This window comes from Delphinapterus leucas, unplaced genomic scaffold (genome assembly GCF_059928025.1).
Source record: "Delphinapterus leucas isolate spDelLeu-1000000601 "Yukka" unplaced genomic scaffold, BTC_Dleu_Yukka2 spDelLeu_asBTCV2_sq49, whole genome shotgun sequence".
Taxonomy (NCBI): domain Eukaryota; kingdom Metazoa; phylum Chordata; class Mammalia; order Artiodactyla; family Monodontidae; genus Delphinapterus; species Delphinapterus leucas.
The window spans coordinates 122,493-194,581 of NW_028322258.1; the positions used below are offsets into that span (position 1 = coordinate 122,493).

A 72,089-nucleotide genomic window follows, 5' to 3' on the forward strand; every position below is an offset into this window, starting at 1 on the left:
ATGATAGTAAAGGTGATCCAAAATCCAGGAAACAGAAAGGAGAAAATACAAGAAACATATAAGGAGGACCTAGAAGAACTACAGAGCAAACAAACACTGATGATCAACACAGTTACTGAAATTACAAATACTCTAGAAGGAATCAATAACAGAATAACTGAGGCAGAAGATGGAAAAGTGAGCTGGAAGATAAAATGGTGGAAATAACTGCCACAGAGCAGAATAAAGAAAAAAGAATGAAAAGAATTGAGGACAGTCTCAGAGACCTCTGGGACAACATTAAACAGACCGAATTATATGGGTCCCAGAAGAAGAAGAGAGAAAAGGAAGGGGTCTGAGAAAAACTTTGAAGAGATTATAGTCGAAACTTCCCTAACATGGGAAAGGAAATAGTCAATTAAATCGAGGAAGCAGAGAGTACCATACAGGATAAACCCAAAGAGAAACACACCAAGACATATATTAATCAAACTATCAAAACTTAAATACAAAGAAAAAAGTATTAAAAGCAGCAAGGGAAAAGCAACAAATTTTCAGCAGAAACAAATTTTTCAACAGAAACAACAAATTTTTCAGCAGAAACTGCAAACCAGAAGGAAGTGGCAGGACATATTTAAAGTGATGAAAGGGAAAAACCTACAACCAAGATTACTCTACGCAGCAAGGATCTCATTCAGATTCTATGGAGAAATAAAAATCTTTACAGATAAGCAAAAGTTAATAGAATTCAGCAACACCAAACCAGCTTTACAACAAATGCTAAAGGAACTTCTCTAGGCAGGAAACACTAGAAAAAGTAAAGACCCACAAAAACAAAACAATTAAGAAAAGGGTAATAGGAACATACATATTGACAATTACCTTAAATAAATGGATTACATGCTCCAACCTAAAGACCTATACTGGCTGAAGGGATACAAAAACAAGGCCTGTACATATGCTATCTACAAGAGGCCCACCTCAGACCTAGGGAAACATACAGACTGAAAGTGAGGGGATGGAAAAAGATATTCCATGCAAATGGAATTCAAAAGAAAGCTGGAGTAGCAATTCTCATATCACACAAAATAGACTTTAAAATAAAGACTATTACAAGAGACAAAGAAGGACACTACATAGTGATCAAGGGATCAATCCAATACATAAAGTACATGCTAACAGCCATAAAACGGGAAACTGACAGTAACACAAAAATAGTTGGGGACTTTAACACCCCACTTTCACCAATGAACAGGTCATCCAAAATGAAAATAAATAAGGAAACACAAGCTTTAAAGGACACATTAAACAAGATAGACTTAGTTGATATTTATAGGACATTCCATCCCAAAACAACAGAACACACTTTCTTCTCAAGTACTCATGGAACATTCTCCAGAATAGACCATATCATGAGTGACAACTCAAGTGTTGCTAAATTTAAGAGAATTGAAATCATATCAAGTATTTTTTCCTACCACAACCCTGTAAGACAATATATCAATTACAGTAGAAAAACTGTAAAAAATACAAGCACATGGAGGCTAAACAATACGCTACTAAATAACCAAGGGATCACTGAAGATATCAAAGAGGAAATCAAAAACTACCTAAAAACAAATGACAATGAAAACACAATGACCCAAAACGTATGGGATGCAGCAAGAGCAGTTCTAAGAGGAAAGTTTATAGCAATAGACTCCTACCTCAGGAAACAAGAAAAATCTCAAGTAAACCTAACCTTACACTTAAAGCAATTAGAGAAAGAAGAACACACACACACAAAGTCCCAAAGTTAGCAGAAAGAAGGAAGTCATACAGATCAAGTCAGAAATAAATGAAAAAGAAATGAAGGAAACAATAGCAAAGATCAATGAAACTAAAAGCTTGTTGTTTGAGAAGATAAACAAATTGATAAACCATTAGCCAGACTCATCAAGAAAAAAGGAAGAGGACCCAAATCAGTAGAATTAGAAATGAAAAAGAAGTAGTAACAAATGACACTGCAGAAATACAAAGGATCGTGAGAGATTACTACAAGCAACGATATACCAATAAAATGGACAACCTGGAAGAAGTGGACAAATTCTTAAAAAAAGCACAACCTTCTGAGACTGAACCAGGAAGAAATAGAAAATATAAACAGACAAATCACAAGCACTGAAATTGAAACTGTGATTTAAAATCTTCCAACAAACAAAATCTCAGTACCAGATGGCTGCAGAGGTGAATTCTACCAAACAATTAGAGAAGAGTTAACACCTGTCCTTCTCAAACTCTTCCAAAATAAGCAGAGGGAATAACACTCCCAAACTGATTCTATGAGGCCACCATCACCCTGATACCAAAACCAGACAAAGATGTTACAAAAAAAGAAAACTACAGGCCAATATCACTGATGAACATAGATGCAAAAATCCTCAACAAAATACTAGCAAACAGAATCCAACAGCACATTAAAAGTATCATACACCATGATCACGTGGGATTTATCCCAGGAATTCAAGGATTCTTCAATATACGCAAATCAATGTGATAAACCATGTTACCAAATTGAATAATAAAAACCATATGATCATCTCAGTAGATGCAGACAAAGGTTTTGACAAAATTCAACACCTATTTATGATAAAAACTCTCCATAAAGTGGGCATAGAGGGAACCTACCTCAAAATAATAAAGGCCAAATATGAAAAACCCACAGCCAACATCATTCTCAATGGTGAAAAACTGAAACCATTTCCACTAAGATCAGGAACAAGACAAGGTTGCCCACTCTCACCACTATTATTCAACATAGTTTTAGAAGTTTTAGCCACAGCAATCAGAGAAAAAAAAAGAAATAAAAGGAATCCAAATTGGAAAAGAAGAAGTAAAGCTGTCACCATTTGCAGATGACATGATACTATGCATAGAGAATCCTAAAGATGCTACCAGAAAACTACTAGAGCTAATCAATGAATTTGGTAGAGTAGTAGGATACAAAATAAATGCACAGAAATCTCTTGCATTCCTATACACTAATGATGAAAAATCGAGAGATAAATTAAGGAAACACTCCCATTTACCACTGCAACAAAAAGAATAAAATACCTAGGAATAAAGCTACCTAAGGAGACAAAGGACCTGTATGCAGAAAACTATAAGACACTGATGAAAGAAAGATGATACAAACAGATGGAGAGATATACCATGTTCTTGGATTGGAAGAATCAACATTGTGAAAATGACTATACTATCCAAAGCAATCTACAGATTCAATGCAATCCCTATGAAACTACCAATGGCATTCTTCACAGAACTAGAACAAAAAATTCACAATTTGTATGGAAAGACAAAAGACCCCGAATAGCAAAAGCAATCTTGAGAAAGATAAATGGAGCTGGAGGAATCAGGCTTCCTGACTTCAGACTATACTACAAAGCTGCAGTAATCAAGACAGTATGGTACTGGCACAAAAACAGAAATATAGATCAATGGAACAAGATAGAAAGCCCTGAGACAAACCCACGCACCTATGGTCACCTTATCTTTGATAAAGGAGGCAAGAATATGCAATGGAGAAAAGAGAGCCTCTTCAATAAGTGGTGCTGGGAAAACTGGACAGCTACATGTAAAAGAATGAAATTAGAACACTCCCAAACACCATACACAAAAATAAACTCTAAATGGATTAAAGACATAAATGTAAGGCCAGGCACTATAAAACTCTTAAAGGAAAACATAGGAAGAACACTCTATGACATAAATCACAGCAAGATCCTTTTTGACCCACCTCTTGGAGAAATGGAAATAAAAACAAAACTAAACAAATGGGACCTAATGAAACTTCAAAGCTTTTGAACAGCAAAGGAAACCATAAACAAGATGAAAAGACAACCCTCAGAATGGGAGAAAATATATGCCAATGAAGCAACTGACAAAGGAGTAATCTCCAAAATTTACAAGCAGCTCATGCAGCTCAATACCAATTAAACAAACAACCCAACCCCAAAATGGGCAGAAGACCTAAAGAGACATTTCTCCAAAGAAGTTATACAGGTTGCCAACAAACACATGAAAGGATGCTCAACATCACTAATCATCAGAGAAATGCAAGTCAAAACTGCAGTGAGGTATCACCCCACCCTGGTCAGAATGGCCATTGTCAAAATATCTACAAACAAATAAATGCTGGAGAGGGTGTGGAGAAAAGGGAACCCTCTTGCACTGTTGGTGGGAATGTGAATTGATATAGCCACTATGGAGAACACTGTGGAGGTTCCTTAAAAAGCTAAAAATAGAACTATCATATGACCCAGCAATCCCACTACTGGGCATATACCCTGAGAAAACCATAATTCAAAAAGAGTCATGCACCACAATGTTCATTGCAGCACTATTTACAATAGCCAGGACATGGAAGCAACCTAAGTGTCCATAGACAGATGAATGGATAAAAAAGATGTGGCACATATTTACAATGGAATATTACTCAGCCATAAAAAGAAACAAAATTGAGTTATTTGTAGTGAGGTGGATGGACCTAGAGTCTGTCACACAGAGCAAAGTAAGTCAGAAAGAGAAAAACAAGGACCATATGCTAATACATATATATGGAATCTAAAAAAAAAAAGCTTCTGATGAACCTAGGGGCAGGCCAGGAATCAAGACACAGATGTAGAGTATGGCCTTGAGGACATGGTGTGGGGGAAGGGTAAACTGGGACGAAGTGAGAGAATAGCACTGACATATATACACTACCAAATGTAAAATAGATAGCTAGTGTGAAGCAGCTGAATGGCACAGGCAGATCAGCTCGGTGCTTTGCGACCACCTAGAGAAGTGGAATAAGGAGGTTGGGAGGGAGACGCAAGAGGGGATATATGTATGTATATAGCTGATTCACTTTGTTATACAGCAGAAACTAACACAACACTGTAAACAATTATACTCTAGTAAAGATGTTAAAAAAGACAAACATTAAAAAAAAGTAGATTCAAAAACTGCCTTTAAGGTAGGGATTAACATATACACACTACTAGATATAAAATGGATAATCAACAAGGACCTACTGTATTGCACAGGGAACTCTACTCAATATTCTCTAATAAGCTATATGGGAAAAGAATATGAAAAATAGTAGATATGTGTATATGTATAACTGAATCACTTTGCTGTATACCTGAAACTAAACTGACACAATATTGTAAATCAACTATATTCCAAAAAAAAAAAAAAACTACCTTTATGCCTAACTGTTGCAATGATTTGTATAATTAGTTCAGTAAGATAATTTTTTTTCTTCCTCTTTAGAAGCTTAGTCATTAGATCCAAAGTCACATTTTTTTCACTCTCTTCTTCTCAAATGAGGAAGGTTTCATTTACAGTTTTTTCATGTTACCCTGTGTCTCACATTTGACCTAAATATTACCCTTACATTTTACCAGTTGGATTCTTTCAATCTGTCTTCTTCTGTAAATAATGCTGATTTTTCAGTCATGGTTCAGTCAGGAGATAAACCATGCGGTACGTGGAATGGGTGCAGTTTATCAAAAGAATTCATACCTAGTAACAGGTGAATGGAGTAAAGAATGCAGTAATACCTAATAGAGAAAGCAGCCACTCTTAGGGGTGATATCAGTGCAAAAGTTCCTCCCTCACTCCCACCCCAAAAACACCACCCCCCACCCCAAACTGAGGCTCAGAACCCCCTGGTGGCGCATGGCTGTAGCCCAGCAGATAGTGGAGAAGTTCACTGAAGTTCCACAGGAGGATGCCAGCAAGCAGAGAACTGCCTCCTATATGTAGAGGAAACTCATGGGGAGCTACATTTGGGGTAGGTGGAGTGGGCCCTGAACTCGCAGGGAAGTGGCTGGAACACCTATTGGGATGTTGCTTAACTGAGGTCCACGGTACTTGCTGGGAAACTGCCTGCAGGATGCACTAAGGCTCACTCCAACTTTATTATTTAAAATTTTATTTCTGATTACAAATGCAATATGAGGTCAATATTGGAAAAATGTGGAATCAGAATAGGATAAAATAGGGAAAACCACAGCTCTCAAAAGCATTTAAAAGTAACTTTTACAGAGTATATATATCCTACACGTAGATTGTATAGATTGTACAAAAATTGTATTTTAGAGGATGGTAACACGATATGTGTTTATATTCAATAATGTAAGTCATTCCATTTTTTTCTATTTAATAAGGTAGTCTTGGCTATGTTCACCTACTTGATCTTTAATATAAATATTCTACTTGTCAGTTTTCACGCATACCAACACAAACACAACTGGATTTTGAAATGTCTGGCACTTTTTGGTCATTTAACATTAAAGGAAATACTTTTGATGGACTTTGTTTTTTTACACACTCCTTATATATTACTTTAGTAGCATTAGAATAATATACTTTGTGAAATAAAAAATTACTAATTCCTAGTTTTGAAATTCTGTTTCCAGGTTTTCATTTTGTAGAACTATGATGAACAGTTCTATGCATAAAGGTGATCTGAACTGTTTTTAAGATTCTTCAATATAGTGTCTATAAAGTTGAACTGAGAGGCAAAAGTCATGCATTATCAAAGCTCATAGAAAATTGCTGTCTTGTGTATCATTTAAAAATATTTTCCATTTTAACCATCAGTATGTGTGAGTATACCACAGACTATCTCTAAGAGAGTATGCCTTAGCATTAAGTTTTCTTTTTTGTTGTTTCAAAACACCATGTAAGTATAATCTTTCAGACTTTGAGTAGAAAAGATATTGCAGGTGTGTGTGTGTGTGTGTGTGTGTGTGTGTGTGTGTTTTCTGTGCTTGTGAGAGCAAGAGAGACAGAGACGGAGACAAAGACAGAGATACTAAGGATTGTAAAGGCGGCACAACTCTATCTCATTTTCAGATTTTAGCTATATAAAGAATCAAAGTACTAATTACATTCTGAAAAATCAAAATTATGCCCTAAATGATACAAATTATAATTCATAAACTTAATATAATTCATTATTTTTATTGTTCTCAATTCACTCAGATAATGCACATATAATTATAGGGCTACTATGCAAGGTTCTTTTCAGAACAGCAAGGGCTAGATGATTTCATAGCAACTAATTGTAATGCAATAATTCGGGAAGTTTTCTGAAAGCACAAATTTGAGTATGTTAAAATAGTTTCAAATTTTATTTTCCTTGGACGAAAGCTTCTTTTACAGTGTGAATGTATTTTAATGATAAATCTACACTTAAAAATCATATTAAAGGGAAACTATTTTTACTGATACATGCCAGGGGGTAAATAATGCTAAATGCATACCTTTTAAGAAAAGAATAAAATGGACTATGATATGTCTTTGTTTAAGCACAAAGTTCTCCAATTGTCCTTTGGATGAAAGTTGAATCACATTTTCTTTACTATAGAATCAAATCTGAGCATTTCAAGAGGTAAACAGTGATTCTTTGATGCCTTACTTCAAGGCATTCAGAGGAAATTAATCAAATTAATCCATCCTTCTTTCCACTGGTAACAAAAATTATTCACTGCTTTGGACTCAGGGCATTTCACAAGACCCTAATGAGTATTGGGAAGGAAAAAAAAAAGTATTAAATGGTGGCATTAAGGAGGAGACTGTAAAGCACTGAATATTCTTTTTTTTAATGCCAGATTGGAAATGTAATTGAGTGAAGCAGGCCCCGGGTGGTTGGAAGCATTGCAAAGTGCGTGGTCCACCTAAAGGTGGCAGCTGCTATCCAGCAACCATGGATCATTGCCACATTGGAATTCAGAACCAGGTTTGGCAGATATTCCAGTTTTTGTGGAAAAGAAAGAAATTCATATTTTAATGTGAGCTCTCTAAATTTTTGAGTGTTGATGTTAACAAAAAAAAGTCCTTGTGAGCTGAATCAAATAAGTCAGGAAGTTCCTCCTTGTTAAATGAAAAAGCATTATGTACTTGACCTTGGTCTTGCCCCTCCCCAATTTTAATCAAAGTCCTTAAAAGCATTTAGAAAATATTTAAGTGACAATTATTTCTTATGTCAATTTTTCCTTGAGGAGCATCAAGAGAAAAATGTATTTCCTTCCAAAAGCCATTGGTTGAAGACCAAGCAACTCTAATCGTTTGGCTAATATGATTGTTTATATATTTCCCAATAATCAAATAATTGTTCTCAGTTGATAAAGGGGAAGAGTATTTAAAAGATTATTTTTAAATTACAGCAATACAGGTATTTTTTGAAACAAAGGGATATTGCTTTCAATACATTTTTTGCCTAAAATGGATGGTCTCTTTCCATATCTCTTCCAAATCTCTGAACGAATTCTCACATTTTTTCAAAATTGTTGCTGTAAGCATGGTTAAGTTATATCACCTCTATAGCCAGACTCTCATATTCTGAATCCAGTTCTGATGTTGCTAGCTACTTCACCTTGTGTGTCTTACCCAAATTTCTTGAGTCCCAGGTTCCTCATCTAGAAAATAATGGTCATTTTGGGATCAACTTCAGAGGCTTACTATGAGGATTTTGTAAGGAAATCTTTAAAGCTATCAGTGATAGAAAGTGTTCCATACATCTTAGTTATCATTATGTCCTTTGAAGTCATTCTTTTTTCCTGGTTTACATGGAAATACTGCTGCAGATGTCAGAAGACGCATTTTTCTCCCCCCTGAAACATTGCACATTTGTAGCAACCATCTTCATAGAGGAAAACAGAATTCTTATTCACTGCTGCACATATTTAATGTATTTTTGAGATCACTCTACCCCGTTTCTGGTCTTTATAAAGTTATCATAAAATTATAAGTGTCTTTGACATAATTATCTAGTTACTAGACACAAAAGTATCAATACAGGGGAACTCAGAGAGACTGAGTGATTTGCCTGGGATAAATAAATAAATAAAGTGGCAGAACTGGGACTAAAATTGTGTTTCTTTGTTTTGCTTTCATTATATATCTCTATCTAAATATATTTAAGTTGAAATTATAAATATTAAAAAAATTTGAATGCCTTAATTCATAGACTTTCTCCATTAAATTGGAAAGAGAAAACCATTATTTTTATAGGGAAATTTTGTCAATTAAGCTGCAGTATGCCAAACATCTGTGTACCTGTCAACCAATTCTACATGATTGACATAGTTTGCATTCATATACAGATATTCCTGCTTTTTGAGATCTAGTTTTACACATTGACATTTTAATATAAATGATCAATAGAAAATCATATTCCATGGGCATCATGAATGAGTCAACAAATTTATTTGGCTTACTCTAAATAAATATTTCTTAAATGTCACATTTGCACAGCATTAAAAGTTTTAAGCAAATACTCGTGAAGCATGCCCCTGTGACACTGATGATTGAATATATTATCTTGTCTCTTTCTAATGAAGAAAACAGTGTAGTTGCCAACTTTATATGAACTAAGGGAAGTTCTCTGACCACATGAGATGTCATTTCAAAATAGATTTCCTTTGGAAGGATGATATTATGCTAAAATAATATGAGATTTATTTTTATTGCCCACTAAAGAACTAAGGAAAATACAGTGCCATGGAAATTGTTATTTTAATGCTGTATTCAAAAGAATAAAAGTTAAATATAGAACTTTGAATTGCTTTTCTTCTCTCCTCACTGGTACTATATGTTCGTATTCTGGAGATTGGGAAATTCAACTTCACACAACACATCCAGCTAATGAGATTGCAGAAACATTGTGCTCTCCATCATTTCCTTATCAGTGACAGTCCATTAAAAGCTGTAACCCAATGAAGTGAATTTCAGTTTTAAAGTTTTGCATTCTGAAAACGGTCTTCCCAAGACCATTAATAGATAAGATGGATGCCACATTTGTTGACAGTTCAAGATACTTTTACCCTACTAGAACTGTTTTGAAACCAACAGACCTATTATCTTCTTTTACAAAGAAATTTTATAGTGCTATTTTAGTGAATTGCAAAACTCTGAAGGAAATTTTACTTTTATTTACCTGTGTTTTTGTTTCCTTACACAATGCAGTAAAATATGTACAATGTGTGTTTGTAGTCTACATTTGAATTGCATCCTTTCAGAAAAATTGAATAGGTCTACTAAAAACAATTTTCCTTTCGAGTGTGGCATGCTTTGTCCTTCTGAGAACAGAAAGATGATGATTTATTCCTGGATTCTTAATAGTTTTGGTTGCAATAAGTTAGTCATGATCACAATTGAATGTCAGGATTGTAAAATAATCAAAACAGCCTTTCCAAACTTAGTGTGGAGAAACTGAACAAATGCAAGCACAAAGATATGACTTCACCTCCTGACAAAGGAGGAGGAGGAGATTCCTGCCCAGACTGATGTCCCAAAGAAACAACCATGATTGTGAGGCATGGCATCCAGGGGGAGTTAAAGTCTTACTATTTTAGGTAATTTTTAAAATTGAAAATGTGTACAAGTTTCCTTCCATGAATGTAGTTAGAACATGTCAAAAAAGAACGGAATTCAACTCTCTGAATTCAGTCTCAGACGTTTCAGAAAATAGTAGGGATAGTCACCTGAAGCAATTAGGCTTTTGAGAAGAATGGCATATGGGCCACTGCTCTAGCTGTCCCTGAATGGGGACTGGAGACAAGGGCACAAATCTAGGTTTCTGGAGCTGCCCAATCAATAACTAGTGCCTTTGAAATATAAAATTCAGGAAACAATCAATGCATACTTAGGATTATTTGGTGATACAAAAAGTGCAGAAATAAATATGCCTGGAGATGGAGATACAGCTACTGATCTACAGTGCACAGAAAACTGGATACACTGAGTAGAGTGACAAATACATGGTGTGCTGAAGAGAAGAGCTGTGTTGTCCTGTCAGGTACTGAGATTAAAATCTGTTTACAAAAAATAAATAAATAAGAAAAAAAATCTGTTTACAACATTCAGCAAAAGAGGGTTGGCTCCCTTTGGAAATTTATTTGTACTTCAAAGGATGCTAAATAGAAACAGGATCGAAGATATGTTTGAAAGAAATATGCTGTATTTGAAGTGGAATCATCTCCCATCTTTAGTGAAAATAGCTCCATAATATCCCAGAAGCCAGGAGCACTATAGAGAGATTGTTTGGGTGGAATTACCAAATACACTTACTTACATTAAATTAATATCAATAGTAGTCAATACACTTTGATCATTTTCTATATATAGTAGTATACTTTATGTGGCTTATGTTATTAATCTATGAGGAGTCACTCAATGTTTGTCAACGTCACAAATTAATAAATTGAGTTTAATACAGATTAGGTATCTTTTCTCAAGATTATGAAACTAGAAAGCATCAGAATAAGAGTTTTCAAACCCTTATTTAGCAAGGCAGTATATACTTCCGAATGCATATGATTAAGAAACAAGTTATCTCATACTATATGTTATTTGATACTAAGAGACTCAGTCAGTCCTTCTGAGGGTACAGGTAACGGTAAACGCTTTTTCTTTCCACCCAAAAGCTTCAGATAAAATGTTTTTCAGTGAATTGACTGTAAATAAAATTTTAATTTTATCTTAACAATATGCTAGAAAGATAGTTTTAAAAGCTTTTCATAATTCAAGATGATTTATATAATTTATATAATGTTCACATTAATTAAAACATGGTAACTGGGGTATACGTATGGATAATTAGATTAAGTTGGTAAACTAAATATTCTGTCTAACATAGATTATAAATTTGAGTGGACAAGAAAAATATGTTGCAATATCCATTTGAGCAACAGCAGCTTCTTAGTACAAACACCATGCTTAATATAACTATCCCTAGATATAAGTGAAAAATATCAATTATCACAGTTTTGCTTTTTGCTTTTTTTAGTAAACAAAAGAGATATTAAGTTTCAGAATGATGAGCTCAACTTTCTTATTCCATGTGTCATTAGGATGTGGTATATAAATATTCTCCAACTTTGCTCTATATCTTCACAACAAAGTGCAATGATAAACTAATGCTTTGCAATCTGAAAATTCCATTTGTCACTTTTTTCCTCTAAGGGTGTCAGATTGAAAAACCTTTCTGATTTATGATCTGTGCTTCAATTACAGTTGAATTCAAGACTACATGAAAGAACTTGGTGCTGACAGTATTCAGTTTTCACATGGATATGGTTTTCCAAGACACCATAGTTTTCTGCTCCTTGTCCTTACTCATCTGTCTACTTGCCTCTTAGATTAAATATTTTCAACAAATATGCTTATTTGAAAGGGTCTTGTTTGAATTTTAATGTTATTATTTTGCTGCCCCATTTATACCTTATACTTAAATAAATTGCTACTCCCCACTGCTGTAGCTTGTTACAAAGTCTCCATTGTGGATTACAAAAATGTTTCATAATATCTGACCCTGAGGTGGCTAACATGATTCCAACACAGTATCTACAGGATAAATCCAAGCACCTCAAGGATAGATAGGTGTAGAAAGATCAAGTTAACAAAAACTAACACTTATAATATGAAAAAAAAAACTAGAACAACATGCAGTGCTTAACAAATAATATACTGAGAAGAATATGAATATTACAATGTCTATATTTGTTGTCACTCACATAGAAGTATGGTGTTATCATTAGTCATTGAATTAGCCTAGCTAGATTTTGATGGCTAAGAACACTCTCCAAATAGGCATCTTGATTTTTTCCACTGAGATGGGATTGGAATTTCAGTTCTCCAACTAAGAGATGTTTTATATCAACCCAACTTGACATAATTAGCCAATTCTCAATTTAATGTGTCATCCAATCTCTCCCCACTGATGTTCATAAATTTTGTATACACTCTGATTTCATTGGATTATTCATTATTTTTGACTTGACTCTCTATTCCAAGGGAAAAATAAAAGGTTTTGTAGTACATTATAGTAGTTGCTAGATCATATACCTAAATTTTAGCTTCTTTTCACATTTATAATCATAAATCTATTAAATTAATTTCCAGAACATTTTGAAATATAGCTGGATTGAGATACACATTCTTGTCATGTTTAGATACGTCTGTTGGTACTTATGCTTTCTTTGAATTTTATTAAACATTGAATTGATTTTATCAAGTATAAAAATATATTCTCTCTTAAGATTTAATTGCTATTTACTAGTGATATTTGAGATTTGCTTTTTTTAAAATAATGCAAGTCAGTCTGTGGTTTGACACAGTAAAGTCCATTTCAACTTATAGCCCAGAACTATTTAAATAATATGAGAATTCGTTGATTTTAGGTATATGAAAATTTCCTTTCTAAAGACCTGTGATTCTTGTACCTTTCAACATGGTAGTTTTTGTAGATCTTTTAAAAAATTTCTTCATTATTATGGTACTATTCAGTATTCTTCTCATATATTCATCAATGATGCTAATGTATCTTAATATAAATAATCAATTTTATTTAGTAATTAAATAAATTACCATAGAATTATTTTTAAAATACCTTATGATTTTACAACATTTATATTAGGAGTCATCAAGCTCTAAGATATTTTTCCTGAAGAGATCTGGCAAGATTTTATATAAATTTTGAGTAAATGCTTATTTTTGCCTTTTTTCTACTTTATTTCATATTCACACCACAATAATGACTCTTCTAATTTAAAATATAAACCATAGAGATTTCCTTAAAGGTGGCAGGGGAGGACTGGAACTGTCAAAGACAGAGTGACAGGTGGGGTTGGGAATAAGTGAACGGTCTTGACAGACTCAAAGTTGCTGGCAGCTTGGAACTGCACCCCTGGTAGGACAGTGGATGGATCTTGCAACTGTACACTTTGGACATAAACTGGTTAGTGGGCTGCTTGGGCCGGCATTCAGCATGCACCATGAAGAGCAATGTGAGGGAAACTGGTACCCAAGTAGGGGCCTTCTGTGTGGTGCTGTCTCGATGGTGTCTTAGGTGTGGAATTGTCCATGCACTTGGGGCAGTAGAGCTTCACCAGGGCCTCACCTGGGGTGTCAGAAAGGCTATTGGAAAGCATTGGCTTGTTCTCACAGTGCACATGGGGCAGTAGCCGAACTCTCCCTGCTGGTACTTTTCCAACATCTGGGTGGTGCCATGGTTTGTGAGGATATAGGTGGTCTGGGTGAACCCATACAGCATCTTGGCTGACTGCTTAATCAGGGTTCTCTGGTTGGGGTTGTCTTCGAGCTCTTCATCAGGCTCCAGGTCCAAGATCATGTCTAGAGCTTGTCTACAGTGAGGCACCTGCTCATTGAGTTGACTGAGATTAAATTTGTCCTGGATGGAGTCTTCATCCACTTCACAGAAGAATTCATAGTCATGGAGCCCACAGAACCAGTATAAATAACACTTCCTGATGTTTAAATCATTTTTTTTTAATTTGTCATTTATTTTTCCTTACTGATTTCCTGATGCTTCTTTGTCTCTGTAATTTTGCTTTCTTGAGTGATCATAAAAGTCTTTGAAAGTTAGGGGTCTTTTTTTTCTTTTGTTTTGCAAAGCATGCCATGATTAAAATGTGTTTCTACTTATTTTAATGAATTAATAAAAATATGGGAATGATATTTTTAATTTCTATGTACTTTTAAGTGTTTATTGAACATAGTATCGGTAAAGACTAGTAACCACATCAAAAGAGTTCAGCTCAATGGATTGATTTCACATGTCAGAAGATACCTGCTTAGTCAGACTCAGATCAAAAACAGAATACCAATAACCTAGCACATTCTCATCTCAGTAAAAACTGTTCCAGTTAACTGCTCTCATGACTTCTAAAACCAGAGATTCGTCCTGTCTTTTTTTGTACTTAGTATTGATAAATTATGCATTATGCACATTATAGACGATCAATTCCCATTGTGTGAGTATTCCACAATTTTCACGGCTTCTCCTATGAGTGGATATTTACGTGGGTAGCACCCAGTTTGGGCTTACAAATAATGCTATAATGAATATTCTAGTGCATGCCTTTCAGTGAACTTATGAATGCATTCCTGTTGGGTTTAGGTATATATATAGGAGTGGAGCTGATTATCTTTGGAACTGTGTATCTTCAGCTTTTGTAAATACTGCAGTTTTTCGAACTGTCCTTATGCTTGAGGTTTTTTTTTTTCTATTGATACCAATTTTTTTTAGTACATCTTTATTGGAGTATAATTGCTTCACAATACCATGTTTCTGTTGCACAACAAAGCAAATCAGCCGTATGCATACACATGTCCCCATGTCCCCTCCCTCTTAAGCCTCCCTCCCATCCTCCCTATCCCACCCTTCTAGGTCACCTCAAAGCACCGAGCTGATCTCCCTGTGCTATGCTGCTTCTTCCCACCAGCCAACTGTTTTACATTCGGGAGTGTATATACATCAATGCTACTCTCACTTTGCCCCAGCTTCCCCCTCCCACCCCACGTCATCAAGTCCATTTTCTATGTCTACCTCTTTATTCCTGCCCTGCAACTAGGTTCATCAGTACTATTTTTTTTTAGATTCCATATATATGCATTAACATATGGTGACATACTTCACTCTGTATGACAGACTCTAGGTCCACCCACCTCACTACAAATAACTCAATTTAGTTCCTTTTTATGGCTGAGTAATATTCCATTGTATATATGTGCCACATCTTCTTTATCCATTCCTCTGTTGATGGACACTTAGGTTGGTTCCATGTCCTGGCTATTGTAAATAGTGCTGCAATGAACATTGGGGTGCATGTCTCTTTTTGAATTATGGTTCTCTCAGAGTATATGCCCAATAGTGGGATTGCTAGGTCATATGGTAGTTCTTTTTTTAGTTCTTTAAGGACTCTCCATACTGTTTTCCATAGTTGTTGGATCAATTTACATTCCCACCAACAGTGCAGGAGGGCTCCCTTTTCACCACACCCTTTCCAGCATTCATTGTTTCTAGATTTTTTGATAATGGCCATTCTGACTGGCGTGAGGTGATACCTCATTGTAGTTTTGATTTGCATTTCTCTAATAATTAGTGATGTTGAGCATCTTTTCATGTGCCTTTTGGCCAACTGTATGTCTTCCTTGGTGAAATGTCTATTTAGGTCTTCTGCCCACTTTTTAACTGGATTGCTTGCTTGTTTGATATTGAGCTGCATGAGCTATTTGTATATTTTGGAGATTAATCCTTTGTTGTTTTATTTGCAAATATTTTCTCCCATTCGGAGGGTTGTCTTTTTGTCTTGTTTATGGTTTCCTTTGCTGTGCAAAAGCTTTTAAGTTTAATTAAGTCCCATTTGTTTATTTTTGGTTTTATTTCTGTTACTCTAGGAGGTGGGTCAAAAAAGTTCTTCCTGTGGTTTATGTCAGAGTGTTTTTCCTATGTTTTCCTCCAAAAGTTTTATAGTGTCTGGTCTTACATTTAAGTCATTAATCCATTTGGAGTTTATTTTTGTGTATGGTGTTAGGTAGTGTTCTAATTTCATTCTTTTACATGTAGTTCTCCAGTTTTCCCAGCACCACTTATTGAAGAGGCTGTCTTTTCTCCATTGTATGTTCTTGCCTCCTTTGTCATAAAACAGGTGTCCATATGTGCATGGATTTATCTCTGGTCATTCTGTCCTGTACCATTGATCTATATTTGTTTTTGTGCCAGTACCTTACTGTCTTGATTACTGTAGCTTTGTGGTATAGTTTGAAGTCAGGGAGCCTAATTCCTCCAACTCCATTTTTTTTTTCTCAAGCTTGCTTTGGCTATTTGGGGTCTTTTGTGTTTCCATATGAATTGTAAGATTTTTGGTTCCAATTCTGTGAAGAATGCCATTGGTAGTTTGATAGGGATTACACTGAATCTGTAGATGGTTTAGGCTATATCGTCATTTTCACAATATTGATTCTTCCAATCCAAGAACATGGTATATTTCTCCAACTGTTTTTTGTCATCTTTGGTTTCTTTCATCAGTGTTTTACAGTTTTCTGAGTACAAGTCTTTTGCCTCCTTAGGCAGGTTTATTCCTAGGTATTTTATTCTTTTTGCTGCAGTGGTAAATGGGAGTGTTTCCTTAATTTCTCTTTCTGATTTTTTGTTGGTGGTGTGTAGGAATGCCAGAGATTTCTGTGCATTAATTTTGTATCCTGCAACTTTATCAAACTCATTGATTAGTTCTAGTAGTTTTCTGGTGGTATCTTTAGGATTTTCTATGTATAGCATCATGTTATCAGCAAAGAGTGACGGTTTTAATCCTTATTTTTCCAGTTTGTATTTCTTTTTTTTCTCTGATTGCCATGGCTAGGACTTCCAAAACTATGATGAATAAGAGTGGCAAGAGTGGACATCCTTCTCTTGTTCATGATCCTAGTGGAAATGCTTTCAGCTTTTCACCATTGAGTATGATGCTTGCTGTGGGTTTGTCATATATGGACTTTATTATGTTGAGGTAGGTTCCCTCTATGCCCACTTTCTGGAGGGTTTTTATAATAAATTGGTGTTGAATTTTGTCAGAAGCTTTTTCTGCATCTACTGAGATGATCATATTGTTTTTATTCCTTAAATTGTTAATGTGGTGTATCTATGCCCACTTTCTGGAGGGTTTTTATAATAAATTGGTGTTGAATTTTGTCAGAAGCTTTTTCTGCATCTACTGAGATGATCATATTGTTTTTATTCCTTAAATTGTTAATGTGGTGTATCACATTGATTGATCTGCATATATTGAAGAATCCTTGCATCCCTGGGATAAATCCCACTTGATCATGGTGTGTGATCCTTTTAATGTGCTGTTGGATTCTGTTTGCTAGTGTTTTGTTCAGGATTTTTACATCTCTGCTCATCAGTGATATTGGCCTGTAGTTTTCATTTTTTGTGATACCTTTTTCTGGTTTTGGTATCAGGGTGCTGGTGGCTTCGTATAATGAATTTGGGAGTGTTTCTCCCTCAGCAATTTTTTGGAAGAGTTTGAGAAGGATTGGTGTTTGCTCTTCTCTAAATGTGCTCTTCTCTAAATGTTTGATAGAATTCACCTGAGAAGCCATCTTGTCCTGGACATTTTTTTGTTGGAAGATTTTTAATTATGGTTTCAATTTCATTACTTGTCATAGGTCTATTCATATTTTCTAATCCTTCCTGGTTCAGTCTTGGAAAATTGTACCTTTCAAAGAATTTGTCCATTTCTTCACGGTTGTCCATTTTATTGGCATATGGTTGTTTGTAGTAGTCTCTTATAATCCTTTGTATTTCTGCAGTGTCAGTTGTGATTTCTCCTTTTTCATTTCTAATTTTATTGATTTGTGTCCCCTCCCTCTTTTTCTTGATGATTCTGTCTAAGGGTTTATCAATTTTGTTTATCTTCTCAAAGAACCAGCTTTTAGTTTTATTGATCTTTGCTATTGTTTTCTTCATTTCTATTTCATTTATTTCTGCTCTGATCTTTATGATTTCTTTCCTTCCTCTGACTTTGGGTTTTCTTTGCTCTTCTTTCTTTAGTTGTCTTAAAAGTAACATTAGATTGTTTATGTGAGATTTTTCTTGTTTCTTGAGGTGAGATTGAATTGCTGTAAACTTCCCTCTTAGAACTGCTTTTGCTGTGATGCATAGGTTTTGGGTCATTGTGTTTTCATTGTCATTTGTTTCTATGTATTTTTTTATTTCTTCTTTGATTTCTTCAGTGATCTCTTGGTTATTTAGGAGCGCACTGTTTAACTTCCATGTTTTTTTGTGGTTTTTACAGGTTTTTTCCTGTAATTGATTTCCAATCTCATAGTGTTGTGGTCAGAAAAAATGCTTAATAGGTTTCAATTTTCTTAAATTTACCGAGGCTTGATTTGTGACCCAAGATGTGATCTATCCTGGAGAATGTTCCATGAGCACTTGAGAATAAAGTGTATTCCATCACTTTTGGGTGGAATGTTCTATAAATATCAATTAGATCTATGTGGTCTATTATGTCATTTAAAGTTTGTGTTTCCTTATTAATTTTCTGTCTGGATAATCTGTCCATTGGTGTAAGTGAGGTGTTAAAGTCCCCTACTATTATTTTGTTACTGTTGATTTTTCCTTTCATGGTTGATAGCATTTGCCTTATGTATTGAAGTGCTCCTATGTTGGGTGCATAAACGTTTATAATTGTTATATCTTCTTTTTGGACTGATCCTTTGATTATTATGGAATGTCCCTCCTTATCTCTTGGAACAGTCTTTATTTTAAAGTCTATTTTATCTGATACAAGTATTGCTACTCCAGCTTTCTTTTGATTTCCATTTGCATGGAATATCTATTTCCATCCCTTCACTTTCAGTCTGTATGTGTCCCTAGGACTGAATTGGGTCTCTTGTAGGCAGCATATATATGGGTCTTTTTTTGTATCCATTCAGCCAGTCCGTGTCCTTTGGTTGCAGCATTTAGTTTATTTACTTTCAAGGTTATTATTGATATGTATGTTCCTATTACCATTTTCTTAATTGTTTTCGGTTTGTTTTTGTGGGTCTTTTTCTTCTCTTTGTGTTTCCTGCTTAGGGAAGTTTCTTTAGCATTTGTTGTAAACTGTTTTCATGGTGCTGAATTCCCTTAGCTTTGGTTTGTCTGAAAAGCTTTTGACTTCTCCATCAAACCTGAATTAAATCCTTGCTGGGTACAGTAATCTTGGTTGTAGGTTTTTTTCTTTCATCACTTTAAGTATATCCTGCCACTCCCTTCTGGCTTGCAGGGTTTCCACTGAAAAATCAGCTGATAACCTTACGGGGATTCCTTTGTATATTATTTTTTTGTTTTTCTCTTGCTGTTTTAATATTTTTCTTTGCATTTAATTTTTGTTAATTTGATGAATATGTGTACTGGTGTATTTTTCCTAGGTTTTATCCTGTATTGGGACTCTCTGTGCTTCCTGGATTTGGGTGACTCTTTCCTTTCCCATGTTAAGGAAGTTTTCCACTATAATCTCTTCAAATATTTTCTCAGACCATTTGTTTTTCTCTTCTTCTTCTGGGACGCCTATAATTTGAATGTTGGTGCATTTAGTATTGTCCCAGTGGTCTCTGAGATTGTCTTCAATTCTTTTCATTCTTTTTTTCTTTATTTTTCTCCTCAGCAGTTATTTCCACCATTTTGCCTTCCAGCTCACTTATTCATTCTTCTGCTTCCGCTATTCTTTTACTGATTCCTTCTAGTGTGTTTTTCATTTCAGTTATTGTGTTGTTCATCTCTGTTTGTTTGTTCTTTAGTTCTTCTAGGTCTTTGTTAAACACTTCTTGTATTTTCTCAATCCGTGCTTCCATTCTATTTCTGAGATTCTGAATCATCTTTGCTATCATTACTCTGAATTCTTTTTCAGGTAGATTGCCTATTTCCTTTTCATTTACTTGGTCTTGTAGGTTTTTACCTTGCTCCTTCAACTGTGACATATTTTTTTGCCATCTCATTTTTTTTTTTTTTAATGAGTAGGTTGTGTTCCTGTTTTACTGGTTGTTTGGCCTGAGGCTTCCAACACTAGAGTTTGTAGGCTATTGAGTAGAGATGGTCTTTGTGCTGAGATGAGGACCTCTGGGAGACCTCACTCTGAAGAATATTCCCTGGAGTCTGAGGTTCTCTGTTAGTCCAGTGGTTCAGACTCAGAGCTCCCATTGCAAGAGCTTCCGCCCGACCCTGAGGTCACGAATCAAGATCCCACAAGCCATGTTGGGCAGCAAAAAAAAGAAAAAAACAAAGAACAGTAACAAAGTAAAAATAAAATTAGACTAGGAAACTAACAGATTTATTAGAAAAAATGTAAAAATAAAAATATATATGAATCAACAACTGGAATGTACATCAGTACCCTGTAGCAAAAAAGAGGAGGAGGGAAAAGGAAAAAAAAAAAAGGTGGGGGAGAGAAGGCCTTGGCTGTGGAGAGCAATGCCTAAGTAAGGGTGAGGTTTGGGTGGTGTATGGGGCCAATGCTCAGGACCCACAAGGCTGGAAAACGTCCTGAGGGCTGTGGGGGGTGGGGCTTATACTCAAGGAACAGTAGGAACCCAGGCGTGCCACCCGCCCCTGGTCTCAGAGGGTAGGGGACCTCACCTGGGAGCCCAGCAGGGGCAGAGCAAATGCCCTCCTCTCCTCTCCTGCTCCTCTGGTCTGGGGTCTGGGAGGGTCCCTCCTGCCTGCCTCTCTGATCTCCCAGGCCTCTCTCCTATGTCCCCAGGACCAATACGGTAGGGAGAAAAGGGGGCCTTGGAGGTCAGGGGACCAGCCTGTGGTCTCAGCAGGCTCCCTGTGCCCAAGTGAGTAGGGTAATCACCCTCTGCTCCTCTCCTGATCCTCCTGGATGGCCCCTCCTATCTGCCACTCCTGATCTCCCCAGCCTCCCTCCTATGTCCTCAGGACCCATGTGGCCTGGATGGGGCTTTGAGGGGAGGGGGAATTGGCTTGGGAACTCAGCAGGCTCCCCGGCCCGAGGGACGCCAATCCTGTCTGGGCTCCACTTCTCCCCCATCGGTCTGCCTACATCCTACTCGTTCACTCTGAGGTTCCTCCTGTCTCCTTGGGGGTCAGAGTCCCCTACCAGTGGCTGGCAGACACCCTAGTTGTGGGGAGAAGCTAACTCTGCGTGTTCCCACACCGCCATCTTGACTCCTCCCCTGTGCTTGAGTTTTGAGGTACATAATTTACTTTGATATTTATAAGAAATCTAAAAACTCAGCTTTTATTTTCCTATTTACACAAACTTTCAGAAATGTGTGTTTTAACTTCAAAATATTTTATCACATTTTGTTATAATTACTAGTTTTATAACATTGTGGCAAGAAAATGTGATGTAAACCCTTATAATTTATCTGTTTTCAAGTGTGTTGCAATTTATTTTAAAATGTCCAAAGTATGTTGGAAAAATAGGAGGCAGAAAGTGGATAGAGTGAGAACATAGTTACATAGAAAGAACAGTCTACAGTTTAGTAGTTAAATGACCTCAATTTCCTTTTTCTATTACCTTCTTGTTATGTTGAAATTTTTTCCTTTTTCATACTATCATTGATTTCTTATTAACTTCTTTTTTACCTTCTTATCATTTTTTTCTAACACTCAATGGTTTCAGACTAATCATATCCCTAATTTAGACTGGTATATTTGTAAATATCAATTGACATTTCTCTCATTCTTCATCACTTTTTAAATAGTTTTTGTGTATAATTATTTTTTTTAACATTTTTATCAAACATTTGGGTAATTTGTTTCTCTCTGAATACATGTAGTTATCGCATCTTTAAAACTCAGACTTTATACTTTGCTTTTGATTCAGGAATTTAACCAAAAAAAGAATTATTGCTGTGACATTTATAATCATATTAATGTTTCTTGTTGTCTTAGGGCCTCTAGTGTGGCTGTAATTTTTAGATTTTGTTTTTTACTTTCTTAGCAGTATTTTTTAATCTCACCTAAACCCATTTTTGCCTCATTATTCCTTTTTCATTCCAGCCTGTTCTTCCCATCTAATTAGTTATTGCTGTTTTATAGACATTATGTATTTTTATGTGATTATGACAACAAAAGTTTTCCTGAAATTCCTCCTAGGTCATTGAGTGTTTTTTTGACACATATGTACTGGGCTCCTGTTTTCCAAAAATGATTCTAGGTCTTGGGGACTGATCAACTAGCAAGGAAAACTTGAGTTCTTGCACTTGAGGAACTTGAATTCTGGCAGGGGCAAGGGAGGCAATCAATAAAATATTTGGAAAATAAAAGAATAAACATAGTAGATAAAAATTCATGTTATGAAAAAAATCTAACAGGCCAAGAGTTTTCATAGTACATTGGGGCAGTTGATGTGGAGTGGTCAGGCGTGGCCTCTGTGAGGAATGAAATTGAAGGAGTAAGCCAGGCGATTATGTGGGGAAAGCCATTTCCAGACAAAGAAATATCCTGTGCAAAAGACTTAAGTCAGGTCTAGTACAAAATACATCTTCTCACCATTGGAAAAATATTACTTTCATGTACATTTGCATCTTTACACTGTCAAAGTATCATTATTTAGTTTAATACAGTCTTTGCTCCAATTATCACAAACAAATGTAGAAATGCATTATCTCTTCTTTGGATGAACTTAATCTGGATACTTTATCAGAATATTTTAAGGTATATCATGAGCTACAATTTGTTAATATAAAACTTAAAGAGCCAGTTAAAAAATATGAAGTTGATTTTTTTATCATTAATTTAGAACAATTTTACATGCTTCCAATTAATTTAGAGATTACCAAAAAAAGGGCATTTAAAAAGCATTTGATCTTCAGAAAACCTTTACTAAGTAATTATAAGCTCTTAAGATCACTTTCCTTTAGGGCTTCCCTGGTGGCACAGTGGTTGAGAGTCCGCCTGCCGATGCAGGGGACACATGTTCGTGCCACGGTCCGGGAAGATCCCACATGCCGCGGAGTGGCTAGGCCCGTAAGCCATGGCCGATGAACCTGCGTGTCCAGAGCCTGTGCTCCACAACGGGAGAAGCTGCAACAGTGAGAGGCCTGCGTACTGCCAAAAAAAAAAAATCACTCTCCTTTGAAAAGGAAAGCATGTGTTCTTTTGTTTTTCATTCTGGGCAAAAGAAGTTTGCTCAGTATTTTCCAAAATAAATATTTCTAGATGCACAGTAAGTTAGCAAAAGACGAGAATTTGAGCTATGTAAATTTTGAAAATTTTAGTGGATTATGTTTGTCACTAATTTCTAGTACTGACTCCTCTCACTAGATCTTTTTAGAACTGTATTTAGTTTTTTGCTGTTGTTGTTTCTTTTTTTTTTTTTTTTGCATATTGCCTTTATTTTGCAGAAAATGTTTTGCTCATTGTCTTTGGCTATTTTTTTCAGAAGAAAAATATTGCCATTGTATGTTTAACAATACAAGAGGCAATTACATATGCTCAAAATAAACGCATTCTATTGGGCAGAACAGTGAAATTTCCATTTCAGTTAAAGTCTGTTGTCCTCAACTATGAATTTATTATTTTGTCCCTAACAGCTTAACTATAAGTATGATAGCTGTCACAAAAGGGACCTGAAAACTACTCTGAAGAAACAAGAAATGCAATTGAAAGTATGCTTTTTATTTCACTAAATAAGACGAGTTGAGTTTATTAATTCTAGTGTGTCAAATCTTCTATATTCTGTAAGAGACACAAACAAATAAGTTTCTGGATCTTAGCAAACAAAATTTTATTATGATCAAGTAATGGTGATTTAATAGTCCAACTGAGTTTTGTTTCCATACTTAAATTCATCTGTAGCATACAAACACGACATAGGACTACACTTGTGTTGCAGATGATGGGTGGGGTTATTTTTTTGATGAACAACAGAACATATATTGCTTTTCATATTTTAAAGTGAAGTTAATAAGATTTTTTTTTCTTTCTTGACCTATGAGACTGTCATTTTGTACCTAGATCAAATCCTGAGTAAAAGTGGTAGACATAAAAAAAAAAAATAGTGTATATTTTAAGGAAAGGCTTTGGTTTACATGGAAGGTGGTGACGGGGATATCCATGAGGTTATGAGGCCAAGGTGTGATATTGGCTGTCAGGAATATCTGTGGCCAGGACATGGTTCTTATAGAGTGAGAATCCTGAGGAGAAGGGACCTGAGATTATTTGGGTAAGATAGTGTTCACTGGGAAGGACTGGACTCCCAGCCCATTAGGTAGCTATGCTGTCTGAGACCCTGGTGTGAAGGTGCTCTGCTAGCTGACCACAGGTTGGGGTACTGATGCAGTCCTGTTGTGCTCAGGAGTAACATGATAGTATGTACACACATGCTGAGGCTGGGCTAAGTTCATGGGATCAGATCATGGACAACTTGCAAATGAATTGTCAGAATAGGTTGGAGAATTTTTCCAATGAGTGTATGGGCTAAGTATGAGCTTGTCCAAGTGGGGAGGAGTCCTAGGCACAGCTTTGAGGACAGGGACAGGGATGTGTGAACTGTGGTTCCTCAGCATAGAGCATTTTTCACAGCCATGGGTGGAGAAAAGTGAGACAGGACCTCCAAACTGAGGATGGGGGTTGACAGCAGATAGGAGGAACTGAGTCCGGGGATAAGCTACTTCCATTAGTAATACCCAGGTTGCTGTTTGTCTCTGGGTTCTTCCATCTTATCTTTGTGATCCCTGCTTCTTTTTGCATCACAGCAAGCCCTTGCAAATGAGTTGTATTTAGTTTTAAGAGCTGTAATCTCTTTCTGGTAAGCCTTGACAGATATGCATTGAGTCTTGAGAATGCCGTGGCTGGTAGTCATCCCCTGTAGACCCTCAACTCATACTATATGAATTTAGAGCTTTTATTTATGTAAGAAGTTTCATATGCACATATGAATTGGACTGACCCCCCAGGCACCCACTCTCTGTTCACACACTTCCAGAAGTGGTTGCTCTCCATCACAAAATCCAAGATAAAACAACACATGGTGTTCGGGTCCAGGCCAGCCATACTCAATTTCAGCACTGGGAGCATCCTCCTGCTGTTATTGGTGACCATCACCTGGTTGGTGAGCTCTCTGAAGTGCAGCCATATCTAACTTTTCTTGGTTGACACTGGGGTCACCCTTCTCCCTGCCAGCCTGTAGCTCTCACTTCAAGGAGCTCAGCTGGTGGTCCACTCTATTGCAGGCTATTCTACAAGTTCCGGACGCCGAGCTAGATTGTCCTCTTGCTGACCCTTCCTCATGGCCCTCCAACCCAGACTTACTTACCCAAGAGCCATATTTAACTCCTTTCAACAGCCACTCTTCCAAGAAAAGGAGCAGCAAAGGTCCACAGTTCCCAGGCAGAGACCTGTGAGGAGAAGACTTGAAGGTAGGGGAGGGGCAGAGGGGTGAAGAAAGAGGATATTCCCCTTGAACTCCTGCAAGTCATGACTAAAGTAGCTCTTTGTGGCATTGGATTTGCTTTAAACAATTAAAAATCAGACTATTGACTAGCACACAAATATTTATAAAATATACAAATAAAACTATTGATATCTTTGAAGCCCATTTTTAAACAAAAGGAACATTTTTAAATGTGCCAGGATATAAATTATGGGTACCTCAGGATTATTATAACTTTTCTATAACATTTTATTAGATCTTTATGGTGTTTTTAAAAATGTTGGCCACTGATATTTGAAATTTGATAGGTATTTATAAAGTTTCCTCAAAGGATTCTTATGACAGCTAAATTTTTTGACTATTTAGACAGACACTTTTGGCTGGCTACTCGGTAAAGTACCACGTGCTGTGATTATTACTTTTTGTGCTTTCCAAGTCAACACCCAGATGCCTGTGAACCTGACCTGCACAGAGTAGTTATTTTGGTTCTTTAAACTGCCTGCCAGACGGTTGCAGTAGCTTTTTCATATGGGCAGATGGCCACTTCAGAACAAATCAAAATATAATATTTGGTCTCTGAACTTACTTTTGAATTCAAATCTTTGAATATGAATGCTAACTCAGATTGAATTTTGGGTTTGACTAATTGTTTTGATGTTCTTAGGCAGTTTTCATGAAACATATTTGATCAAATAACTTAATATGGACTTCACTTCTTATTAGTTGTATAATGTCCCTTCTGGTGTGTTAAATGCAATAAAAATTTGAGCATATATACTAATATGTAGCTCCTACCCAGCATATGATGAACAAAATATGTATTAACAAGAGACATCAATCCATTTCTGAGGTTATGCACGTAGTTTACTGCTGAAATGCGGTAAAACTTTAAAATTTGTAATTTCTGGTCAGAGTTTATGAGAAACATGAATATGAGCAAAATAGGTAAATTTAGTGTTTTTTTAACAAGGTAGGTATGGCACAGACTTCAAACTATAACACAGATTTCAAGCAAACAAGGGTAATTACATTGATTTAAGCAGTTCTTTCCCATTTATTCATATATTTTTTTGTCTTAATTCAGACCTAGCTTAATTCACCCCTCCCTCCCTCCCTCCCTCCCTCCTTTCCTCCCTCTCTCCCTTCCTTCCTTCCTTCCTTCCTTCCTTCCTTCCTTCCTTCCTTCCTTCCATCCTTCCTTCCCTTTCTTCTGTTCTGCCTTTCTTTCTCCTATCTCTTTAAACTGCAGTCCTGAGTAAAATGGATGGTTTCAGATTAACCTAATTAATTACAACTAAATAGCCACTTATGTCATTAACCCAGGATACTTCCCTGGGCTACTCAGATCGAAATGTAGGTTTCATATTTTCAATGGAACAATGTTTGTTAGAAAATATATTTCATATTATAATCTTTATAATGAGAAAAATGCTAATTAAAACCAAAACCATTAGTCACCTGTAAGATTTGAAATATATGAAAAGTTTGATAACACTCTGTTGGTGAGGCTAAGGAGGAAAAAGCAGTCTAATATTTTGTTTTTCAAAATGTAAAATGGGACAACATCCATGGAGAAGATTTTATCAATATCTAACAAAATCATAGCTGTATTTGGCCTTTGATCTATCAATCCCTCTTCCAGGAATCTGTTCCAAAGATCCAAAAGTACACTGACATTAGTTTGAAATGACATGTATCAAATGTTCTTCAATGTAACATTATTGGTACTAGTAACAAAATTCAAATCACCCTCAAAATCCAAAATTCTAACACCAAAATCCAACAGTTATATAAACTGCAATATATCTACACAGTGGATTACTATGTACTTGCGCAAAGCAGTTGGGAAGATCTCTACAAAATGGATTAAATGGATTATATATTGTATATTTTGGAGTATAAATTGTTAAGTGATAAAAGGAAGTTGCAGAAAACTGTGTATGTAGTATGTCACCTTTTGTGTAAGATACCCTCCCTTCCTTCCTTCCTTCTTTCCATCCTTCCTTCCACCCCTTTCTCCCTCTTTCATCTCTGTTTCTTTTCTTTATTATTTCACAGTTTGTGCTTTTTTTTTATATTTGCAAAAATAAATAAGGGAAGGAGAGAAGAAAAACTCATAAAAATTGTTCCCTATAAGGTAACTGTCTCTCCATTCTTAAAAGTGAGACGTTGAAATCGTCTACTATTATTGCACTTCTGTCTATTTTTCTAGTCAATTCTGTCAGTGTTTGTTTTATATATTTAGGTGCTCTGATGTTGCATGAATATATATTTGTAATTGTTATATCTTCCTGGTGATTTGACCTTTTATCATTATATAATGTCCTACTTTGTTTTTGTGATAGTTTTTTGTTCAAATTGACAATAAATTTTAAGCATAATTAACTGTCATTAGCACAAATTCATGAACTGTACCTTCGCTTTTCTCATTTTTTGAAACCTTATATTTATAATCATAGTTATTTATATTTGATAAATAAAATTATTTATAAAGAATTCAAGTTATAAGTAAATGGAAATGTATCATTCAATTTTTGTTTTCTTGCTAGTGGAGGACATTAAGCAAAACTAAGATTTTTAATTCATAAATATGGTAATAAAATTGAACATGTATTTAAAGTATTGAAATAGTATAACTGAAGAATAAAAGAAACATTATAATAAATGCTTTATTATCATTAATGTTAAATTCTTTTGATTACTGATTTTAATTGAAGATTTTAAAAATACACTATAAAAAATAAAAATACATTATAAATATATTTGCATTATAAATCTATATTTAAAACTTGTAAATGTTGATAGAACTAATTGTCCTGTTGAATAATGGAACAGAGTTCCTCATCTAATTATTTAATTTTTATGATCCTTGTGAAATAACAGTTAACTATTTGAAACGTGCTATTCATTTTTGTATGTGTTTTACAGAAAGAAATTGTATTCTGTCATAGCTTACATTTCTAAATTCAAAAAGGCAAATATTTCAAGACCTTTATTATCTTGATCATTTTGACACATTTAAAAATCATCCAATTTTAACAAAGATGTCCTTACCAGGAAATGGTAAGTTCTACTGACAAGTTAAAACAAATGATCAATTATTATTTTTAATTATATTTGTTGCTGGGAAAAAGAAATTGTAGAAAACTAGTCAGAGAAGAAGGATTATATCCTTTAATTTGTAATAAATTGATTTGTAAAGACAGGTGATGTGATGCCTAGCTGTGAAAATAAGTAACATGACAAGTAAATATTAAAGCCATGGAAGTGATCTAAAAATACCTGGATAATTATTGCAGATTATATAAATGTGGGTTTCTGGGGTAGGATTGGAGGTACCAGCCACTTTCCACTGGAAACAAAGCTTCAGTGACTTATATTCTATTGCCAGAAGAACTGGGGAATTTAAACATAGAAATAGAGTAATTGGATGATTTATTTCATAAGCATACATTTTTAAATGTTGCTGATGACTTTTCTTGAAAGTAAAGCCAGAAGGATTTTAAGATTCTTAACTGTAAATATTAGAAATGATTATTATAATACTTTCCATGATAAAATTATTTGAAACTTACTCTTGTATATTCCCAATGAAAGGTGATTCTTATTTTTTATTGTGGCTAATTTAATGAAATAATATTTTATACAAAACACAATTTTCCTAACTTGGAAATTATAATTAAGAACACATTTGAGTTTTGAGTGTTGTCATTTAGACTGTGGGCATTATCAGGGCACAATAATCCACTTGGTGAAAATTTAGTCTAGTTGAAGGCCAATTATTTTACTTCCTTGTAATTCACATGATATGTCCTTGCAAATAGAAGCAGCCGCTAGCCAAGTAACTAGGGAGAAACGAAGAGCCTTGGGTGGGTGATATTTCAAATTCAACAGTATAAAGCAAAGAAAAATAACACATTTTAACACATAAAAAATGCTAGAAAAAATGTTTACATGCATGATTCTAGTTTGGTAATTGCTTCTATTCTAAATTTTTTCATATCAATTCAACAATAAGCACCTTCGTATCATATAAATCACTATCACTTATAAGTAAGTAGGTTGTAGTTTTAAAGTATTTGGTTTTATCAAGTAATATATGCTCATTAAAAAAAATCACATGTTAAAGAATGTTTTATATTAAATATCAACAGAGTCAGATCACTTCTTCACTTCTAAGTCTACTCTCCAGACAAGTTCTTCACAATTGTTTATATTTTGGTTATTTCCCTTCTCAAACAATATATATTTTCTGAATTTATTAATATCAGATAACATTTATTATTCCCCCAATATCAAATATAAATATTTAACTCACTCAGGTCCTCTTCTCCAACTGTTTTAGTCAATTATGTTATTGTTTTGGTTTTTCTGTCAATTATCTTTAGTATAAACAATGTAATTAAACTCAATCATTTTTCTATAGTCCTTTAATTCAGTTTTCATACTTTATATGACAATTTTAATGCCCTTGTTTCTCTACCCAATATTCTTCACAATCTGCTTTGTGTAAGTTACATTTTTATCATAGCTCTTGGATTTTCATTCCATCCTTAAACATAGCATCTTCTTTCCGTGGCCTGAAGATTGACTCAAAATTGAAAGTAAATAAACAATATTTTCATCATTATGGTTGCAATTGAGCAATAAAATACCAATTATCTTCCCATCTTTAGGAGTTCAAATCCAAATGCCCCTTGAGGGAGAATGTTAGGCTGAAAGGATTTCCTCAGTTGGTAAAAAATCATTTAAAATTATATTTGGAAAATAATTTCCATCCTCAGTTTCTGTCATTTTTGGAGGTTATATTGGCCATTTAAAAATTGCATGTACTGCTTTTATTCTCAACATTTTTCAGTTCTAAATCATGCTTATCATTATGTTCTACTACCTTTATTTCTAAAAAGTACCTGTAATGATCTCCACTGGAATTTTATTACCTTCTCTGTTGGGTTTTCTCTTTGTTTTTCTTTTATCATAACTTTCTTTTGCTTAATTTACATATTAGTTTCTTTTCTTCCCTTAAGCTCATAATGAAAGATCTTCATAAACTCTGAAGTTAGCAAATAACATTCTGAGTCCTAAGCACTATAGTTTTGATTTTATAGCTTAGGAATTTCTTTAATCTCCTAAAAATGAAATATTTACATATATATAGACAGTATGTGTTCCCCCAGCTGATTGGTAAATAGGACTCTCTTCTATTTAGGTCTGAACTCAAGTGGGGTATTATAGGATGAGAGGCTACACACAGTAATCTCTTTTTTTCACCTGATCATAGCAGTCTGCCTTGCTGTTGATAGCACAAGCACCAAACTGACAAAGGCTTTACTATGAATCAACATTCAGACTATTGATCTTATTTAGGATTTAAATGTTTTATTTAAATTTTTAAAAAAGTTTCATTTTGAAGTAATTGTAGATTCATTAGCAGTAATAAGAAATAATGCAGAGGGGTCTCATGTACTCATTTCCCAGTTTCTCTCAATGGCGACATCTTAGATTATAGTACAATATCACAACCAGAATACTAATTTTTATGTAAGATGTGTGACAAGTCAAGGCCCAGTTTTTTTTAACCTATCAGATTACTCTAGTACCATTGGTTTAAAAGGCTATCTTTTCTCCATTGAATTGTTCCTTTCACTTTTGTCAAAACTCATTTGGGCATATTTGTGAGTTTATTTCTGAATTTTCTGTTCTCTTCTATTGGCCTATGTGTCTATTCCTCCACTCACACCACACAGTCTTGATTACTAAATATAGTATAAGGATGAATTGGGAGATTGGGATTGACATATATACACTATTGATACTACATATAAAATGGATAACTAATGAGAACCTACTGTATAGCACAGGGAACTCTACTCAGTGCTCTGTGGTGACCTAAATGGGAAGGAAATCCAAAAAAGAGAGGATATATGTATACGTATAGCTGATTCACTTTGCTGTACAGTAGAAACTAACAAAATATTGTAAAGTGACTATACTCCAAAATAAATAAATAAAGCAGTAATTTAAAAAAGATAAAGATAAAAAATAAGGCTTAAAATTGGGTAGACTGGCTTCTTCTACTATATTCTTCATTTTCCAAATTCTTTTTGTTCTTCTAGTTCCTTTGTTCTTTTCCATATATATTTTTAAATAATCTGGTCTATACAAAAATTCTTGCTGATGTTTTGATGAGAATAGTTTTAAAGTTATATATCAATTTTGGCATAATTGAAATCCTTACTGTTATGAGCTAAATTGACTCTCCCCAAAATTTATGTGTAGAAGTCTTAACCCCCCCAGACTTAACAATATGATAATGTGACTATATTTGGGATATGGTCTTTAAAGAGGTATTTAAATTAAAATGAGGTAATTAAGATGGGCTCTAATCCAACCTGATTTGCAATTAGGACAGACACACATAGAGGAAGACTCTGAAGGTACAGAGAAGAGATGGCCATTTAGGAGAAAAGAAGAGAAGCCTTAGGCAAAATAAAACCCTGCTGACATCTTGATCATGGACTTTAATAAGCCTCCAGGATTGTGAGAAAATATATTTATTTTATTTATGCTACCCAGCCTTTGATATTTTGTTATGATGGCCCTTGCAAAACTAACAGTTACCAAGCTGAAGCTTCCAATCTATAAACACTGAATGTCTTCCATTTATTTAGAACCTTTTTGATTTTTTTCATGAGCATTTTATAGTTTTTGATGACAAGTCTTGTAAATATTTGATTATTTGGATATATTTCTATATTTCATTTTTGAGTGATTATAAAAATCTCACTGCCCATAGTTAATTCCTAGCAAATAGGTTTACAATTAATATTTTATGTTTGTTCTATATCCTGTATCCTTGCTTAACTTATTAATTCTAAAAGGGTATTTTTTGAGTATATGTGTATTCCTAGACTTCAGTTTGTATATAATCATATCATCTGCGAATAGAGACAATTTTATTTCTTTCTTACCTACATATCTGTCTTTTAATTGTTTTTCTTGCCTTACTGAACTTGCTAGAACACCTCATACTATGTGAAATGAGTGCGGTGAGAGTGAATATCCTTGCCTTGTTCCTGATCTTGAGGAGGGAAATAATTCAGTCTTTCATCATTAAGTATAAGTTAACTTTGGGATTTTTGGTTTTGGTTTTCTTTTTGTTTTTGATTTCCATAGGTGCTGTTTATCAAGTGGAAGAAGTTATTCTCTATTCCTATTTTTCTGAGAGCTTTTTGTTCGTTTGTTGTTTTTACAACATGAATGGTTGTGAAATTTGTCAAACCCTTTTTCTGCATTGAATTATATGACCATGCAATTTTTTTTTCTTTAGGATTGGGTAAATTACATTGATAATTCTTGAATATTGAACAGGCTTTACATGCTGAGAATGAATATCAATTGGTAATGGTGTATAATTATTTTTATATATTGCTAATTCTATTATTAATATTTTGCTAAGGATTTCTACATTTATTTTATGATGGAAATTGGTGTGTAGTTTTCTTTTTGTGTATTGTGTTTTTCTTGTTTTGGTATTACTATAATAATACCGTCATAGCAATAGAAATAAAAATCCAGTATTTTACTTCAAAAACTGTGATCCTCATGAACAAGATCTGTGATTTCTGTCATTAAAGATGTGGGGATAGGGAACTAACAAGCCATTATTTTTAAGTTTAACACTTGTAATTTATTGTCTGGAATCATATGATCATTTATCATATGTGATTGCCAATAGGTGAATTTTACAACTACAGTAAGGGGTGGTGGGGAAGTACAAAGAGATTCTTCTAATACCAGACACAAAACTGAATTTCTGTGTAATTTAGAACAAATTGATTTAACCTAATGGAATTGAAATCTCTATGCTGTAAAATGGGAATTATGATGCCAACTATTAACAGTATTGGGGAAATCAAATGAAATAATATAAGTAACATCTTGTAAGAACATAGATTTTTTAATAAGCTCGGTGAGAAATTAACTGTATCTCTATTCTCTATCTATCATCTATAGAAATAGAAAAAAATAGAAAGATCGGTGTGGGCTGGGGATAAACAGGATTTCCACTTCCAACATCCATCATGTCCTTAAAAGAGAAGGTAGACTAGGCTTTGGTGGGTTTGACAGGAAAGTCAGAATCCAAGTTGCTCATAAATATTTCACAGGAAGGACATAGATGCTGCTTAAAGTTCTTTCTGAATGGTGTTAGGTGACTTGATTCTGAAAAAGCTTTGAGCTTAGAAAAAATGAGCTTTGCGTATTGACAAGAGTCCTCACATGGGAACAGAGTCAAAATTAACAGACTCTGCAACCCAAAGGAGGCTGGCTGAATATTCCCGCTACCTTTGCTCTGATCATGTGACCATCTCACGCTTCTGTCACTTTCATTAAATAAAAATTAATCTTAACATATTTGGGCAGGAGTGGGGGTGGGTTGGCATGGGTGTCTACTCTGTCAATTTAAAAAATATCCTTTAGTTCTCATCACCTAATCAGTTGATTTCAGCTCCATTTTCTCCCTTTTCTTTCTTTATCACTGCCTAACCTTGTCCCCTAGGAGTTTCAGACCTTGTTATTCATAAATGGCATAACTTCGTGCACCCTTTTCCTTTTTACTCAAAAGTTTTCTTTAAAATCAAAGGATTACCTGGCTGATTATAAAATTCTTGCATCACATATTCTTCCTCTTAGTATATTTTAGATACTGATCAAACTGTCTCCTTGCATGAATATTACTGTGAAGATGTCGAATCCATCTTGATATTTCACACTAGTAGGGGGCGTGATTTTTTCCCCTCCTACTCCTAGGATTCTTTCTTTGTACCTGAATTTTAACATCCTTACCAGAATATGCTTTGATTTGGAATGGTAGGTATGAATGTTAGGTTTCATTATTTCTTGGAAATCTATGAGCCCCTTCAGTCTACACATTCAACTTGTTTTTATTTCAGAAAAATGTTGAAAAAATTATACTTTAGACTCTTTCTATATTTTCATTTGCTTAGTTCTTCTTAAAAGTATCAATAATGCATGTTAGATATACCTTTTTAAAGTCTAGCGTTCCATCTGTGATCATGTTTACATTCCCCTTTCTCTCTCCCTGCTCCACCTCCCTCCCTCCCGCTCTTTCTTTCTCTCGGAGTCACCCTCATAACTACTTATAAACATCTAACTTTTTCCACCTATAACGGGCATTATTCTCTACACTGGCTTTTCATTTTTTGTCATATTGTGACATTTTGCAACTCAATTCTATATTCTTTGGGCATCCTATAAAGTCTCTTTGGAATACTTTTTTCTCATTGTTCAAATTTCACTTATTACTTATAAAGATGGTATTATCTATACATTCTGTGAGAATAATGAGAAGCATTTCTTTCATTCCTTTGTTTTACTGTAACCATCTTTTTATCAGAAATGACCGTTTACTGATTTAAAGAAAAATGTTTTGTGCATAGAGCACATATCATTTCCTTTCTAAGTATGATCCATCTTTGAATTATTTTTGCTGCTTGCCAGAGATGTTGACAACTATGGTAACTGGGACTATCTGGGGCGTGGATTCAGAGGTGTTGACTCCAAACTTTTCCTCAACAAATTGCTTGGGTGACAGAAAAATCTTCTTTGGTATTCAGCGTACATTTGGCAGATGTGAAAACCATTCAGTATTTAAGGATGGGGAAATTTATAGCTGATCACGGGTGACTAGAGTGATGGAATGGCTAAAGGTGTTAAGGGAAGAGGAGGGTTGTTCTTCATAGATCAAGAAACTGTCACTGCCTTAGGCTACAGCTCATGTGACCATTTTCGCCCCAGAGCTGCTGACAGTATGAGGGGTAAGCTCTCTGTCTGTGTCTGCTACTGTTAGAAATGTATTTTGCTATTAAGCAAAAACTCTACCATTGCTGCTAAATTACTCTCAAAGTTGCTGACATTCACTGCTGCCTAAAATCACCTTTAAAAAAACGGCTTTATAAAATATAGGTTAAATATTATAAAATTCACCCATTTCGCGAGCATTTAATTCAATAAATTTTTGTATATTGTAGAGCTGGTCTGCCTTTCTTTGCCTCCACCCCTGCATGCTCTTCTCCTAGAATGGAGGTTCCATGCCAAGAAGACCATGAGCAAGATGCCTTCTTTTGTCATTATGGTCCTGCTACTGTCACAGCCCCTAGGTGCTGAAAGAAACTGAAATAGCAAAGTAATATTCTGTTTCTTCTTTCTTCCTTCTAAATTCCATCTAGTGCCTCCAATTGGCAGAAACCAGAAAGCTAGGTTGTCTGAAATATGTGGCTTGCATGTTTATCCCTCAAAAGTACAGAAGAAAGTGCAGAAAGGGAAGTGTAATATTGAGAGCCCATCATGTTGAAAGCTAGAGTATCCAGAGCACCCCTCAACTTATAAAATCATGGATTGCCTCCTCTATTCCTGTCTTAGCCCATTCAGGCTGCTATAACAAATTACCGTAGACTGGGTGACTTATAAACAACAGAAACTTATTTCTCACACTTCTGGAGGCTGGGAAATTCAAGATCAGGTGCCAGCAGGTTTGGTGTCATTCATTCATGAGGGATCTGCCCTTATGACCTGATCACCAACCAAAGGCCCCACCTTCAAATGACATCCCACTGTAAATTAAGTTTTAACATATGAATGGGGGCACTAACATTTAGTCTATGGCAATGCTTTTCCTTCTCTCCTCTATTCAGCTCTCAGTGAAGTAACTTTCAGGCTAGGAAAGAAAGTGTACAGATGGTTTTATTTATTTTTATTATTTATTTGTTTTTTATTTGCCAGGTATCTGCTTTTCTGTCGCAAATATCTGGGTCCCAACAGGATATATTCCACAGTACCCAGAGCCTTCCTATAACTCTTGATGTCTTAACTGTCATTTTGTAGAGATTATGCAGAATAAGATACTTAATTTTTTTTTTGGAAATGTACAAATATCTTGGAGACTGAGGAAGTTTGTGAAAATAAATATCATGCACTCTTGTTTAGGTTAATATTTCACATTTTTTAGCTAGTATAATTCTATTTGTATATTGAAGGGTTTTTTTTCTATTATATTAAATCTTGAATTTTCTACTATTCTTTTGTTCTTTTAGGCATTTGACAGGGGTCGAAAAGATGAGATTGAAATAAAATGCTTTTATTCCACTGATTTTTAACAGAAAATTTGCATTCTCTACTTCCAGCCTGTCTGAAACCAGTTTCTAATTGTCTCTCAGGAGAAACAATACTGTTCTTTCACCCAGTACTTTTTGTTTGTTGTTGTTGTTCCAAAGTTAATATCATGGGTCTGTCACATAAACAAAATTATAAATTGCAAGTCATTAAGGTATGGTGAATGCCCATCTGTGTAAGAACATGTCAAAGAAATGTTTACCCAGTTGGAATATCACTGGCCAATCTACTATCTACTACTGTATATAGTATGTGTATTAATATCCTAGCGCTGCTATAGCAAAATACTACAAGTATATGACTTAAAGCAACAGAAATTTATTTTCTCACAGTTCTGGTGGCTAGAAGTCTGGAATTGATGTGTCAGCAGTGCCAGGCTCCCTCTGGAGACTCTTGGGAAGAATCCTTCATTGCATCTCCCTAACTTCTGATGATCATTGGCAAATACTTGGCATGCCTTGACTCGAAGTTTCATCCCTCCAACCTCTGTCTCCACCATCATATGGCCCTTTACCCTGCGTGTCTACCTCTCTGTGTCTCTTTCTCCTTATAAGGACACTAGTCATTGGACTTAGGGCCCACCTCAGTCCAATATGACCTTACCTTAAGTTGGTTAAATCGCAGAGACCCCGTTTCCAAATAAGGTCACATTCACAGGTGCCTGGGTTCAGGACTTCAATATATCTTTTGGGGGGACACAATTCAGCTCACAACAGTACTAGATATTATTAGTAGCATGGAGCTGGAAGATCTGGTAGATTTTTAGACCAATGGCAGCCAACATATAGTATATTGATATTTATATCAAACTGACTAAAATTACCTTAAAATTTCCAAAAATGAATAAATCTTCAACTTTGAAACTACTCACCTGCTTATTCCATTTTCTATTCAAAATAAATATACAAAGTATGATGTGTGTGTGTGTGTGTGCACATGCTATATGTATCTACATGGATTTATGTGTAGGACTTTTCAGAATCCTCATTTCTAATTTACAATTGTAAAACTGAATTCTGAAGCTTAGACTAGACAGAAATCAGGGCTTCACGTTGAGGTGGTAAAGTTACACATACATCAATTCTGATAACTAAATTATTCAACCAATTACTTTTTTTTCTTTTTTAAATTGAGATACTATTGACATATAACACTGTGTAATTTTAAGGTGTACAATGTGTTGATTTGATGCATTTATATATTGCAATATGATTACCACCATAGTGTTACCTAATACTTTTAATGTGTCATATAATTATCACTTCTTTCTTTGTGATGAGAAGAATGAAGATCTAGTCTCTTGGTAAATTTGAAGTTCATAATACAGTATTGGTGACTATAATTACTATGCTCTACATTAGAACTTCAGGATTTATTTATCTACTAGTTTTAAGTTTGTATCCTTAAATAACATCTCTCCAATCCCCCAACCTTCAGCCCCTGGTAATCACTATTCTACTCTCTGTTTTTACAAGTTTATCTTTGTTAGAATCCACAAATAAGTAATATCATACAGCATTTAATCTTCCTCTGTCTGACTTAGCTCATTTAGCATAATAAATCAGGGTCCATCCATGTTGTTGTAAATGGCAGAATTTCATTTTTTTTATGGCTGAATTATATATATATATAATAATATTAATTATAATATAATATAAATATATATATACATACATATATATTTTACATCTTATTTATTCATCCATTGATGGACACTTCAGTTTTTTCATATCTTGGTTATTCTGAGTAAAGTTGCAATAATGACAGAAGTGCTGATACCTCTTTGATACCTTATTTTGCTGGGAAAAGAATACTCTCTTCGACAAATGGTGTCTGGAAAACTGGATAACCACATGGAGAAAAATGAAATTGTACCTCTATCTTATACTCCTCATAAAAATTAACTCAAAATGGATTAAACACTTCAACATATGACCTGACTATAAAACGTCTGGAAGAAAACATGTAGGGAAAGCTCCTTAACATTGATCTTGGCAATGATTTTTTGGATTTGACACCAAAAACACAAGCAACAAAAGCAGAAATCAACAAGTGGGACTATATCAAACTAAAAAGCTTCTTCACAGCTAAAGAAACAATCAACAAAATGAAAAGGCTACCTACAGAATGGGAGAAAATTTTTGCAAACCATATACAGAGTAAAGGGTTAATGTCCAAAATATATAAGGAACTCATACAACTCAATACAAAATAATCCAACTAAAAAATGGGTAGAAGAACTAAGTAGACATTTTCCTAAGAAGACACCCAAGTGGCCAACAGGTACATGAAAAGATGCTCAACATTCAATCTGGAACAATTCTTGAGTGTACAAATCCTTCACCTCCTTGAACAAACTTATTACCAAGTATTTTATTCTTTTTAATGCAATTGTAAATGAGATCGTTTTCTTAATTTCTCTTTCTGATAGGTATTATTAGTGTATAGAAACACAAGTGACCTTTGTATATTGATTTTGTTATCTTGCAACTTTACTGAAACTGTTTATTAGTTATAACAGTCTTTTGGTGAAGTCTATTATAAATATTATATCATATCATCTGCAAGCAGAGACAATTTAAATTATTATTTTCTGATTTGAATGCTTTTTATTTCTTTTTCTTGACTAATTGCTCTGACTAGGACTGCCAGTACTGTGTTAAATAATAGTGAGAACAGGCATTCTTGTCATGTTCCTGATCTTAGAGCAATAGCTTTCGGCTTTTCATCACTGATTGTGATGTTAGCTGTGGGCTTGTTATATAGGGCCTTTATTATGTTGAGATAAATTTCTTCTATATCCACTTTGTTAAGAGTTTTTTATTAGGAAAAGATGTTGAATTTGTCAAATGCTTTTTCTGCATCTATTAAGATAATCACAGGATTTTATCCTTTATTTTGTAATGTGGTGAATCACATTGATTAATTTGCAAGTGTTGACCCATCCTTGCATCCCAGAAGCAAAGCCCACTTCATCATGGTGTATGATCCTTTTAATGTACTGTTGAATTTGATTTACTAATATTTTATTGGGTAATTTTGCATTTATGTTCATCACATATATTGACCTGTAATTTAATTTTTTTGTATATCCTTGTCTGGCTTTGGTATCAGGTAATGATGGCCTTGTAAGATGAATTTCAAAGTGTTCTTTCCTCATCTATGTTTTGGAGAAGTTTGAGAGGGAATGGTATGACTTCTTATAATATCTGGTAGAATTCACCAGTGAAACCATCTGGTCCTATAACCAAAGATAGGAAATCTGAGAGGAATGAAATATTATGATAAAACATCATAGCCTAATTGAAGTTGGGGGACAAAGTCTTGGTTGCTGTGACAGTAAATTACTCTTAGTTTGAGTAAGAGCTTCTCACATACCACTATGTTCTATTTAAACATGACTAGGATTTCGGGTGATCCTATGACCAGAGCTACTCATCATCAACTGGGCATAATCATATCATTAAGCCATAAAGTCACAGCAGAAGTTGACTATATAATGAAAATGATACCTTCAGGATTAGGCCAAACAGTTTGAATTTGACTTCCTATCTTCTAACTGTATTTTTTTTTTCTTTTCTGTCATTATCCAAGATAATTTTCTTTCTCATGAGTAGTCCTAAATGGTTTCTTTACAAATCCATCATGGTAGTTTTGATATTAATTTGGGGGATGGAAATAGCAATAATAATAAATGTATGTAGGGCATTCCAGTGACTTCTGGAGAGACATGTTCTCCTGATCTGAAAGGCAACAGGAAAAGGAGAGAGAGGGCACAGCCTCTGAATGTTTTTATGCTTTTGCAGAAATGCGGTTACCATAGAAATTCAATGCAGAGTCATGTTAAGGGGTTAAAATATACAAGCAACCCATCTTAAACATACTACATAAGGAAAAATCTGAATTTTGTTATATCTAGTGTAACACATTTAAATTAACATTATCAAACACTCAGTAATTTGGCATTGTAAATCTCTTAAAAACAAAATTATCATCAACTTCAAACAAATAAGTCTCTCACAGCTTAAAAACAAACAAAAAATGGGGCCTCACGTTAAGATTCAATGTGACTTTTTTCAATTTTGAAAAACTTATGAGTTTAATAGGAGTTAAGAAGAGGAAGGACAGGGGAGAGATTGCTAAAGGATTTCTTCCTGGGGTGATGCAAATATTCCAAAATGAGATAGTGGCGATGCTTGCAGAACTCTGTGAATATACCAAACAATGAACACTTAAGCACTAATGCTAAACATTGCACACTTTAAAGTGGTAAAATGTATGGTAAGTAAACTATATTTCCATAAAGCTGTTACTTTGAGAAAAAACAACTTATAATAGGCAGTCTCTTCCTGGGTGCTGGCATTGTATATAAAGATCGTATATTACCTAGTTCCTGAAATGTGACCACTTTTCTCTCTAATCAAACTCAGGAGTATATTTTTTCTCTTTGAGTAAAATTAAAACAAAATTTTAAAAAGTAAATGATTCAAAACACAATTTAATTTATACCAGAACATGAATTTTATTAATTTGTAATTAATTTAAAAAACTGATTAAGACTGTAACTCTTAAATTTTTACCTATATTTACTTATTCTGTTTCCTTATCCATAAAATGGGGGCATTTATCATATAATAAAAAAAATGGAAAGCAATTAGAACTTTTCCTAGTGCCTAGAAGGTGCTTTGTAAATATTTATTATTATTAATAAGTAATGCACAGGCCATATTCACTTCTCCAATAGAATATTTTTATACTTTACCAAATAAATTTCTTATTTTCCAGTAAGTATTATTTTTTCCTCAATTTTTTTCACAAGCTGTCCACTCGAGAACACAAGAATTTTAAACACCAATCTTCAGCTCAATTAGTTTATAAAGTAGGTGTGAAGTCACAAAACTTCAAGATATTGTTTATTTTTTTCAGAAGTCACAGGTCTTTTCAAGAATTAGGAGGTTCCCATCACATATGAAAACAAAGTAACATTGTTAAAAGAATACCATTCAACTGGCATAAACATTGAAACATTCTTCAGTTTTATAATTTAGTGAATTCTAAGCTCCTATTTACCATTTCCACACCTAAAATCTTGATATTAATCCAATTCCTCATGCTCAGTTCAGTAATGATTATGCATTCTCATTATGAAATTTGGAACTTACCCAGTTGTACCTGTGAGTGGATGGATGCAGCAACCCCAGCCAGACAGAGGGGTGATTACAAGGTCTCAGTCCCTTTAGAAATTTAAGTTTGGGCCACAACAGGGCCAGATTCATGGGCATTTGACCTGGGCAGTCCCACAGGTCAAATGAAGGGCCCCATACTTAAAAGAACCTCATGCTTGGTCTATTGCTCTGCTGTCACTGTTTTGAAATTCTTAGTAATTTTTGAACAAGGAGGCCTACATTTCATTTTGCACTGAACACAGAAAATTATATAGCTAATCCTGGGTCATAAAGCCAGGTAAGCTACCAAATCCTGTGGTAATAATTAAGGGTAGGAGGAAGTTAGTATAGGTGTTTGAGGAGGGAGAGGATGAGTATTAATGGTACCCTGAACCTACCTGCAGCAATGGTGTCTGTACCTCTTCTCACTAACCTCTCATAAGTTTCTCCTCAGAAACACGGACAAGAACTACGGAGGAGGGACTTCCCTGGTGGCACAGTGGTTAAGAATCTGCCAGCCAATGCAGGGTAAACGGGTTTGAGCCCTGGTCCGGAAAGATCCCACGTGCCGCGGAGCAACTAAGCCCGTGTGCCACAACTACTGAGCCTGCACTCTAGAGCCCGTGAGCGACAGCTACTGAGCCCTCATGCCTCAACTACTGAAGTCCGTGTGCCTAGAGTCTGTGCTCCACAACAAGAGAAGCCACTGCAATGAGAAGCCCGCTCATCACAATGAAGAGCAGCCCCCACTCGCTGCATCTAGAGAAAGCCTGCACACAGCAACAAAGACTGGACACGGCCAAAAATTTAAAAAAAATTAATTAAAAAAATGATTCTGGTTCAAAAGAAAAATGCATATACAAAGCTTAAAAAGAAAATGATGAAGGAGCTGTTTTCCAAACCTCATGCACAGAGAAGAGAATCTGTATGAAGCAAGGGATGGATGGGAGGTGTCTTGCTTACATCTCTATTCAAGGAAGACTTCTGCAGGAAGGATAGCTGGTTGACAGCCTCCAGCTGCCCCAAGATTGGCCAATGTGTTCTTGCCAGACTGCTTCCCCAGTGACTAAGCACTATGACGTACTAGAATCACTATATTCCTGCCCACCCCTAGATTCCTAGAATCCCTGTAATGGTAGACTTTGCTTAGGGAGTCTGATTACCTAGTCAGTTAGCTAGCATCCTCTCTCTCTCTCTTTCAAATATATATATAATCGCTATTGGGATCATGGGTAAATTTTTATTTCTTTCACCCTGCTTTGCTTATGTGTATATTATTTTTTTCTGCAAATACATGCGCTACTTCAAGGACTTATAATATTGTTGGAAATCATCAAGAATAACACATTTTGTGATCTGTTTGAAAGGAATAAATGATTTCACCCACCTACATTTACTGACTACTCATGAAATGTAAAGCTTCACCTTACTTTACCGTATCATCAGAAAAATGATCCCAGTTTTGGTACAAAAGGATACTTCCAAGTATCCTTTCTGCAAGGTTGTAGAAAAGCAGCCTCATGTATATTACATGATAGCTTTTACATGAATTACTGCTGCTGCAAATCAATGGGCAATGTATGTGGACAAATACTCAATGTTTTAATGTTTTTTTAAGTATAGGTTGCACTTTTGCATTTCATGGTGCCTTTTAGAATTAACTATATCTTTTTTATTTTTTCTTTAATGTCACAAACTATGTTTTGAAATATTCAAACACATGAGAAAAAGGCTTATTGAAGTAAATATTCTGCAATTAGTATTTCTCATGCCACTTATACCATGATTACATGAAATGTAAAATCACTGCTTTTGAGTATTAGGAAAAAAATAGAAGGAATCATAATTATAGGCAAGTTTTATTAGGAAATGTTTAGGTTAACTCTGAAATTCAAGTATAAATAAGATTTTTTAAAATCTCAGTTTATAGTTATCACAAGTATGTGTGATAAGTTAAGTTTTGCTAACCAGTAAATTGGGGTGGTCCTTGAATCTTCCTTTGGCAGTTCCTCCCCTTCATTTCAGATCAATCAGAAAGTCTTACAGACTCTACGTCCTAAACCTATCTTGAAGCCCTCTCCTCCACCCTATTTCTGCTGGCATTGGGCTCATGCTCATTTTTTCTTCATTTGAGTGCTCACATTCTGGCCTCCCTTCTGACTCTCCACATTGTTGCCAGTGTGATTGTTCTGAAATGGAAATATGGTCATTCCTCTGCAATTCACATCTGTCATTGAGTTCCCAGAGCCTAGCTTGAAGTCAAATAATTGTTGGCAATATATTTGAGAACTTTTTTGATCTTACTCCTGCTTGCTTCTCAGACTCATCCCTGTCTGCCTACAAGACCTCTCTGCTCTGGCTCTGAATTCCCTGTCATCATTCAAAAGTTCCATGAGTTTTCACAGCCCTGCAAGTTGCATCTTCCGTTGCCACTGCCTGGAATATATTCCCCTCAGCCCAATCCTGAAAAATATAACTCATTTCTCTTTTTTCACCTATATTTTTTCTTAAGTTCATGATTAACATTGCCATTTTACAAAACCTCAATGCAAAGAATTTAATTTGCACACCATAAAATAATTTAATATTTCTGTATAAAATATTCTTTTATTTCCCATTTCAGAATAACTAAACCATAATATCACATGACAGTTTTTCTCAGCTATTTCACTGATTTTCCCCCAGCAGATAAACAACTTACCTTGAGTTAAACACTTTCTCCTCTGCCCTTTGTTGCATGCCGAATAAAGCTCTAATAAACATCTTCAGGTATTGCATGTGGCAAACATTCTAACATGTCCAGGAAATTCTTAAAGCCAGAGACTCTCTTTGCTCGTTTCCATTCCCTAAATGTCTTGGATACTTGCTACATGGCAAGTACTCATGTAATATTTGTTTAGAGAATGAAAGATAGCAAATAATTGAGAATAAAACTTGATTTTTTAGTGTTATTTTGAAATTTTTTATCAAAATGACAGAACATAACTATTCAGTTATACATTTATCCTTGGTCATGTTCTTGCTTAAATAGTGTAACTATTAACATACAGTTCACTCCAACAGCATTTTTATTTTCCTACGTATTAGGTATTTTGTTGTTTGCTTGGGAAACTCAGATAAATACAACGCTGACTCTCTATTCAATGTTTTCTTATTATAAGTGAGTGATGAAATAATAGTTGGTACTATTCACTGTACTCTGTGCCACCTACTATTTAATCACCTAATAAGATACTTCGAGGTGAAATTTAATCATCAGCAGTCTTATTTTGTGTATGTGTGTAAAATAATTTAAATGCATTCAAAATATGCATTGTGTTGTGGCAATGTAGGTAAATTTATGTATAAAAATCATTGGATATAATGGTTATTCAATTAATATTTTGGATTGATTGAATATATCACTAACATGAATGAGTAATTCATACTACTATAATCCTTTCATTTCAGTTGAGCTCTCTATATTTTTTTCTTTTCTGAAGAGAATGGCACTTCAGTATAATCACAAAAAGAGTGAATAGATGGGATTGCATAGTCTCAATCAACCTACTTTTTACATGCAAAAAATTTAAAAACACATAATTATAAATTTCCTATATTTCACAGTAAACATTATTGTTCAAATCTTAGAGTTACAACAATATAAAATGTTAGTAAAATCAATGTTTTGTTGAAATTATAGTAATTCATGTAAGATTTTTTAGAAACTGACACTAGTGGAAACTCTGAAGTAGTGTAGTTTTTTGGCATTTATTTTTCAAACTTCCAATTGGAAGCTCAATCACAAAGGACCATCCACAGAGCCACACACTATCTACCCTGATTGCATCTCATGATCCTTACTTCCCTGCCTCCACTAAAACACTGAGTTCTTAGTAGTAATTTTTCAGGGTTTTGATCTCTGATCTGTGCCTTATAATTTGATGAAAGTAATTTTTGAAAGGTTAATATGTCAAGACATTTTTTGCAAATGTTCTAAACAGGTTCTCTTGTATTACTATGATTATTAGTTTCATAATGTTGCCATAACAAATTGCCACAAATTCAGAGACTTAACACAGGCATTATCTCACAGTGCCTTCACAGTCTGAAGTCTAGCTTCCTTGGGTCTCAGAAGGCTAAAATCAAGGTGTCTACATGGCTGTGTTCCTTTCTTGATGCTTTAAGGCAGAATCCACATCCTGGCTTGTGTGAGTGATTGGCAGGATTCACTTCCTTGTGGTTGTAGGGCTAAGGTCCCTGTTTTCTTGCTGGTATTGCCAGTTGGCTAGACATCAGGGATCTTTCTCAGCTTCTAGAGGCTGCTAGCCTTCCTTGGCTCCTGGCCCCATTCCTCCATCTTCAAACCAACAAGAGTGGGTCAAGTCCCTTTCATGCCTCAAGTCACTCAAGCTTCATCTCTTTGACTGATGATTCTGTCTTCCTCTTTAGCTTTTAAGGGCTCATATGATTACATTAGGTCCACTCAGGTAATCCAGGATAACCTTCCTAATAGAAAGCAACTGATTAGTAACCTTAATTCCATGTGAAAGACTCTTCTCAGCAGTATCTGTATCAGTGCTTTACTGAACAGCTAGGAAACAAAAAATCTTGGGGAGATATTTTTACAGTTCTGTCAACCACTTCATGTAATGATTTTTTTTTTCCTTCTGGAAAGCATATTGAATAAGTTAACTAAGTAAATATTGAGCATTTTTTTAGCACTTTATCCTATGATGGTTTTCTTTTTCAAAGAAAGAGTACAAACAAGGGAGAAAAACATAAAAGAACATTCTTCATTCTAAGTCTCTCTCTCTCTCTCTCTCTCTCTCATTCTCTCTCATCCTCCTCTTCTCTCTTAGTTGTTTTGTTGCTGTTATAAGTTTTTCTTAAACATGCAGCTTCTGACCAATGCCATTGAAGGCCCAGGTACATTCTATCTTCCTGCTTCGCCATTTTTAGCATGTGGATTCCATTCTCCCATTCATAGTATGGTTGATAATCTTCTAACAACCTGCCATTATTCCAAGCATAAAGAAGAAGAAAGGGTGGAAAAAACATAAAGTGCCTAAGGGCAAAAGCATAACTGCCTGCCTATGGAGCCTCACCATTCTTCAAAACATTCCCAAAAGCTCAACTCAGTGACTTGTTTCCATCTAATTGTTGGAACCATGCTACATTGCTTTCCTTAGATGAAAGAAGACTAGGAAAACAGTGGGGCTGAATAGACTGGGTTGATGAACACCATTGTATCTGACACACTATCATCAGACAGAAGATAGCATGGTTTATATTTGAATATTTCTTGTCTAACATTGAACAGAGAAAATAAGGAAATTTGTGCTCATCTGACTGAACTGTGCCTTGGTGTCCTGAAATTAATTTTATGTGGATTGAAGAAATCAATAATCACTAAATTTCAGAATGGAATTTCAATTTTCATTTAGTAAATCCTAAACCATATGTAATATTCGTTTAAATTGTTAATCTTTCTCAAAAACTATTGAAGTTTTTAATGTTAACTTTATGGGATTAAGCCAAAGATATCAAGAGTGTTAGAAATTCCATGCCCTATATATTGTGAAGTGTGGAATGGTATGAATATATGATCTTTTGTCTTATCACAAATTATAATAAATAAGCTTTTAACTTGACTATCTGTTAAGTTCTGTAGCTTTTCTAAAATTAGGATTAAGTTAAATTTGAGCTAATATATTCTAATCCATGTAAAATTTACATATCTGGTTTTGTGACTTTTTGTGACTATCCTTCAAATCAGCATTTCTATAGCAGAGCCTATCTACCAGAAACAACAAAATTTAAGGCATGTTATTTTGTACTTTCAGTGATCTTAGTCCTTGCACTTAAAAAAACTCCATATCAATATACGTTAATGGGAAGACTTTGTAATGTAACAAAATAATCAACAATGTTTTTTTACTTCACTATTCTCTTGTCTGGGTGGCATAGTGTAGATGATGGGTAATAAAAAAAAAAAAAAAATGAGATTCAAAGCAATTATTTTCCAAACTGCTGGCATTGAAAAAATTGTAGTCATTTGGAAACATTTAGGGCTCTGAGCCAAATGAACTTACTATTATATAAAATGCAAGAATCAAAATACATAACAGTAATCCCTGAATGTCAAGGGCAAATCACTTAGCTATAATAATTTTAAGTCCTTGAGCATTTATTATAAAGCATACTGACAATGTGAATATACACCTGGCTATATATCTCCCAATAACACATTGATTTTCAGCTATTTCAATAATGGAATAGATCTCAGCATAGGACTGTTCTATGATAGAAGCAATCATTCTAAGTAAGGTATGTATTTAAGGTTATGTCAAGTTGTGAGAAACTTACTAAGTACTTCTGTTTAAAAAGTTCCCTGTTTAATATGTTAAAACTTTGTTTACAATATTCCAAGGGTATTTTATTCCAAAGGTCTGTCATCATAAAATATTTTCAGTGTAACATTTACTATTATGTGACAATTCAAGCAGGTAATACATACTTAAGAATTTACAGTTTGTCAGAGTCAGATGTGAAGTTGTCTTTCTTAGAAAGTGACATCTAAGAGAAGACTAATGTTCCAAATAATACAATAGTACTGCTATATACAGAAAAAAACACGTTCTTAAAACAACACAAAACAAAACAGAATTGGTAGGATGCTAGAAGAGCAGACACTTGAAGAAGGATGATTGCAGGCTGGCAATGCCATGTGAAACAACACTGCACTGAAGAAACTGGAGGAGTCTGCATGCCCTGAAGGACTCTTTCATGAACCCCATTGGCCTCTCACAGCAAAGGGTCTGAAAAATCTACTAAGAAGTGCCTATGGTGATACAGACTGGAGAGGGGAACACAGTCATGTGGGTGGGACAAGTATATGCATCCTGATGCTTCCTCCTTATTTCCACCACAAGACAAAAGCTTTAATCAGAAAGAACAGTGACATTACTGGCCTTAGGGTATATTAAGGCCAGTTTTAACGAGCTTATATGATAGGTGAAACAATCATTTGAGGGTACAACCTGATTAATTAAAGGTATATTCATTAAAAATATAACAATGTATATTTTAAATTAGCAGGAAATTACTACAAACTTTATAAGAGATGTATAAGTAATAAGTCAATAGTGGAGGTAAAATGATATACTATATAATGTTTATTTAATGCAAAAGAAGGCAAAGCAAGAGTATATAATAAATTAAATAAATACAAAACAGCTAGCAATTTAGTAAAGTTTTTATCCAATGATATCCATAATCACGTTACTTATGAATGGCTTAAATATAACTTTCTTAAGAATGCAATTGTCAGATTGGATCAGACAGCAAGATCCAATTCTACTGTGTCTATTAGAAATGCAGTTAATATATACTGATAAAGATAAGTTAAAAGTAAAAAGATGGAGAAAGATATGCCATGAAAATATCCCCCAAAACCTTGAATAGCTATGTTAATATCAGAAAAAGCCAGTCGGAACAAGGAATACTATCCAGAATAAAATGGGACAGCATATCATCATTAAGGGTCAATTCTCCAATAAGACATAATGACCATAAATATATATATATATTACTGATAACAGAGCATCAAAATAAATGAGACAAAAATGGAAGTTAGTAAAACAAGTTGGCAGTTCTAAAATTATAATTGAGACATCAAAAATCCTTTCCCAGTAACTGATAGAACAAATAGGCAGAAAGACAGTAAGAGTATAGAAGATTTGAACACTATCAACCAAATAGTCCTAATTGACATTTATAGAACAATTCACCCAACAGTAGAATACACATTATTTTCAAAGACATATGAATATTCAACAAGATAGACCATATAATAAGCCAATAAAAATATCTCAAACAATTTAAAAGAGTAGAAATCATAGCTACATTTTAATAGCATAATAGAATTTAGCTATAAATCAAACAGGAATAAATCTAAAAAATTCTCAAATCTTTAGATATTAAACATCCCATTTCTAAATAACCCAGGGTTAAAGGGGAAGTCTAAAACCAATGAAAAAATAGTCTGTATGAAATACAGATAAAAATACAACACATCAAAATATGAGGGATACAGCTATAGCAGTGCTTTCAGGGTCATTTATAGTATTGAATACTTATATTAGGAAAGAAGAAATGACTCAGATCAATAATTTAATTTTTCATCTTAAGAAATTTTTTTTGTGTGTGTGTGTGTTACGCGGGCCTCTCACTGTTGTGGCCTCTCGCGTTGCGGAGCACAGGCTCTGGACGCGCAGGCTCAGTGGCCATGGCTCACGGGCCCAGCCGCTCCGCGGCATGTGGGATCTTCCCGGACCGGGGCACGAACCCGTGTCCCCTGCATCGGCAGGCAGACTCTCAACCACTGCGCCACCAGGGAAGCCCCATCTTAAGAAATTTTTAAAGAAAAATAGAGAAAACTAAACCCAAAGCAAGTAGAAAGAAGTAATAAAGAATGGAGAAGAAATTAATGAAATTGAAAATAGAAAAATTAAAAAAAATCAATGCAAATAAAAGCATATTCTTTGAAAAGTTCAATAAAATCGACAAACTTCTAGTTACAGTGACCAAGAAAAAAGGGAGAAGAGCTTCCTATAAGAATGAAAAATTTCAATATCAAGAATGGAAAATAAAGGGACATTGTTACTGGCAACATCGGCTCTAAGAGGAGTCCAGTAGATAGCCTGTGACCTCAGTGTTATCACAGAGTTGGATTTCAGAGTGGTGGATTTGGAGCCCTTAGTCAAGTTCATTCCTGGTATTTGGAAGTAAGTGAAGAAAATTCTCAGTCACAACTGTGAAAACGTCGTTATAAAAATAAAAGGAATATGGGTTGTTCTAGATGACCAGAAAATTCAATATGTGATCTTTTATTAGATCTTGGATCAGAACTAAGAAATAAAAACAACTAGAAAAATATTCAGTGGCATATTTGGAGAAAATTGTTATATTGAACACGTGACATAAATATTAAAGAACATTTTGTATATCAGGCTTAAATTTTCTGGATGTGATAATTACATTACAATTAGATAAAATATCTTAAAAAAAATGAAATACAAGCTAAAATATTTGTGTGAAGTATCAGAAACTTAGTTTTAAATAATTGATAAATATGTAATCAAAATGTGTATTGTTGTGAGTGTATGTTTAGGTAGACCGAGGGTGACAGATAAAGGATATATAGCAAATAATGAAACCTGGAAACTCTAGGTAAGGTATATAGGAATGCAAACTTCTAATTTTTGAAGGTCACATATTTTTATACTAAAATTTGGGTTAAAAATAACAACGGTTTACAGTACATTCTTATGGTTAGCAGTTTATAAAAAGCCAACCCACTTCACAGTTCTTATAATTATTTTTTGCTGTCATACTGCTCAAGTGCCTTAGCCATTATAAATCTGAACTCTTCACCTTCCACCTATATCTCATCCAAATGACACATAAAATCTTTAGTGATTGTGCTGTTACATGGTGTTCTTATTGCTTTCAGTTGAGGGTAAAATTCAGTTCCGAAATTCCACCTTGAAGATTAGCATTCTAAGTACACACTGGTAGCTTAGTCTTCCCAGAAAGCTGAGCCTGAGGCAGAGGAGTTATGTTCATTTCTAGGGAGCAGAAGTGAAAGACAAAGTGGCAAGGAGGAAGGGAGAGATGATACAAGTATAGATTATTGAACTGCCTACCACTAAGTAAGACAAATTGCAGAATACCATGATTACTCTCAAAAATCCATACTAGCTTCATTTTGGGTCCTTCTATTGGAAGGGATAAATAGGACTGAATTTACCCACAAATTACTGAATCCTACTGTTCAAAGTTTATCCCTTGGGACATTAACTCCCACATACTTTCAGGTTGTGCAAAGGAATGTGCCAAAAGAGGTCCTGTAACGGCTCAAACAAAGAAGTCGTCAGACAGGGAGTAAGAGGGGCACAGTATGGGCGTTTTGCAAAGCACTGTCAGCTTGTGCGTACGTGAAGATTTTTATGGTTCAGCCACAGCTTATGGTCACCCTGGGAACATAGACAGTGAGATGGAGAAGATCGGAAGGATGGAGTGTGCATGTGTGTGTGTGGTGGTGTGGGTCGCGGAGGGAGGGGCTGTGGGTGGTGGAGGCTGGACTTATGGAGTCCTTTGTAACATAGAATAGCAGAAGGGGTGACTTGTCATTTCCAAGATTAGGCTGTAAAAAGACTGGCTTCCATCTTGGCTGCTTTCTCTCATGCTTTCTTGGATTTGATCACCATGTTAGGCCACCTTGTCGAGCAGCCCTGTAGGAGGCTCATGTGTCGAGGGACAGAGACTTGCCAACAACCACATGAATGAACTTGTAACTGGATTTATCCCTCCTCACTTTGAGTCTATAGGTGTGACCAGAGCCCCAGGTGGCCTATGGACTATAATTTCAGTATTGATCTTAGACAAAGGCACTTAACTAAGTCACACTCTGATCCCTGACTCCCAAAAACTGTTAGAAAATACATTTTTATTGTTAGAAACCATTAAAATTAGGTAATTTCTTACACAGCAGTAGGTAATACACTCTCCTGTCTCATTCCCCTTTGTGGTCTCTGCCTCAGTCACCAGGCCTTAGGCTCTCCACTGTGCCCTGTTTTCCCTCATGCCTGGAGCTTTCAAATAGTGCCACCCATGTAAAATAATATTCCGTAACACTTCTCGTTAACTGCAGCATTTCTCTAAAATCTGAACTGCTAATCACATGCCCCGTGGCATACATTAAAAGCTTTCTGTATTTTCTTGGGCTTCCCTGGTGGCGCAGTGGTTAAGAGTCTGCCTGCCAATACAGGGGACACGGGTTTGAGCCCTGGTTCGGGAAGATCCCACATGCGGAGCAAATAAACCTGTGGACCACAACTACTGAGCCTGCGTTCTAGAGCCCGCAAGCCACAACTACTGAAGCCCGCGTTCCTAGAGCCTGTGCTCCACAACAAGAGAAGCCACTGCAATGAGAAGCCCTCGCACCGCAACAAAGAGTAGTCCCCGCTCGCCACAACTACAGAAGGCCTGCGTGCAACTAGAGAAAGCCTGTGTGCAGCAACGAATACCCAATGCAGCCAAAAATAAATAAATAAAATAATAAATTTATTGAAAAAAAATCTTTCTGTATTTTCTTAATGGAACCTATCCAATTTGGAATTATATTTCTGTATGATTATTTGGCAAATGCCTGAGATTACCAGTAAATTGTAAGTTTAATGAAGCAAGGTTTTGCTTTTTGTTTTTTTCACTCCAACACTCAATGCAGTGCTTGACACAGCTCTTGATTAATATACATTTTTTCAATTATCATATGATTACATGAGAGGCATAAGTGGTATAAAATTTTAACAATTTACAGATACATTACCTAGAAAATTTTAGTAATGTAACAAAAAATTAAAATAAGCAATGTGTTAAATTGGTGATCTAATCATATACCAAAATTACTTCTCCTAATAAAAATTGATAAGAAACATCATAGAAAGAAAAAAAAAAAACTCTGTTGCAATAGAACAAAAATTTACATATTTAGAAATAACTCATTCAATACATTTTAGAAATTCAATAGATAAAATAGTGAAGCATTATGGAGAGTCTTCAAAAAAGATATGACTAATGGAAGTAAATACCTTGTTCTTGTATGGGAAGAATCAACATCAGAAAGGTGTCTTTCTATTAGTCATGTGATACATTAACATGGTACATAGTAATTATATAAATATATGTTGTTTTCAACTTGCACTATTAAAATTATGATTTTAAATAGAAGTGTCTAGCAGGGAGGATTATGGGAGAAGTCTCTGCTGTCAGAGAGTGCTGATGCTTGCTACTTACAGGACATAGACAAATAGCTTCTCTTTTCTTAGACTAAATTCTTTATCAGAAGTATAAACTTAATTTGTAGGAACTCAGATTTTTATAAGGATTAGTGGAAACCATTAAAAGAAAGTTCATAGCAGACTGACACCTATAAAGCTATTAATTTGTTTGCTCTTGTAATTGTTATTATTACTATTACTCTCATAGTTAGCATTGCTGCAGCATTATCAAATCTGATTAACTATTTCTGTTGAGCTCTTTTATTGAGTGGTAAAATGAGTACATACTCTCTTGGAACAGTGTCTCTCATTAGAATTACCTGGGGATTCTTGTTAGGAATTTAGTTTCTTGTGAATCTCATTAGGATATTTGGAAATGAGGACCAGGAATGCACACTTTAAAAAGAAACCGAGGGCTTCCCTGGTGGCGCAGTGGTTGAGAGCCCGCCTGCCGATGCAGGGGACACAGGTTCGTGCCCCGGTCCGGGAAGATCCCACATGCCGCGGAGCTGCTGGGCCCGTGAGCCATGGCCGCTGAGCCTGCACGTCCAGAGCCTGTGCTCCGCAACGGGAGAGGCCACAACAGTGAGAGGCCCGTGTACCGCAAAAAAAGAACAAAAACAAAAAAAGAAACTGAGGTGATTTTCCACCCACACTCAAGTTATGATTTGTAAAACTCACTGTATTACCTTTTGAATTAAAGTTACATTCTCTGTGGAATTTCTATTCTACACCCAATTTAAATCTAGGATATGTCTATTTCTAATTATTTCAAACCAATTAACTTTCCTTATTTACTAATAAAATTCACATTTACTTTATTAGTGTATTTTTTTCTTGCTTAATTTTTAAAAACACTTTTAATGTGGATGTATTAATCATACCTTTCATTTTAATTAATGATAAACTGGATTCCAGAAAACTGTATGTAATTTTATTAAAATTAATCATAATGAAGTTAAAATAATCACATTTAAGAATGTGCATTTCCTTCTAATAGGGATTAGATTTCAACTGCTGTTTATATGTCCATGTATAACTCATAGAACCGTACTCTGTATTAAACTCTGATTGTTAACTGTTTTTTCTGTTCCCTCACTGTGATAATATTACCTAAAAAAAAAGAGAGACTTGGGGTTTCAAAATGGCTGACTAAGGCCATGTTTTAATCTCTTCTTCCTTCAAAAATCCCATTGAGATTATAGAAATCACAAAATATAGTAAATAAACAGTTAAAGACTTGGAGGTCCTGAAAAACCAAGAGAAGTCCCTAGTAAGAATCAATTATTCAGTTATTTCTGAAGGATACAGAGCCAATAAGATCAGATTGCCTTGAGAGGATAAACCTAATCTGAAACTTCCACAACCCAATATAAGCAAAATTAAGACACTTCAAAATAATGTGATTTCAAACGTCCTTAAATGCATCAGGTCAAGAAATATATGGGAAACTAGAGAAGACTGTCTTGTAGCCAAGTATGAAAGCTGTTAATTCTGTGCCAGTTACCTCTTAACATTTGCTGTATCTAGAGGATTTGTCCCAGAATACCTCTCCAAAGAGATCAAGTATGGCAGGTTCCCAGAGTGTTGAAGCTGGAAGGAGAAGCTGAGAGGTGTGCTGAGGAAAACTTTTGGTCATCACCATAGAAAAGGCTATTTCTTCCTGTTCAACAGAAAAACCAGACCAGACTCAAGTTCATAATTACAACCACAGCTAGAAATCACATAAAGTAAAAGTGCATCTGCTGTTTGGAAAAGAAAAATATTTAGTGTTGTGCTGAGTGAATAAAAAGAAGCCACTTAAACAACTACTATTGATCAATGCTAACTACTGTTATAAATTTACACAGAAAAATCCATAATGACCAAATATCTGAGGGGAACATAGAAGAGGAACACTGGCTGGAGCTAATGAAAGAACTATCTATTAAGGAAAGAAATTAATGGAAAAATAAACACAAATAACTTAATAAATATGCTTAGTAATGTTTGAGAAGGTAGCATTCCTGCAAAATACGAAACTTTTCTTTAAGGGAGCTTAGGAATTTAAAATAAATGCGTATGCAACCTCAGTAACATATATCCTACTAAGGGATAGAGAGAATATAAGAGCAAAAGGTATTTAGATAAATAAATAGTACAACGTATCACTGAATTAAAAACAACCCCAAAAACCCTGTTAAGATTGATGGTGCTTTCATCTGAAACATTCAGACAAAATTAATGAACAAACAAAATAATAATAAATTGCTACAAACTCCTAGGGAAAAGGAATATTTACACTTTAAAACAGTCACATTTTCTTTATTATCTGATGAGGTAATAAAACATGTATTGAGAGATGAGCCCATTCTCCAAAACAATATAGCGACGTGTGCAAGTGTGGTCAAAAAAAAGATATTGCAAAAACAACTCTGTAACTAATTATGCAAGTATAAAAAAACAAATATATTGAAGAAATATAAAAATTAAAAAATAAAGTACATACATTTTTTTTCAGAAAAAGAAAATTAATCACATAGATAAGGTCAGTAAAACTGATAATAAATTTATATATAAAAAAACTATATATGTATGTACATATATATGTAAATAGCAAAACACAGCTTATGCTAAATTGTGATAGATAATTTTATGTGTCAACTTGCTTGACTGGGCTGAGGGATGCCCAGATACCTTGTGAAACATTATTTCTGGGTATGTCTGTGAGGGTGTTTCTGGAAGAGATTAGCATCTGAATCAGTAGACTGAGTCAAGAAGATGGCCCTCACCAATGGAGGGGGGCATCACGCAATCCACTGAGGGCCTGAATAGAACAAGAAGGCAGAGGAAGGGTGAATTTACTCTCTGTTGGAGCCAGGAGGTCCCTCTTCCGCCCTTAGATATCAATGATTTCGGTTCTCAGGCCTTCAGACTCAGACTGAGACCTACGCCATTGGCTCCCCTCCACTTAGCCTTTGGGTTTGAAGAGGAACTACGTCACCAGTGTTCTGGGCCTCCAGCAAGCCAACTGCAGATCGCGGAACTTCTCAGCCTCCATAATCACGTCACCTTCATAAAAAAATTCTCTCTGCATATCTTTATATCTGCTGCAGGCTCTGTTTTTCTGGAGAAAACTGATGAAAACATAAATACTTTTTGACAACACTACTTTGGAATGTAATGCAATTTAAGTACTAAATATTTGTATTGCAAAATAATACAAGTTCAATGCAATCACAGAAATAAAACATTTTCTAGCTCCTTCAAGCAATGAGTTTTTTATATATATATATAACTTATTACATCTTTCCTCATGAATTTAAAAAGATACTGAAACCCAGCAGGACCCTATGGGGCTCCTGGGCACAAAAGCCTTTCTGTATCCCCTTCTCTGAGTTCCAAAGGCCAGGTTCAAACAGTTGCTAATCAGGAGAGGGGGTGGGGGATGCAGAGACAAGGGAGGAGCAGTCTAGAAACAATAGTACAGCCTTGAGGGCAGGGTCCTGGTCCCTCCCCACCCCCACCCCACCCCCGCAAAGGATATTCATAACAATACCTTTGAGCTCTTCTGCAGAACTAAAACCCTCACCAAATGGAAGATGTTAACTACTTGAGGAAGCACTCTTCATTCCAGAGAAGGTAACAGTTTGCCCATCACCACCTGACGCCAGATGATATTTGGATTGAAGGAATGCACAGCCCGATCCTTATCAGCAACGCTGCCCCCTTGACTATAAGACTCTTCACAACCCCCCCTCCCTTTTTGGACACACAGTTTTGAGGACATTATACCGCTGTGTCCCCCTTTGCCTGGCAAAGTAATAAAGCTATTCTTTTCTACTTCACCCAAAACTCTGTCTCTGAGATTCAATTCGGTGTCAGGGTACAGAGGCTGGATTCGGCTTCAATACCATGCACCCATACGAAAACATACATACACACAAACACATATGTAGATGTGTTTGCTGTTTACTTCTATAAAGAACGGAAGCAAACTATGCACAGTACTCTGAAACCCGCATTTCCCACTTAAACATCAATCAAGATATCATGTGAGGACGGACATACAAGTCACATATAAAAACGGTAATATTTCTGTATTTATATGTACTATCATTTATTCAGCATTTTTACCATTTAAGAACGTTCATGTTGTTTGCTGGTTTTGTTTGTATATATAAAAACTTATAAACAAGAAGAGATATTTTAGATGGTAGGACCAACCCTTGGGTTTAGAGGTAGGGAGGGGAGAAGGATCAAGAAATTCCATGCAAAATGTATTGCTATGTTATAGGAGAAGTTATGCATAGTGATATTTTTGTTATTTGTTTGTTTTACCAGGGATATATACATAGTTGTTTATGCTGCAGTTAAAGTTGTTTTACATTTAGATACGGTCATTTCAGTTACCTGTGACGTCGAAAGCTCAGCTTCTCTGTACACCAGTGCCGAATCGAACCTCGGAGACAGAGCTTTGGATGAGATAGAAGAGGATAGCTTTATAACTTTGCCAGGCAAAGGGGGACACAGGGGGCTTCTGCCTCAAAAAACTGTGTGTCCCCACCCAGGAGGATTTGATAAGGAGTTTTATAACAATGCTTCCCAAGGGTGGGGTTGCTGACAAGATTAGTGTGTGTGCAGGGTCTCAGTGGCGGGTCTCCTAATCTAGATGAGCTTCTCTGCTCCCTTTAATCTTGCCTCAAGTGGTTTTTTGGCTCCTCCTCCCTTGATTAGCAACTGTTTGAATCTGCCCTTTGGAACTCAGGGAAGGTCAAGGAGGCTGGAATCTCGCCGACAAGAAACAGGGGACAAAAAAGAGACCTCCGTGCCCGGGAGCCTCAAAAGGGCCCTGCTCGGTTTCACATGTACCATTTATAAAGAGAGGATAGACATTTTTAAGTGTTAGAGAAAAATAAGAACCACAAATATAAAATACAAACTATTTCTAGAAAAGTTTTTAAATTGGAATACAAGAAAATGCAGAAACAAGGGAAAAAGCAAAAGAATTTCAATGAAAACCAGATATAAGAGGAAGTATATTATGGATCATAATAATTGTGAATTGATATAAAGCTTGCATTAAAAGACAAATTTTCCTAGACTGACTACTTAAAATTCTATCACTATATTATTTATAGTAGACAAATCAAAACCAAAATTTAAGACATTTAAAAGTATCTCCATTTATAGACCTGGAAATTTTAAGCAAGATTAAAACAATATTTTCAATGTAAATCTCAGTCAAAATAGAATTTACGGTAAAAATGCTTTAAAAATCAAGGGGTTTGCTTTATATCAGTAAAAATTATGATAAACAAGAACAGAGAAACATCACAAGTGTGTAAAACTTGCACAATATAACACACATGTGAATGAGGGAAATACTCTAAAAAGTGGAATAAGAAATAGAAAATTCTAGCAGTTAAGACATACTTAAGAATTTACAATTTGTTAGAGTCAGATGTGATGCTGTCTTTCTTAGAAAATGACATCTAAGAGGTAACTAATGTTCCAAATAATGCAATAGTGTTACCGAGTCCAAGCTCACTCTGCTCGCCGCACGACAGGCCAATAAATCGGGACAGGAAGTGGTGAGGCAAGGGTTCCCAAAAAAACATCTTATCGGGGTCTGGATGCCAGTTTCTTTTACAGAACAGAGAGGGAGAGAAGGTGAAGAAGTAAAGTAAACAAGGCCATTTATCTTGCAAAATAGGAGGAGATGTGTTAATTTCTTCTTAACTGCAGCCATTCACAAGTGGGCAGGGTCAGATCGGCTCCCTGTGAGCTGAACAAAGGCAGTTTAGTTTAACATTCAGGCAGAGGGGCAGTGTTCCTTGAGGCAGGCCATTATGTATGATATAATAATAAAAGCAATGAAAAGCAAAGGTTAAATTCAAAGAAACAGATCTAACCTGCAGTCCAATTTAGCTCTTCACTGTTACAATAGTACTGTTACATACAGATAAAACAAGTTCTTAAAACAACACAAAAGTAAACAAAATTGGTAGACACAGCAGGAAGCTGGTAAGAAGAATTTAGTTAGAAGGACAGACATTTGAGGAAGGTTAATTGCAGGCTGGGAATGCCATGTGAAACAACCCTGCACTGAAGAAACTGGGGGAGTCTGCATGTCCTGGAGGACTCTTTCTTCATTAAATCCATTGGTCTCTCACAGTAAAGGTCTGAAAGATCAACTAGAAATGCTTATTAGTGATGCAGATTGGAGAGGGGAACACAGCCATGTGGGTGGGACAAGTATATGCATCCTGATGCTTCCCCTTTATTTCCACCACAAGAGAAAAGTCTTTAGCTAAAAAAACAGTGACAATGTTGGCCTTAGGGCATTTTAAGGCCAGTTTTAAAGACCTTATATGACAGGTGAAACAACATATCACCTATAGGTAGAAACTGGTTAACTAAAGGTCTACTAATTAAAGATATAACAATGTATATTTTAAATTCACAGGAAGTCATTACAAACTGTATGACATGTGTAAGTAATAAGTCAATAGGAAACAGTTTTGTTCAAATATAGCAAAGCAAGCAAAAAACTAAGAGGAAAAAACAAAGAAGGGATTATATCATAATAAAACTTGTTTTACTTGATATTAAAAAGTATCTATCCATACCCCTCTATATACTAACCTATAATATATGTGTCTACGATATGAATAACATTCAATCTATTCAAACATCTATAATGTTTTACAGACATAGAATATGGGCACTAAGAAAAATCTCACTAAATTTGCTTAAATGGCAACCATATGGACTATGGGCTGATGAATATATAATATGATAAAAATAGTTCTCAGAAAGACATTGATGTTTCAAGAATTAACTAAAAACCAAGAAATAAATTAGCTAAGCCCTCAATCAAGAAGATAACATAAGAATAATTTTTCCAAGTCATAAAAAGTTTCTGTAACAATTCAGCAGATACTTGGCTTAAAACAAGCAAAATGTGTTCCATTTATTCTCTCACAGTTCTGTCAGTATTACTTAATCTGAGTCATAGTGGCGGCAGGGCCATGGCCCCCCCAGAGGCTCTTAGGAGAATTTTTTCCTTGACTTTTCCAGTTTCTGGTGGCTGCAGGCATCCCGTCAAATGTGGCCCCATCATTCCAGTGTCTTTAAGTATCTCTCTGCTCCATCTTCACGTTGCCTTCTCCCCCATCTGTGTAAAATCTGAGTCCCTTTTATAGGGATACATGTGATGGCATTTAGGATAATCCAACATAATTTTCTGTCTTAAGATCTCAATTTAATCACATCTGCAAATACCCCTGTTTTTTTGCAATATAAGGTAACATTCACAGGCTCCAGGGATTAGGTTGTGAATATTTTGGGGGGAGACATATTTCAGCTTACTACGATGCAATTACAATATTAATAGATACACAGAGATATAATACTTTAATTTTAACTGGTATTGAAAATATTTAATATTTACTTTCAAAATATTTTCAATGACCATAGGAAAGGATTAGAAAAATGTTTCCTTCAGCTGAGAATGTGTATTTATAGAAACCATCACCATCATTCTTCACTCAGGCACTGTGATAAGACAGATGATGCAAATGAATGAACTCTAAATCTCTGAACAAATAATAAATGTTGCTAAAAATCTACTGATTCTACTAGAGAGTCAAGGATGTCAAAATATCATCAGGATAGTATTGGTCATATTTTAAAGTCTACATGTTACCCTGAATCAGGCCTGAGGAACTAGAATTCACTGGTTATGGAGCAGAATTCCATGAGTAGTGGTCATAAATAAGTAAACAAATAAGTTTTTCAAATATCAAACTAAGCTTTCATACTGTTCATTAATCTCACTGAACTAGCATCTGATCCTCAGAGAAATGGTCTCAATCTCATTAAGTTGAGGCAGCTGCCATTCCAAAGAAAATAAACAGAGAGGAAGAATATATTCTATCTATAGGAGTATTTTAAAAGAATGCCCATCAGAAGCTCTGTGGTTTGAACAAGTACAAAAATACATCTATTACATTTAACTGGAATAGGGCAGAGTGAATCAGTTTCCCAGTTCTGAAATGTTAAAGGGCAGACATTTCATTTTATTTCTTCCTGGCTTCTCTACATTAAAAAAAAGATTCCATTCTTGACAGACGGCAGCAGTAGAAGGCCTTGTTACAATGCACGGTCATTCTGGTGAATGACTTTGATTACCCCGGGTCCTGGTGCTGTGAAAATCCGGTAAAACATATAAGAATAGTTTCTTTTTAGTAAAAAAAGGAAAATGCCAGGAAATTCTCTCTTGAAAGAAGAAATATCCCTTCCTATGGAAGTGAGAGAAAAAGCTGAAGCATCCTTATTTTACACAAGGTAAATGCTTTAATGAGAAATGGATAATTTTGTTTTTGAAATTTGAAAGATATACTTTCTCTCTCTTGTTTTTTTTTTTCTTAACTTAAATCAACCTGAAATTTTATATGAGTATATAATTTATCTTTAATTCTTTGAATTGAGTCTGTTTTAGAAACAACAACAAAAGTTCTTTACAAAAGACTTTTTAATATAATTAAGATTTATAAGACTGAGCTCCATGAGTTTAGGACTGATGTCTTTTGGAAACTTACAGAAATTCCATAGCTTGGAGAAGGACCTGCCCCTAAATCAGTGCTCCATAAATGTTGTTGAATGAATTAATGATAATTTATATTTAGTTTGGACTAAATGACCCTTAAGTAAATGAAAATTAATAAAATAGGTTGTTTTATTGCTAGCTCAAGTCTGTTTCACAGTGAGCCCAGTGAATATTAGATAATATATATTCTGCAACTATTGTGATGCATTTCTAAGTGGTATCCTATTTCTCAATAAAGGATGTCCTTGTGGTTAAGTGGCTTTCGTTGCTTTAAACAACAAAATCCAGTATGTAAAAATGATCGGTGTTGAATTAGTTCATGGTACACCATTATTAGAAACATTTGGGCTTCCCTGGTGGCGCAGTGGTTAAGAATCTTCCTGCCAATGCAGGAGACACGGGTTCATGCCCTGGTCCGGGAAGATCCCACATGCCGTGGAGCAACTAAGCCCGTGGCCACAACTACTGAGCCTGTGCTGTAGAGACCACGAGCCACGACTACTGAAGCTCGCGTGCCTAGAGCCCGTGCTCCGCAACAAGAGAAGCCACCACAATGAGAAGCCCGCGCACCACAAGGAAGAGTAGTCCCCGCTCCTCAAAACTGGAGAAAGCCCGCGCACGGTAACGAAGACCCAATGCAGCCAAAAATAAATAAATTAAATAAATGAAATTTTAAAAAAAAAGAAAGAAACATTCAAAAATATGCTGAAGTTCATAGGCTAAAAACCTAACTTGGAAAATAAAAAGTTAGATTGTTTCAGGAAATATACCAGGACTAACATTTATTTGGTGAAGGGAAATTCTTCTTTCAAAACTGCAATACTGGCAGTACTTTGAGCTATCGGCTATTCACTTAAAAGTGAATGCATGTTGTATTTTGTTTATTAACAAAATGCACATAAAATATTGCCCCCCACACCTAATCACTTATTAATAAGATTTTATTATGATCGTATCTAAAATATTAATTTTATTGATTGTAGCTTTTGAATATGTCTGTTACCCAGTGGAATAATTTTCAAGTCACTGCTAATGTGAAAATGGGCCCAGTCTCATGGTTATCCAAAAATAAGCCCCCAAACCCTTAAAGTATAACACCAGTGACCTTAATTCTTGCATTCAAACTGAAGTATACAAAAGTCTGAAAAACGAGACCCATATTAGAGAGACACATCACGCCATTTTAATTATTTCCAAATAAAAATCTAAAACTTTTTCAAATACACACACATATACAGATGGAGGTGGGGATAAGGTGGTACCAGAGAACCTCTTTAAAGGGATAGATCATGAGATTGAAATCATTTCATTGAAATTTTTCTATAAATAAAGAAGACTCACATTGAACTCGCTGCTGCTTTTACATTTTTACTATATATAATATTGCCAGCTTTTTCCATAAAATGAGGCATATGATTATATGTATGTTGAAAATGGTATATAGTAAATATATAAGATTTTTTGATAGTTGCTGATTTTAAGAATTTCTTTTTCTCTTTCATTTCATGTATACCTATTTCTTACATCTTATAGTTGCAGTTATTTTAACTTTCTCTTGAGATTAACTTAGAAATAAATAAGTATATTTCAAATTTTTAAAAATCCTATAAGATTTTTTAAGATAAAATCATTAAAAAACATTTGTGTATGAGAGTCTCTTCCACTGAATATCAGAATGTATGAAAAACCCACTCTGGTACAATTATTTGGAAAAACAGAAAGTAACTTCTTAAAAATAAAATAAAGAGAAAAGGCATAAAAGGCAAAATTTTTCAGCCCCAAAGTAACATATTTGTTAACAAAATTATTGCACAAAACAGAAAAGTATAAGGAGAAATAATCACATGTAATAGCACTAGAAATAGTCAGTGTTAAGCTTTTGTTTGCCATCATATAGATGCATTAGTAAAGTTCTTAAATTGTGTGATAAATAGTAGGAACTATAGGAATGTTTGTCTTTGCTATTGTTTTTGTTATTATGTATTTTATCTAAATTATAAGGTTTTTTAGATTTATCTTGTGTTTAAGGCCCAAAGGTTTAGAATATATCATATAGTTATATAATTAGAGAGGTCTTACTAATTTGTATGACATTTTTATTATTCACTATTATCCATTTTCAGAAGGTTTGTAAATTATTCAAATAGAAAACTAATTGGACAGTATACTTCTTGAAATATATTCTTGTTAACAAACTAAGTTACAGCAACTTAGTCATATTAATGCAATACCCAATGTTTGTAATATTATGGATGAGCACTATGTGAGAAAAATACATTTTAAAATATTGTAAAACCACTAGTAAATACAGAGGAAAAGTACTACCTTTTCTTAAAGTTAAAATTAGAAAACAGAGCAAAGGCAAATGTTTATATAGATACCCACAAATAAAAGCATTTGGAAAATAATTGAATCTTAATTCTAACTATACATTACATAAGGTATTACATATACATATAAAGTATTAAGTTACATTGAATATTCTAAAGTCATTACTTTTATAACTTAAAAATTACCTATGAAATAACAACGAAAAAGCTCAAGTTATACATGTGATGGAGAATGATTCAACTCAAAGCTCATAGATAAGTTATTTAAGATCTGGATGAGGATGAAAAAACGTCAAAGCAGAATACAATCTTTGCTACAACTGAGGTGATAATTATTATGGGACTTAAGATGGAGAGATGATCATTTATATCAGGGGATTTAGTTGGGCTTTAGGATGAAGGAGGGAATGTCTGAAATGAAATTTGAGAGGACAATATCATCAGGGAGAAATTTCGGTAAAGTAGGTTAAACAACTATAGAATGTAGATCAATCAAGGGGGAAACACATACATACGGAAAGCATGTTGCGGAAGTGAAAATAATTGTGTTGAGAACTTTTTTGTTTTTATTGTGGTTTCCAGTTGTTATAAAATGCCCCTAGGAAATTAAATGTGAAATGAAAATTTTTATCACTGGATAGGAAAATAGACTAAATATAATCACTAACACACAGTACTTTAATGTAGATAAGGCTGCATTTGAAGTGTTTCTCGTGTATTTATTTATTCTTGACAACAGATATGAATATATTATCTCCATTTTACAGATGAAGAACAAAGACCCAGAGACATTAAATAGCTTGCTCAAGTAAACACAGCCAATAAAAGGCAGATGTATTTATTTTACCCAAATAGTCTGACCTCAAATCTGTGCTCTTAACAATTACACTAAATACTGTTTCTCAAATTTTTAAGAGTAATGTCCTTGAACAAATATAACAACACTTCAAATTCTCATTGTTCTTCCACTTATGAATTCAAGCTATGCCATCTGCATATAATGACAAGTTTACCTCTTCCCTGCCAATTTGAATACAGTTTATTTCTTTTTCTTGTCTGATTGCTGTGCTTAGGACTTCCAATACTATGTTGAAGAGAAGTGGTGAGAGTGGGCATCCTTGTCTTGTTCCAGATGTTAGCAAGAAGGTTTTCAGCTTTTCAGCATTGAGTATTATATTGGCTGTGGGTTTATCATAAATAGCTTTTATTATGTTGAGATATGTTCCCTCTATATCTACTTTCATAAGGGTTTTTATCATGAACTGATGTTGAATTTTATCAAATGATTTTTCTGCATCTATTGAGATGATCATATGGTTTTTATCTTTTCATGATGTGGTGTATCACATTGTTTGATTTGCATATGTTGAACCATCCTTGTGACCCTGGGGTAAATCCAGCTTGGTTGTAGTATATGATCATTTTTATGTGTTGTTGGATTTGGTTTGCTAATATTCAGTTGAAAATATTTGCATCTATATTCATCAAAGTTATTGGCCTGTAATTTTGTTTTTTGGTAGTGTCTTTGGTTTTGGTATCAGGGTGATGATGGCTTCAAAGAATGTCTTTGGGAGTGTTCCTTCCTCTTTAATATTTTGGAAGAGTTTCAGAAGGATCAGCATAAGTTCTTCTTTGTATGTTTCGTAGAATTTACCTACGACTCCATCTGGCCCTGGACTTTTATTTGTAGGGATTTTTTTTTTAAATCACAGATTCTATTTCACTTCTAGTGATCTGTCTGTTCAAATTATCTATTTCTTCTTGATTCTGTTTTGGTGGGCTCTATATTTCTCAAAAGTTGTCCATTTCTTCTAGGTTGTCAAATATGTTGGCATACAATTGTTCATAGTGTTCTCTTATGGCTTTTGGTATTTCTGTGATATCAGTTGTGATTTCTCCTCTTTCATTTCTTATTTTGTTTATTTGGGACTTCTCTCTTCTTGGTGAGACTGACCAGAGGTTTGTCAATTTTGTTTACCCTTTCAAAGAACCAGCTCTTGCTTTCATTGATTTTTTTTCTATTTTTTAATCTTTATTTTATTTTTTCCTCTCTTATTATCTCCTTCCTTCTGTTGACTTTAGGTTTTGTTTGTTCTACTTTTTCTACTGCTTTTAAGTGGTAGGTTAGATTGTTTGAGATTTTTCTTGTTTCTTAAAGAAGGTCTGAATTGCTATGAACGTCCCTCTATGCAGTGCTTTTGCTGCATCCTATAGATTTTGCATGATTATGTTTTCATTGTCATTTGCCTCAAGGTGGTTTTTTTTACTTTTTTCTTTGATTTCATTGTTGACCCACTGTTTTTTTAGTAGCATGTTGTTTAGTGGTTTAATTTCCATATAATTGTTTTTTTTCTCATTTCTTTTTCTGTGGTTGACTTCTAGTTTCATTCCATTTTGGTCAGAAAAGATGGTTGAAATGATTTCTATACTCTTAAATTTGTTGAGGCTTGTTTCTCTGCCCTAGTATGTGGTCAATCCTAGACAATGTTCCATGTGCACTTGAAAAGAATGTATATTCTTTTTTTGGATGTAATGTCCTGAAATTTCAATTACATTACTGTTCTATTGTATCATTTATGTTCTCTGTTGCCTTACTGATTTTCTGTCTCAAAAATCTGTCCATTGATGTGAGTGGGGTGTTAAAGTATCCTACTATTATTGTATTCCTGTCAGTTTCTCCCTTTATGTCTGTTAGTATTTGTTTTATGTATTTTGGTGCTCCTATATTGGGTGTATATATGTTGATGAGTGTAATATCCTCTCCTTGTATTGATCCTTTGGGCATTATAGTGTCCTTTATCTTTCTTTATAGCCTTTGTTTTAATGCCTGTTTTGTTTGATATGAGTATTATGACTCCCACTTTCTTTTCATTTCTGTTTGCATGAAATATCTTTCTCCATTCCCTCACTTTCAGTCTATGTGTGTCCTTTGCCCTAAAGTGGGTCTCTTGTAGGGAGTATATTGTAGGCTCTTGTTTTTTTTATCCACTCTGCCACTCTGTGTCTTTTGATTGGAGCATTGATTCTATTGGCATTTAAGGTAATTGTTGATAGATATATATTTATTTCCCCTTTAATCTTGTTTTTCCATTGATTTTATATTTCTTCTTTGCCCCTTCTTGTTTTTCCTTTTGTGCTTCAATTTGTATTATAATTATGTTCTCTTCTTTTTGGTTTCTGTAAATCTATTGTATGTTTTTGATTTGTGCTTACCCTATTTTTCAAGTATAGTATTCCCTTCCTACATCTACTTGCCTTAGACTGGTAGTCATATAGACTCAAACATATTCTAGAAAAAAAATCTATATTTTGTTACTCTTCTCCCCCACACTTTATAATTTTGATGTCTTCTTTTACATCTTCTTGTATATCCTTTTGCTGTTCATTGTGGTTATCATTGCTTTCACAGAATTTTTTTGATATTTTTTAATCTGTGTACTGGCTTATTTAAGTTACTTACTTTTCAATTGTGATTTTCTCTTTCCTATAGATTCCTACTTCTTTTCTATTTAGAGAAGACCTTTCAATATTTCCTTTAGGATAGGTTTAATATTGCTGTATTCTTTTACTTTTTGCTTGTCTGAAAAATTCTTTATCTCTCCTTCTATTCTAAATGATAATCTTGCTGGGTAGAACATCCTAGGTTGCAGATTTTTCCCTTTCAGTACTTTGAATATATCTTGCCACTCCCTTCTGGCCTGCAACATTTCTGTAGAGAAATCAGCTGATAGCTTTATGGTTCTCTTGTAATTAACTCTTTTTCTCTTGCTGCCTTAGAATCCTCTTTAAATTTTGCCATTTTTATTATAATATGTCTTGGTGTAGGTCTGTTTGGGTTTACCTTGTATGGGACCCTCTGTGCTTCCTGTACTTGGATAGCTGTTTCCTTCTTTAGGTTTGGGAAGTTTTCAGCCATAATTTCTTCAAATACATTTTCAATCCCCTTTTCTCTTTCTTCTCCTTCTGGGATCCCTATTATCAGTAGAGTGTCCTGCTTTATATTATCCCAAAAGTCTCTTATATTGCTTTCATTTTTTATCATTTGGCTTTCTGTCTGCTGTTCTGATTGGGTGATTTCCATTATTCTATCTTCCAGGTCACTTATTCCTTCTTCTGCATTATTCATTCTGCATTCATTGCCTTTAGTTCAGCTTTCATCTCTGGAAATAAATTTTCTAACTTTTCTTGACTCGTCCTTATAGTTTATAGTTCCTTTTTACAGTAATTTGCATTTCTGTTAATAGCCTTTCTAAATTCCTTCAGTATTTTTATTATCTCCTTTTTGAAATCAATGTCTATTAGACTGAAGAGGTCTGTTTCATTGTTTATTTTTTCAAGAGAATTCTCTTGATGTTTTAATTGAGAATCGTTCCTCTGATTCTTCATTTTACTTTTTTTCTCTTGCTCTATGAGTTTAGGAGAAACAGTTATCTACTGTGATCTTGGGGGACTATTTTTATGTGGGAACATCCCTGTGTCACCTGCATGGGTTTAATATATTTGGTGTGAAGGCCGTTTTTAATATAGATGCCTTGCCACCTCTTTCCTCAGTATATGCTGGCCATTATCCCCTTGATAGGAGGTGTGACTGGTGTTGTGGTGACCAGGTCCTGCACTGGAGGTTGAGCAGGTCCTCCCCTTAGCTCTGTGGTTGTCACTGCCTTGTCAGGGGCAGGATCTGTTCCCGAGGTGTTGGAGTAGAAACCCCAGATCTGTTTCTGAGCTGTGTTTGTGAGCTGCAGTGCGAGGTAGGCAGGATTGGATCACACAATGCCTCATGTCTCTCAGGCACTGTTTCCACAAGGCCACCAGTGCAGTGCGCTGAAGTCAGGTCCATGGACTGCAGTAGTTACGAACCTGGACCCACTCTGGGAGCTATGGAGGCAACTCAGACCCAGGCCCAGGCCAGCCCCCCGTGTGCATGCACCCACAAAGCCCACAGCTGCTAAGGCCAGATCTGTCCCAGCTGCAGGAGCACCCATTGTCTATTTGGTTGTCCCACAGGTGATGAATTTACAAAGCCAGAGGCGGAGGTGTAAATCCATAGTGCACGCAGCCATGTTGAGAGATTTCAGCCCTGCTTCCTGAGTCACACAGCCCCTGGGGCTCAGCTGTGGTTTCAACCCCACCTCTGTGAGTGGGCAACCCACTGATGCCTGCTCCCAGGGCCCGCTGAGGTGGTGGTTGGAACAGGAACCCTCCTAGGAGGCAGCTGGGGTGCACAGGGCAGTGACACGTGCATCCACGTAGGTCTCTCTCTTTTCTGCCTGCCATAGATAGTGGGCTGCATTCTGCAGAAGGAGCAAAAGGAGCCTCTGAAGCTCCTTTTCTGTCCTGGCTGATCTCCCTGCCAGTGAGGGGGCTTCCCAGAGTGTGGTAACCTTCCCTCTTTTTCAGCTCCCTCCCAAGTGTGCAGGTCCCGTCCTGCTTCCTCTTTTTTTTCCTGTCATCCTACCTGGTTACGTAGAGATCTTTCCTGTCCTTTCAGGTATTTGAGGTCTTCTGCTGGTGTTCAGTAGGTGTTCTGTGAGAATTGTTCCATTTGTAGGTGTATTTTTGATGTATCTGTGGGAGGAGGTGAGTTCCACGTCCTACGACTCCACTGTCTTGAGTGGAGCACTACCTTTCAATTTGATAAGTCATTTATGAAAAACCTAGAACTAGTATATATTTAATGTTGAAGGACTGAACAATTTCATTCTAAGTTTTGCAACAGGGCAAAGATGCCCCACTCTAAAACTGTCTTCAAACCATATGATAATCTTTGTAAAAAAAAAAAAAAAAAACACCAAAATCAAACTGAAAGAAATCTAAATATATACAATAAAGTAAAGTGATCATGGCAAGATTCAAAATAAAAGAGCAATAGATATTTTTTAATCGCAGTTTTAGACACCATGGACAAAATATTTCAATATAAAATTAACATAATGACATCATTTACAGTATTATGAAAATCAAAATACTTAGGAATGAATTTGACAAAATAACTAAACTATAAATTACAGCTAGCTATGAACTACTTACTACTCAATAGACGAGTAACCTTGAAAAATTAAAATTTAAATAAACAGATTATTGAACTACATACATAGCTTGGAAGACTTTATAGCTTCGTTTCTATCCCAGTCATAATCTCAGCAAGAAATTTTGTAAACTTGACAAACTTTACAATTTATTGGAAATGCCATTTACCTAGAATAGCCAGAAGTATTTTGAAAAATAATTTAAAGGTGGTCGGACACTTACCTTTTCACTTTCAAGACTTAATATAAAACTGTAGTAATCATGGCATTGGCATGAGAGCATTTTATTGTATTTGACTTATATTAAAATATTTAATTAAAAATCTAAAGAATATGGGCTTCCCTGGTGGCGCAGTGGTTGAGAGTCCACCTGCCAATGCAGGGGACACGGGTTCGTGCCCCGGTCCGGGAAGATCCCACATGCCGCGGAGCAGCTGGGCCCGTGAGCCATGGCCGCTGAGCCTGTGCGTCCGGAGCCTGTGCTCCACAACGTGAGAGGCCACAACAGTGAGAGGCCCGCGTACCTCAAAAAAAAAAAAAAATCTAAAGAATAGTGATGTGTAATTACAGTGACAGCTTCTCTCTCCTATAATCTAGCAAAGTATCATTCCTTACATTTAAAACATGTCAGAAATATTATGTTTCATCTGAAAGGCATATTCTTGCTGGGATGGGTAAATTTTGATGTCTCCCTTTAATAACTATTTGCCCACCATTGTATTGTGCTTCTCGAATAACACTAAAAATGAGGCTGACAGAGACTCTTGCCTTCCTGTCCTCCAAACATTCATTTGCAGTTCATACTTCCTTGTGTCCTCATCCACCAATGATATACCGGTTGGACAAAGAATTAATGATCCTCAGCACTACAAGCTGTAAGCAGCATATGGAGACTGAAGAGAGCAAAAGATTTTGATAACAGGGCGACTTAAAGAACGTGCTGAAACTGTGGCCAGAGCAATAACCAACTCTTTTCTCTGTAGCCCGAGGGGGGGAAAAATTCACTTTTTAAAGTAAAATTTTAAATTTTACTGTAACTTGTATGTTATATCAAGATGAAGTAGAAACAGCCAACCTCTCAGGCCATAGAAGATGATTTAATCAGGAAAAGACTGAATTGTGAAATGAGTCTACTTTCAGTTCTTATCTAACTCATGTACTTTGTGAGGTTTTTCCCCCCTACCCTTAGACCCGGTCTCTCAGGTTTCCAAATGTTGCTGCTACCAGATTGCTACAGAGACTGTTTTTTTGCCCCAG

At 35.1% G+C, this 72,089-nt stretch overlaps 2 pseudogenes; both read right to left on the reverse strand.

Annotated features, from left to right (window-relative positions):
* Positions 1 to 11,062: 11,062 nt before the first annotated feature.
* On the reverse strand, positions 11,063 to 22,294 carry LOC149743928 (casein kinase II subunit beta-like; annotated as a pseudogene).
* A 1,360-nt stretch (positions 22,295 to 23,654) lies between these two features.
* LOC149743929 (T-box transcription factor T pseudogene) lies at positions 23,655 to 25,742 on the reverse strand (annotated as a pseudogene).
* Positions 25,743 to 72,089: the final 46,347 nt, after the last annotated feature.